The 72089-nt window shown below is 33.9% G+C and overlaps 1 pseudogene; it reads left to right on the top strand.

The window, feature by feature from the left end:
* The first annotated feature begins 29172 nt into the window (after positions 1-29172).
* Positions 29173-54358, top strand: LOC142642927 (cyclic nucleotide-gated ion channel 1-like; annotated as a pseudogene).
* Positions 54359-72089: the final 17731 nt, after the last annotated feature.

Genomic DNA, 72089 nt, shown 5'->3' with positions numbered 1-72089 from the left:
CTCTCTGCCGACTAGAAAAGGCCCTCCTCAAGCTCATGACCTGATTGGAAGACTTCGTCGTAGCCCGCTCCCTCACGGACTGACGACTGTTCACTCATTGCTTCTCTACCACTTGGCATATATTCACCTACAAGCGACGAAGTAAACTAAGAACCTACTTTGACAGGTCTCTAGCAAAAGTGACTACTAAACTATGGAAGTCGGAGCAAAAAGAAAGCGGAAGGAAAAAGTGGACTTACAGGTAGAAGTGACGATTCTGGAGCTAACGAGACCCATAGATTGGCAAAATCCATAGGATGATGTGATCCGCAATATGACGGCAGCAAGGTAGGAGGTGTCAGTTCTCTTTCTCCTAAAAATTGCGAGGATGAAATAAGAAGAAATGTGGGGAAGAAGTGAGATATTTATAGGACAAAGATACATGGGAAACGAAGCGACGTTTTGTTCAGAAGCGAAGCCAACCAGCCTATGCCACGTGTCCTAAGCATTAAATGATGGCTACTCAAGGAACCATTAATGAATGCGCCATTTTTCGAACAAATGAAGAGGTACAAATCAAACTCCATAACTCGTCAACTAAAGCTGACGAAGCCATGGAGTAAGGGGCAGCTGATAAGGGTAGTTTTGGAAATATATCAAACTCGTCAGTCATGCCATACATTTAATAAAGCAAATGACGTCTACACACTCAAAGCCGATGACTCTGATCTTGACCTGTCGACTCTTCTTCCAAGCAAATGGCATTTTGGACATGACGACTTGAACATCCAAACTAGATTGAACTTACAGGATTAAGCTAACGGGAACAAAGAAGCTGCTGACAGACCCAACATGGCTTTGCTTGGACTTTACGAATTGGTATAACTGGAAACATCTTGTGCTACACGAATAACCTTAATCGAGAAGATATCTACATGGAAACAATCCCATAAGATACACACATTAATAAGAATCTTCTCTACAAGGAAAGATCCTCTCTGCCAAGGAATGAATGTCAACTCTACGCTACTATAAAAACCCTACAGCCCTCGCAAACCAAGGTACACATAATTCACCATAACTCTGGTTCTCTAGAGTTGTGAAAATTCTCTAACTTGAGCGTTGGAGGGTATTTGGCTGATACCACATCGGTACTCTTCGTAGGGTCTTCATCTTTTGTGTTATGCAGGTTTTTGTCTAGAGTATGTGAGGGCTGTGTAGCTCACTGAAAATTTTCAACATCATCGATATATATATATATATATAGAACTCCTTGTTTACTTCTATTACAATTTCTGAACAATTAGATCAAAAGTATTTTTTTTCTCAAAAAAAAAATCAAGAATATTATGGTTCATTAGTATTGTTCGATATATATATATATATATAGAACTCCTTGTTTACTTCTATTACAATTTCTGAACAATTAGATCAAAAGTATTGTTTTTCTCAACAAAAAAAATCAAGAATATTATGGATCATTAGTATTGTTCGATGAAAATATTTTTACTTCTCTGGTAATTCCTATGTAAATTAAAAAAAAAAAAAAAAAAAAGGTCTATTTCCCATGAAATAAATTAAAAAATTGTTGTGGTCACTAGTCCCAAAAATAAAGCCTGAATATTGTTAAAGTTAGCATCAAATATGACAAGCAAGCCAAACGGTCATATTTCTATATGTCACACTTGTATTTCAAGTTTTCAACAATAATTGTGTGAATATTTAGCAAATAAAATAAAATAAAATAATTGTGTGAATTAATCTAAAAACAACGGTTCAACCAAGGAGGTCCATGGCCAGGGGCCCCTTAGAATTTTTAAAAAATATATAGTATATAAATTTTATGAGATTTTATAATTAAGATTCAAGAAAATTCTTCTCAACACTCTTAATATAATCCCGGGCCCCTTTAAACAGAAAAAAAAAAAAAAAAAAAAGAGGTTCCAAACAATAACAACAAAAATTTGCACAAAAAACAACAATATCTAGGCCCCCCACTCCAAAAAAAAAAAAACCATTAGAAAAACCAATTTTTTGAGAACTATTACTTAAAAATAAATCCACACGACACACTATGCATGTCGAATGAAAATAAACACAATTAGTTAATTTTATAATGAAAACTTTTCAAAATTATAAGGACAAAACTTAGATATTGTTTCTTAGGTACTCTACATTAGGTTCTTCAATTAAATTCAAACAGCTAATTAGATTAAATTTAACATTCCTTAAAAAAATAATATTTTTGTGTTTTATTGATCAACATAGACATACGTTTGAATTTAATTAGGAAACCTAATATATTGCATATAAGAAACTATATCTAAAATTAACTAATTTACTATTAATGATTGTTGGTGGGTGGGTTAGTGATAGGGAACATTTCAGTTGGACCTATTCGATTGTGAAACCCGATCCATCAAACACTCAGACCAATTCAACATACCGCTGAGTAGCCAGCTAAACCACCACAAGGTCCATTCATGAAAGTGAGTCATCCAATCATCTAGACGAGTCGAACACCCACATGGATGGGCGAGTGAGAACAGTTCACTCCTTAAGGTGATATAAGTACTCCCATTCTAAACTTGCCCAGATATGGGAACTATTACATACCACACCAGAAGGTTATCCTACCAATTTGTAGCCACTAAGTATGAGAAGTTAAACCCAAAGATCTTAGTGCCACTAACTCTATTCCCGCTATTGTACTAGTGCCTACATTCTTGGGAATGTGGTCGCCCTAAACTACTACACAAGCACTAAGGCACCTCCATTCCAAGGTATGTGTGCATAATTTCCTAACTCTCATACTTTTAGAGTTCTTGGAGATTGTTGTGAATTTCGAACTTAATCTTTTGAGGGTTTTTGGCCGGCACCATACCAATGCACTCCATTGGTATTCTGCACTTTAGGTCTTCAAACATTGCGAGTTTGGACGATTGTCTTGTCTTGTTCATCTATTTGTCTCATCTATTTCATTAAGTGATCCCCTATTTTTTATTGTTTTATCAAGTTTGTGATGGGTCTCCATGCATTGAGCACTATGACATTGTTAAGCTTACTAAATAAACTTCCACATGGATTTTATTTTATTTTGGGTTTGAATTTTTCCCCCTTTTTTATTTAGCAATAATACTTAGTCTTCTTTTAGAATATAATGGGACATACAATGAGATAATAAACATAAATTTTATTTGAGTTTTAGATTATGGGCAAGTTAACTACAATATATAACTTTTTCACAAAAAAAAAAAAAAAAAAAAAAAACTTTAATTATAGATTAAAGTTTTTTTTTTTTGGGTAACTTTTATTGATTTTTAGATTATGATCTCTTAACGAATTGTTTTTAAGTTAATATATTAATAAAAAATTCCTCTAATATTTAATACGGAATCAATTATAGATGATTTTCAAGATGTAAAGAAAATCATATTTCATTTTAATAGATAATTACATTGCATGTATCAAGTGTTAGGTTCTAAAAGTTTTAAACAATTGGCAAACTATGAACACAAACTTGTCTAGGTATAGATTCCTAAGTCTATAGGTATGATTAGACAATACTCAAGGTGCTACAAGTCAAAATACAAGAATAAGGAAACTGCAAGTTCAGGAAGTTCGACCAATTGAGACTGTTGTTCGACCGATCAAGACACGGATCTGCAGAAATTAATTAAAGCCCAACAGCTCACTAAGCCCATTAAGTGATTAAGGTTATAGATCTAATTATCCTAGTATTTAAAGGAAACCCTAAGTCACATTTTGAAGCGACTTTGGAGCTTCTCTTTTGAGATTTAAAAGACATTGTGCCTTCTCCTTTCAAAGTCCATTGAAATTCCATCTACCCATTATTAGAACTTGTATATCTGAAGTTGCTACTACTAGACCATACATAGCTGATGATTTAAAACTTTGAGTGAGATCTTCGTGCAACAAATTCATATTGAAGAGTCCTAGAATTTGGAGGTACGTGTGGTCACGTGAGTAAGTACTACAAGAGGTAGCATTAGATTTAGGAAAAAATCTGTTGTAAATACTTCCATTCTATCATAGTGAATTTGTTGCCTTAAGGATATTTTAGGTTAAATCCTCTCTAGGTTTTTTACCTTGAAATTGGACAGTTTCATTGGTTTTCCTAGATCTTCATATTGCTTGCCTTCTTCACTTTTCCGCACTAAGTAATATCATTGTATGTGTTTAACCTAGATCTGAGTAAGAAACCTAAGTATCAACTTGGTTAATTACTTAGGTTAAACAATCTGAGCGTATAGGGGTATTACTTGCCTTCTTCACTTTTCCGCACTAAGTAATATGATTGTATGTGTTTAACCTAGATCTGAGTAATAAACCTAAGTATCAACTTGGTTAATTACTTAGGTTAAACAACCTAAGTGTACAGGGGTCTAAACGAACTAACATCAAGAAACATTTATTTTGTATTTTTTTTCATTTGATAATATTTTGTTAATACTAAATGAGTACTAAATTGGATTTTCATTTTTTTTTTTAAAGATTTTCATTAAAAATAGAAAATTCATACATTGGTCCCTTCAATTGAAATCCTCCGTCCAGAGTTCAAATCTTCTATCACACTCTTCTTGCTCCACTATATACTCTATAAATAAAAACATGTCACATGTCCATCTATTTTATTAAATGCTAAATTTATGCCTTCTATTATTTCAATTACCTAAATATGATAGGTTATTTATTTATTTATTTATTTTAGGAAATTGAAATAATAAAATGCATAAATTTAGCATTTAATAAAATAGATAAATATGTGACATGTTTTTATTTGTGGAGTATATAGTGGAGCAAGAGTAGGACAAAAGATTTAGACTCCTCCGTCTAGCCTTTTGCACCCAAAGATTCCAAACTTATCTCATAACTAGTGGCCACTACTGATAATGGAGAAATTATGCAGTCCTCATGGTGGACCACGTTATTTGTCTATCATTCCAGTAAAAGACTCTCACTTATTTAAAATTGCTGAGTTAGTATTCAGTTTTAATTTAAAACTCCACAATTTTAAACAGGTGTAAGTCTTTTACTGAAATGGTGAACCACATCACTTGTTCACAATGAAGACGTTATAATTTCCTTTGATAATGAGCATGATAGGAGTTGCACTTATTTATTGCTTGTGTCTATGTGGGTCTGTTGATTATTTATTGCATTAAATATGTTTGTCCATGTAAAACTTGGGATAAATAATTGTTTGCTTTAAGTCTTGAATAATTCATTAAATTTTTGAGAAGGATTAATTTATTAATTCAGAGATATACGTATATATTGTTCCAAATCTACTATCTAATAGTAACTAAATATTTTGTATATATATAAAAAAAATTATTTTGTATCTTTTAATTTTATGATATTTTGTTAATATTAAATAAATACTAATTTGAATTTTCATTAAAATATAAAATTTATACGTTGGCGCCTTCCATTAAAATCCTAGCTCCATCCCTTTCCACCCATATTTTTTTGGTTGGTAAAAAAGACAAACATAGGAAGACTTGAGGGATTGACAAATTAAGTGTGAATGGTTCATATTACTCACCAACTAAGATCATGATGATAGGTCTTACTCTTATTTAGTACTTTCAGTTGCTTCTGCACCTCCGCATGCTCTTAAAATTATATTTATAAGATTGCTAATTTTTGTTAAGAGTTTTGTAGTTGATCAGACACTTTTTGATATTTCGATAGAAGCGTCCAGTTTCTAATCCATTCTCTCTTTACTATTGAATTATATAACCACCACACATCCTTGATGCGATGGTCACTCCACAAGTATAAGTGTTTGTGGGGTGTGGGGGGCAAAGGCCGAGGTTCAAGTCTCCAGGAGGGAGCTTTCACACACATATACACTTAGATTAGGTTAGAGTAGAATTCTATCTTGTATAAAAAAAAAAACTATTGAATTATATAAAACAAAAAATAAAAATAAAAAAACAAGAAAAATAAAATAAAAGATTGCTGATTTTTATTTATCCCATTTGTTACACGGAAGTGGTTGAGTTGACTCTGGAGTCTTCTTGGAAGAGGCTTCCTTCCTGGCCGACTCCTCTGAGAGGTGGAGATGAATTCTTATCCGCTGAAGGCCTTATAATTTCTTAAGAAAAAAAAAATCTTATTGGTTGGTGAAGAAGACAATATTAATAGCGAGAAAGACTAGACAATTGTCAATGGTTAACACTTCTCACACTAGAACTAATAGTCTGTTTGGATTGAGGAGGAATGGGGAGTAGAGTAGAATAAAGTAGATTTGACAAAAAATTAGTCTATTTTTAGCCAATTCTACTCTACTCTTCTTCACTCCCTCTCCATCCAAACGGGCCCTAACTTTTAATAAAGACCATGGTATGTTTATTTATTGCTTGCACCTGCTCTTAAATATCTTCCAACAAAATCATATATATATATATATATATATATATATATATATATATATATATATATTCTGAATAATGGGGATATATATTTAGAACTACTTATTTACTTCTATTACAATTTCTGAACAATTAGATCAAGAGTATTGTGGTTCATTAGTATCGTTCGAAGAAAATATTTTTACTTCTTCCTATGAAAATCAAAAAAGGTCTTTTGCACTTGAAATAAATAAAAAATTGTTGTGGTCACTGGTCCCAATAATAAAGCCTGAATATTGTAAAATTGGAATCAAATATGACAAGCAAGCTAGCCAAACTGTCAAATATATGTCACATTTGTATTTTAAGTTTTCAACAACAATAATTGTGTGCATTAATCTAAAAACATGGACGGTTCAACCAAGGAGGTCCATGACTCCATGGCCCGGGGCCCCTTAGAATTTATTTTTTATAAATATAATATATACATTTTATGAGATTTTATGATTTAGATTCAAGAAAATTCTTCTTAGCCTTCTCAATATAATCCCAAGCCCCATTAAATATCAATAATAATATTAATAATTTAGGCCCAAACAATAACAAAAATTTGTGCAAACAATAGCAGCAATACTTAGCTACCCCTCCCCTCCCCCGCCAAAAAAAAATTATTTGTTAAGTTATGGTTTTTCACATAACATTTATGATATGACAAGCAAGCCAACGGTCAAATATATGTCACATTTGTATTTCAAGTTTTCAACAACAATAATTGTGTGCATTAATCTAAAAACATGGACGGTTAAACCAAGGAGGTCCACGACTCCATGGCCCGGGGCACCTTAGAATTTATTTTTTATAAATATAGTATATAAATTTTATGAGATTTTATCATTTAGATTCAAGAAAATTCTTAGCCCTCTTAATATAATCCCAAGCCCCATTAAATAATAATAATAGAGGCCCAAACAATAACAAAAATTTGTGCAAACAACAACAACAATACTTAGCCACCCCGCCCCCACCAAAAAAAAAAAATTATTTGTTAAGTAATGGTTTTTCACATAACATTTATGTTGACTTATTCCATGTCAAAAAATGTTATAATTGCATTAATTTATTTCCCTGTATTTTGTGGGATTTTATTGTAATGGGTTTAGTATTAAGTTGATGAAGATTGCTCAAGAAGTTGATCTCGCAACTTGTCTCGTGAGTGGTGCAATCTGTGAAAGTCACATGAGAAACACATGCTAGAAGCTGAAGAGTTAAGTGCCAGGCTGCATTATGCAAGTCACTTCGTGACTCGAGCCAAGTCACGAGTGACCCACGAAACTCTCTACCTGGATGATTTTAAGTGTGACTCTTATATACGTTACTCATACTAATATACCCGTATTATCCACAAAAGTGTAAGTAGACTATTCAGAATAAACCCCCAGAGAAATTTCTACAACACACCCACCGTTTTAGAGAGAGTTACACATCCTTAAGTGAGAATTCCTTTGTAGTCTCTTCTCTTTCCCTCTGTCATTGTCATACCTTGAGAGGAGATTTGTACCCAAACACAACCCACATCTATTCAAAGTGTAGAGAGTGTTTTGGAACTTGGAAAGCATTTGAGATTTGCCAAAAGAAGCAGATGAGGCTTGGCGGATGCAATCGAGCGGTATTGTGGGATCCGGATAATTAGTGAAGACAAGACTCTAAGAAGTCCATTGGTAGCTGGAGCTTAGTCTCAAGTACATTGGGTAGATTAGACTTGGAGGATCTTTTTGATATTTGTGTACTCCAACTTATTTACTAGTGGATCGATTTCGACTTGAAGGGTTGCAGAGAGATTTTTCACCAAGTTCTTCAATTTTCTCTTAGATAACACACCACTGTGTTATCTTGTGTTTACATCTCTCTTACCGTACTCTTTAAGCTTTATATTTTTTAATTGGTTGCTTGTGGTTATGGCTTAGAGAGTAGTTTAGGTTATTGCGTATCGTTTACTCTTTTTTCACACTTAGATAAGTTAGAGTAAAAGCAATTAAGCCATAATTTAAAATTGGGGTGTAAACAAGCTATAGTGTTTCAAACTATTTAAGCTTTCAATTGGTATCAGAGCGGGTACACTTGTTTTGGTTTAATTACGTAAGTGTGATCCTTGGCCCTTGTGTTTATTGCTATGGATAGTGTTTTGTGTGCTTCTTTGCATGTTTTGGATGATGTTGATTTTAACATGCCATGAGTTTGTGACAATGCCTCTATGAGTGTTTATCCTCATGCTTGTGATGACATGTTATATGACTCTTCAGGTGTTGTTAAAATTCCAAATGTCAAACTTTTGAAGAAAAAGTCTAAGAAGTTTCATGAGATTTTGAAAAGAGAAAATTTTCAAAAAGCCTTGGGACTAGGGGCATTGGGCTCGTACTTCTTAGGTTGCTTTCAAAAAAAAAAATCAATAGTCAAGATTTTCAATTCTTTCAAAAAAATTCAAGATTTCCAAATCTTTCAAAAAACAATTTCAAAATTCCCAGGAAAATCTTCATTAAATTGCTCTTCCATATTCTCTAGTGGTGCAACATCAAGCATAAAATATGTCACAAACTAGGGGCATTGGCCAAGTATGTCAAATCCTCAATGAATAATGTTGTTACTAATTGAAAACATTTATTTTGTAGGGTAAAAGACCCACACACATTGGTATGAATAATGCCTTCCAAAAATCCTTGATCCTCTGAAAACATGTCCAAGATCCAGAACCTTTGGTCCCCTCAAAACATGAGCCAAAACCCAAAATTCAAATCCTTGGACCTCTGGATAACACATCCAAATTTCAATTTCAATAAACCTCTAGGAAGCATGTCCAAATTCAAATCCATCAAACCTCTGGGAAGCACATCCAAATTTCAATTTCAACGGACCTCTAGGAAGCACGTCCAAATTCAACTCCATCGGACCTCTAGGAAGCACATCCAAAATTCAAATCCTTGGACGTCTAGGAAGCATGCCCAAATTTCAATTTTAATTTCAACGGACCTCTGGGAAGTACGTCCAAATTCAAATTCATTGAACCTCTGGGAAGCATGTCCAAATTCAAATCATTGGACCTCTAGGAAGTACGTCCAAGTTCAAATCCATCGAACCTCTAGGAAGCTTGTCCAAACTTCAAACCATTGGACCTCTGGGAAGCATGTCCAAAATTCTAATTCAAGGGACCTCTAGGAAGCATGTCCAAATTTCAAATCAATCAGACCTCTAGGAAGCACGTCCAAATCCAACGAACCTCTGGGAAGCACGTCCAAAATTCAAATCCTTGGACCTTTAGGAAGTATGTCCAAAATTCAATTTCAATGGACCTTTGGGAAGCATGTCCAAATTCAAATCCATCGAACCTCTAGGAAGCATGTCCAAACTTCAAATCATTACACCTCTGGGAAGCACGTCCAAAATTCTAATTGAAGGGACCTTTGGGAAGCACCTCCAAATTTCAAATCAATCAAACCTTTGGGAAGCACGTCCAAATTCAAATCCATCGGACCTCTGGGAAGCACATCCAAAATTCAAATCAACAGACCTCTGGGAAGCACTTCCAAACTTCAATTTCAACGGACCTCTGGGAAGCACGTCCAAATTCAAATCCATCAGACCTTTGGGAAGCACGTCTAGACTTCAAATTCAAGGGACCTCTGGGAAGCATGTCCAAAATTTAAATCCTTGGACCTCTAGGAAGCATGTCCAAAATTCAAGATCCTTAGTCCTCTAGAAACCACAACTGGAATCCTCATTTTGTCATGATCGCTGGTAAGCATGTCTTGTACTCATTTTTTTCCAATAAAAAAAAAGCTACATGCATGAACTAAATTTGGACTTGATCCTCTCACCAAGAGGTACATAAGCCATCTCCCCTAAGATTCGATCTACATTTTGATCTACTACATGTCAATCTGTATTTTGATCTACATGCATCATACATTCACCACGGTTAAATATTGATTGCAAAGTTAGGTGTCTTTTTCATACATTGACATTCGCTTTTCAAGCTCCATCAATGAGGGGCATTGTGCTAACACCCTATTTTGCGACCCGCATTTAACCTCACATGGAGGGTGAAAGGGTGATTTCACCTCGGAAATATGCATCTTAATCCTAGCCATTATATCCTTAATCTCATTTCACCAAAATGATCTTGATGTTGTAACAATTAAATTGACTAGTCATAAGCCCTAATTGGACCATCAAATTGAAAGTTATTATCAAATCAAGTTTTCATGGCCGAGGTGCACTATTACAAATTGAGTTCGACTGTATGTGATTATGAACAATTTATTCCAATTGGTTATAGTTATAATACATTTGAGATTAATGACATGTCATAATTTTATTGACTAGGACTACATTTTATGGTAAGGTTGCACACAATTAATTAGATAGTCAAACATTAATTATTCAATGAGTAATTTGTACAATTATTTTTTTAATTAGGGTAAATTTGAAACTAATTAAGTCTAAAATTGGAGTGATTGGAACCTATTAATGTTAATTGGAAACTAATTTGGGGCCTATTAATGTTAATTGTTCCGAAATTATTTTCTAACAAATGACATTTGCTCACCATTTTGTTGATATCTCTTAGAATATTTGGAATATGTGAATGAAGTTAATTTTTTCCAGAAACTAGACATTTGGAGCTTCAATTTAAGCACAAGAATGAGACAATTTTGATCATAATTGAGTAAGATATGATTTTATGAATTTGACTATGCAGGTTTTTATGATATCTACTGAAAAACCGAATTTTTCTTGCTCCTCACTCCCACCAATCTCTACATTTAACGCACCAAATTTCCCTAAACTCTAAACTAAGGTCTAGGTTCACAATACTTTTTGATCCTTTGTCAGTCCTCATTAAATAACCTTCCATTCATATTTTCTCCACCACTACTATAAAACCCCCCTTCTACTCCATTCCAAAAAAAAAAAAAAAAAAAAAAAAAAAACCCTCTCTTCTCCTCTCTTAAGTTCTAGTGAAGTAAAATAGTTTTGTCATCTCTTAGTCTTCCTGAGACTCAATATTTTGAGTGAGACTCACTCTCTCTCTCTCCTAGTTCTTCTTTTCTCCTCCACTCTTAGGACTTCCACCAAGAGCCTCCTCTTCCACCGTTTGGATCTTGCATGCAAGTATAATCTCTATCCTTAACTCGTTTTTCATGAGCATGCTAGTGTTTATTTAACTTCCTTGAATATGTTTGAATGTTCTTAAATGTTCTTATGTGTTCTTCACATGTTCTTGGTCATTCATCACATGTTCATGCATAACACTAGCTGTGATCTTAAATCTACATCAAAAATATGAAAAAAATGTTTGTTTCATAATTCTTTCAAATCCTTGAATCTAAAATGTCACCATCCACACACATTCACTAGAATTTATTTTTCAATCCAAATGCAATACTTAATTAATTAAATTAGGGTCTATCACATGCACACACATTAAATTCAACATGCAAATTGATTGACATATTAGATGATATGATATGAATGTTGACCACCATAATCTAGAAGACCAGTTTCACTGAGCAAGGTGGGTGCCTAACACCTTTGCATCTTGTAACATAGCCTCCGAGCTTAAATCAAGGGTTGATAGATCAATGTTTATCCTTATAATTTTCAATTTCTAGATTGTAACTAGGAAACAAAACCATGTACTTTATCTTAGATTGTATCTAGGACCAAAGCCATGTAATTTCTTATGATCAATGTAAATTTATTTACAAATCAATAAAATGAGGAATTTTTCAATATTGGTTTTCTTATTTATTCCAACAATTAAATAAGTGGCAACTCTATTGTAAAACCCTTAATCTAAAAGGGAAAATATAATCAGTCGAATCTCCATTTTGAGAGGCAAATAACATGACTCCACCCATTCACGTGGGTTTGGCCCAACACCAAAAAACGGGCTAGGAGCGCGGTCTCTCACACTCAAGCCAAGTTGCGAGTGACCCACGAAACCCTCTGCCTGGATTATTTTAAGCGTGACTCTTATATCTTTCACCTATACTATATATATCCTCATTACCCACAAAAGTGTAAGTTGGCTATTCAAAAGAAAACCCTATAGAGGTTTCTACAACACACCCACCATTTTAGAGAGAGCTACACATCCTTAAGTGAGAATTCATTTGTAATATCTTCTCCTTCTCTCTCTCATTGTCATAGCTTGAGAGGAGAGATTTGTACTCAAACACAACTCACACCTATTCAAAATGTAGAGTGTTTTAGAGCTTGGAAAGCATTTGGGATTTGCCAAAAGAAGTCGATGAGGCTTGGCGAATGCAATCGGGCGGTATTACGGGATCCGAATAACTAGTGAAGACAAGACTCCGAGAAGTCTGTTGGTAGCTGGAGGTTGGAAGGCTCAAGTACATTGAGTAGATTAGATTTGGAGGGTCTTTTTGATATTCGCGTACTCTAACTTATTCACTACTGGATCGATTTCGACTTAAACGGTTGCGGAGAGGTTTTTTGCCGAGTTCTTAGGTTTCCTCTACAATAACACATTGTCATGTTATCTTGTGTTTACAATTCTCTTCGCTTACTCTTTAAACTTTATATTTGTTAATTGCTTGCTGGGGGTTATAGCTTAGAGAGTAGCTCCGGTTATTGCGTATCATTTACTATTTTTATTCGAATTTTAGAATATAGGTGAGTTAACTACAATATTTAATTTTTTCACAAAAAAGCTTAAATTATTCAGAAGATTTTTATTTATTTATTTTGGGTAACTTTTATTGATTTATAGATTATGATCTTTTAACAATTGTTTTTAAGTTAATATATTAAAAATAATTCCTCTGATATTTAATGTGGAATCAATTATAGATGATTTTCGATAGGTAAAGAAAGTCAAATCTCATTTTAATAGATAATTACATTGCAAGCGAATCAACAAACATTTATTTTGTATTTTTTCATTTGATAATATTTTGTTAATACTAAATGAGTACTAACTTGAATTTTCACTAATAAAAAAATGGAAATGCTAACGAATGCCCTTAGGAAAATTGTTAACAATCCATTTAAAGAAAATTTTTATGGGAAATGAAAAAAATATATATATATATATATATTATTTTGACAACTTTTTCCATTCTTTATAAAAGTAGTGTCAAAACTATCCTAAAATGGATTGATAACTATTATCTTAAGGGCACCCGTTAGCACGACCCAAAAAACTTGAATTTCAATTAAAAATTGAAAATTCGTACGTTGGTCCCCTCAATTGAAATCCTCGGCTCGGCCCAGCCCTTTGCACCCATAGATTCTGAACTTATCTCATAATTAGTGGTCACTACTGATTATTAGCATGACGGGAATTGCACTTCTTTATTGCTTGTGTCTGTGTGAGTCTGTTGATTATTTATTGCTTTAAATATGTTTGTCAATGTAAAATTTGTGATAAATAATTATCTGCTTTTAAGTCTTGAAGAATTCATTAATTTATTAAAGTTTTTTTTTTTGAGAAGAATTAATTCATTAAAGTTGGTTTTTTTTTTGAGATAATTCATTAATTCATTAAAATTATATTTATAAGCTTGATAATTTTTGTTAAGAGTTTTGTAATTCATCAATTGATATTTCTTGATATTTTCAAGAGAAGTGTTCAGTTTCAAATCCCTTCTCACCAAACAATTAAATGATATAAAACAAAACAAAAAAATTGCGGATTTTTATTTGTCCCATATGTTTCACGTAAATGGTTGAGTTGACTGCGGAGTCTTCTTAGAAGAGTCTTCCTTCCAGGCCAACCCCTATGAGAGGTGGTGATAAATTCTTATCCGTTGAGAGCCTTATAATATCTTAGGGGAAAAAACAAATTCTTGTTGGTTGGTGAAGAAGACGAAATTAATAGCGAGAAAGACTAATACTACACAATTGTCAATGCTTAATACTTCCCCCACTAGAACTAATTGTTAATAAAGACCATGGTATGTTTATTTATTACCTGCACCTGCTTTTAAAGATCTTCCAACAAAACCAATTTCAGCGACTCTTTTCTTTTTATAATTACAAATTCTCTTTCTCACTGTATGCTGAATAAAGGGGATATATATTTAGAACTACTTATTTACTTCTATTACAATTTCTGAACAATTAGATCAAGAGTATTGTGGTTCATTAGTATTATTCGATGAAAATATTTTCACTTCTTCCTATGAAAATCAAAAAAGGACTATTGCACTTGAAATAAATAAAAATTGTTATTTAGGCCCAATAATAAAGCCTGAATATTGTAAATTTAGAATCAAATATGACAAACAAGCCAAACAGTCATATATATGTATATATATATATTTATATATATGTCACATTTGTATTTCAAGTTTTCAATAATAATTGTGTGCATTAATCTAAAACATGGACTGTTCAACCAAAAAGGGCCATGACTCCATGGCCTGGGGCCCCTTAAATTTTTTTTTTATATATAAATTTTATGAGATTTTATAATTTCGGTTCAAGAAAATTCTTCTTAGCCCTTTTAATAAATTCCCAAACCCCTTTAAAAAAAATAATGATAATAATTTAGGCCCATACAATAACAACAAAAATTTGCGCAAACAACAACAACAATACTTAGCCACCCCACCCCCACCCCCTTAAAAAAAAGCTATTATAAAAAAACCATTTTTATGAGATATGCTGACAGATCCCAAATATATTATTTTTAAATAATAAAAAAAATCCACACCACACACTATACATGTCTAATGAAAATAAACACAATTAGTTAATGTCATAATGAGATCTTTGTAAATTTATAAGGTCAAAACTTAGAAATAGTTTCTTAAGTGCTGTATATTAGGTTCTTCAATTAAATTCAAACAGATAATTTAATTTAATGTTCCTTGAAAAAAAATATATTTTTATGTTCATTGAGTTTAATTATAAAACTTAACATACAGCATATAAGAAACTATTTGTGAGGGGTAAAAGCTCTTGAATAAACGTTTAGGTTTTGGGCCTGATCAGTTGGTACCAGTTTATTTTGATCAGGGTCTCTAAGCCCACAAGTCAATCCGCACTGTAGTAGGCAGAGGAGTTGTCGAGGAGGAGTGTCTCCTCAGACAGGCCCAGCAATGACCCTGAGACTTGTTAAATGGGTTAGAGGCAGAATTCTAAAAGAACTGATGGGTAAGAGGGTGATTCAAGCACCCTTTAGAAGCAGGAACATGTGAGAAATATCTAAGGAAAAAGCTGCTACCACCACATCAAAGGCCCTGCATCTACCTCCCTGGCCGCATTAATGGGGAAATGACCTCTGAACAGTAAAATTCAGCCTTCCTGCTATTATTTGAAGACTTCAAGAAGGTGGTGGATGGTACAAGTATCCAAGGGAAAGATTTGTATGACACGTGGATGAACCAGTGAAGAAGAAGAAGTATATAAGGAAACGAGAGAGGAAAGAGAAGGGGACCTGCTCCTTAGCTGAGAAAAAGAACTAAGAATTATAATCTTTGGCATAGAAAGAGAAGGAATATACAACTCGTCATCGGCTTACGTCCAAGGAGGTTTCTTTGTTGTATTTACTTATCATTTGCGTAGATTATGGCATTCTAGCATGTTGATCAAACTTTCAAAATCCCGAACCTAGGTTTAAAATCCATACTCTACAAATCTCATTGTATAAGGCTCATTGGGCCTGAGCCCAATACTTGTTTTTGGGTTCGGGTACAATTGTGCACTTACAATTGGCTCCATTTGTGGGGAATCTACTGTTGAAGGAATTGGAATATCATGGCAGGCTTAGGTTCGGATCATGCAGAATCTCGGGGATCCTAGCCCGAAGATCTTTTTGAGTGTCTTGAGCGCCGGAGGGATCGAGAGGGAAGTGTTCATACTGCATATCCTAACGCGAGTCATATGCGTGGTGGAGGTAGTGCCACTCATGAGAATGATGCCAGGGCCATGTAGAGGGAGATTGACCACCTCAAGAAAAAGCTACGCCGTGTCAGATGAAGGCGAGCTTCACCCCCCATCTAATCCTTCTTCAGGGGAATCCCGAGGAAACAGTTACAGTTCAAGGTCCATGACTCCCCCTAGCGAAACCTTCTCTTGCGAAAGGGATGACCTACCAGGTCGTAAGCATAGGAGGCTTCCCTCCAGGAGCTTGGGGAACGATGCTATGAGCCGAGCGTTACATCAACTCTCTAAATCGCCCTTCTCACGCAGGATTGAGAAGGGAAGGCTCCCTAGACGGTTCACCCAGCCCACCTTCACCATTTATAATGGCAGGACAAACCCCGTGGAGCATGTGAGCCACTTTAATCAGAGGATGGCAGTGCATTCTCAGAACGAAACCTTGATGTGTAAAGTCTTTCCTTCTAGCCTGGGACCTGTTGCTATGAGATGGTTTAATGGACTAAAGTTGGGGTTTGTCGATTCCTTCAGAGAACTTACTAAGGCATTCGCGTCTCGGTTCATTACGTGCAGCAGGGTTCCTCGACCGTTGGACTCGCTATTATCTATGGCCATGAGGGAGGGTGAGACATTGAAAGCATACTCCAACAGGTACTGGGAGATGTTCAATGAGATCGATGGAGATTTTGACGAAGTGGCGATTAATACTTTTAAAGTGGGTCTTCCCACTGATCATGATTTAAGGAAATCCTTGACCAAGAAACCTATACGGAGTGTACGTCGCCTAATGGATCGCATCGACGAGTACAAAAGGGTTGAGGAAGATCAACAGCAGGGTAAGGGTAAGGGTAAGGCGAAAGTTATCCCGCAAGAAAGAAGGGATTTCAGGTCGGACAGGTACCATAACAATAAGCCGAGGAGAGATTACTCTGGCAGTCTGGCTCAGCCACTCCTCAAGTAGTTAACACTATATTCCGAGAACCAGTGCATCAACTGCTAGAGAAAATCCGTAAGGAGCCCTACTTCAAGTGGCCCAGTAAGATGGCCGGGGACCCCACGAAACGGAATCAGAATCTCTATTGTCAATATCATCAGGATGTGGGTCATACTACTGAGAATTGTAGAACCCTTTGGAACCATCTGGAGCAGCTTGTTAGCGAGGAAAAATTGAAGCAACACCTGTATCAACCAAACGGGCAAGGCAGTCAGTCAGGTTTAAATAATCAAAAGAACAACTCGTCTCAGCCGCCCTTGGGAACGATTAATGTCATCTTCGCTGCACCTGGTAAGACCAGTTCCTGTCCTACTATGGTGATGGCGGTGTCACACTCCCAGGCCGAGGAGTCAGGCTCGAAGCCGAAGAGAATTACAAGGAGTGTACCTGTCTTGGAATTCTCTGAGGAGGATAAGGTTGGGACCATCCAACCCCACGATGACGCCTTGGTGGTCACGTTGAGGATAGGGAATTACGACGTCAAAAGGGTGATGATCGATCAAGGCAGCGGCGTGGATATGATGTACCCTAACTTATTCAAGGGGCTTAAGTTAAAACTGGAGGATCTCACTCCTTATGACTCGTCATTGATAAGTTTTGAAGGGAAGGCTATCATACCAAAGGGACAGATTCGATTGCCTGTACAGTCTGGCTCGGAAATGGTCGAGGTGGATTTTATTGTGGTTGACGCATATTCTCCATACACGGCCATCCTTGCCAGGCCTTGGCTGCACACTTTGGGTGTTATCTCCTCGACTTTGCTTGTTAAAGTAAAATTCCCTTCAGGGGGATTCATCGAGGAAATTCTTGGCAGCCAATCAGTGGCAAGGCAATGCATATCGGCTGCAGTACTGCATCAAGCCAAATCAGAGTCCTCGGCCTCGGCTGTGAAGGACTTATAGCAATTAACAACTCTAGATGCGCCCGATGCAGTGACAGCAGAGGAAGCCATGTGTGAAGATTTGGAGAGGTTTCTAATAGCCGATGACCCCGAGAGATTCTTTCAAGTTGGGATACAGTTACCACACTAGGAGAAGATGGAATTTATAAAGTTTTTAAAAGATAATATTGATGTCTTTGCCTGGGATGCCTATCAGGCTCTTAGGGTTGACCCAAGCTTCATTTGCCATCATTTGAACGTCAACCCTGCCGTTGTTCCTAGGAGGCAACCACCTCGACGTTCCTCTAAAGAGCATTCTGAGGGTGTCAAAGAAGAGGTGCTCAAGCTCAAAAAGGCTGGTGCTATTAAAGAAGTTTTCTACCCGGAGTGGTTGGCGCTCACAGTTGTGGTGAAAAAGAAGAACGGAAAGTGGAGAGTATGTGTGGACTTCACAGACCTAAAAAAAGCCTGCCTAAAGGACTCGTTCCCAATGCCACGCATCGATCAGCTTGTGGATGCTAAGGTCGGGCATCCTCGGATGAGCTTTTTAGATGCTTTCTAGGGTTATCACCAAATACCATTGGCGTTGGGTGATCAGGAGAAGACTGCTTTCATTACTCCAACAGGGAACTATCACTATAAAGTGATGTCGTTCAAGTTGAAAAATACCGGGGCTACTTACCGAAGGATGATGACCAGAATGTTTGAATCGCAACTTGGAAAGACCATTGAGGTATATGTGGATGATATGGTAGTAAAGAGTAAGGCAGTACCTATGCATGTAAAAGATCTCGATGACACCTTTCAAATACTTAGAAAGTACAAGTTACGCCTTAACGCCTCAAAGTGTTCTTTTGGGGTGGGTTCACGAAAGTTTCTAGGGTACATGGTGACTCATAGAGGAATAGAAGTGAATCCAGCATAGGTTAGAGCCATTTAGGGCTTGCAACCACCTCAGAATCCAAAGGAAGTTCAAAAGTTGACCAGGATGACCGCTGCTCTCAGCAGATTTATTTCTCAGTCAGCTGACAGGTGCAGACCTTTTTTCCAACTGTTAAATAAATAGAAAGGATTCCAATGGTCCGAGGAGTGTGCTTTAGCTTTCCAGCAACTTAACGAATATCTTTCCTGGCCACCCATTATGTCTCGGCCGGAGGTTGCTAAAATCCTGTTTGCATACCTAGTTGTAGCCGTTCATGCAGTCAGTCTGGTTCTTATAAGGGACGACGACGGGGTACAAAGACCGGTTTATTATGTCAACAAATCCTTGAACGAAGCTGAGGTGCGTTATTTGCCTTTAGAGAAGGTAATTTTGGCTGTGGTCCATGCCACGCAGAAGGTTCCTCACTATTTTCAGTCCCACACCGTTGTGGTTTTAACCCAACTACCTTTCAAGTCAGTGTTACGAAGTGCTGACTACTCGGGAAGGGTAGCTAAGTGGGGAACTATTTTGGGAGCTTTTGATATCAAATACATACCACGCACCTTAGTGAAAGGCCAGGTTCTCGCGGATTTAGTGGCAGAGTTTGCCGAACCATCGCTAGAAGAAACTGCGAAGGAATCACTCATGGATGAAAAATCAGTTGGCATGATCGTGGACAAAGAACCTCCGATTTGGAAAGTGTCCGTTGATGGGGCAGCCAACCAGAGGGGGTCTGGTGTTGGACTTGTTTTGGTATCTCCCGAGGGAATTGTCTTTGAAAAATCATTGAGATTAGCATTCTTGGCCACTAATAATGAGGCCGAGTATGAAGCGGTCTTGGTTGGTATGAATATGGTACGTAGAATGGGGGGAAAGGTAGTTCATATGTTCTCGGATTCTCAGTTAGTTGTGAGCCAAGTGACAGGGACCATGGAGGCTAGGGATCCAAGAATGCAATAGTACCTGACCTAGGTCAAGTGTTTACAATCCAAGTTTGATTCTTTCATCCTTTCTCACATTTCTAGAAGTGGAAACACACATATGGACTCATTGGCCACTTTGGCGACATCCTCGACTCAATGTTTGCCTAGGATTATCCTCGTCGAAGACTTACTAAAACCAACTCTGACCACTGCAAGTGCCGTCCGTATCCATCTGATAAGGCCTGGACCTAGCTGGATTGACCCTGTGGTCTCTTTTCTGAGAAACGATATTCTTCCTGAGGACAAGTCTGAAGCAGATAAGATTCGTCGAAAGGCGCCTCGTTTCTGGTTGTCTGAGGACCAGAAGTTGTATAAACGCTCCTTTTCCGGACCATACTTGCTATGTGTACATCCTAAGGCAACGGAGACACTTTTGGAAGAATTGCATGAGGGAATTTGTGGAAGCCATACTGGGGGAAGGTCCTTAACCCATAGGGCTCTGACTTAGGGATATTAGTGGCCCAATATGCAGAGGGAAGCTCAAGACTACGTAAGAAAGTGTGACCAATGCCAAAGGTTTGCTCCCAACATTCATCAGCCTGGGGGAGTCCTTACTCCTTTGTCCAGTCCTTGGCCATTCGCTCAATGAAGACTGGATATAGTTGGGCCTTTTTCGAGGGCTGTGGGAAACAAAAGATGGCTACTCGTGGGAACCGATTACTTCACCAAATGGGTTGAAGCTGAGCCCTTATCAAATATTAGGGATATCGACTCTAAGAAGTTTATCTGGAAGAATATTATCACTAGATTTGGGGTACCTCACACACTTATTTTAGATAAAGGCATCCAATTTGATAGTAAAGCTTTCAGAAAATATTGTAGTGACATGGGCATCACAAATAGATACTCCACCCCAGTTTACCCTTAGGGAAATAGGTAGGCCGAGGCCGTGAACAAAGTCATAGTTAATGGACTTAAGAAGAGGCTGGATGATACGAAGGGTAGATGGGTAGAGGAGCTACCACACGTTTTATGGACGTATAGGACTACGCCACGGAGATCCACTAAAGAAACACCCTTCTCCATGACCTGTGGGGCCGAGGCGGTGATACCTTTAGAATCTGGTTTCCCCACGCTAAGGACGAGTTCTTTTAGCCCAGAAAATAACGATGGTCTCCTAGAGAAAAGCCTGGATCTGGTTGAGGAGCGGCGAGAGGCCGCCATAGTCCAAATGACTTATTATCAGCAGAAGCTTAAACGAGGATATGATGCTCATGTGAAGCTAAGGCCACTAGCGTCTGGGGATTTGTTGCTAAGGAAAGTTGTGGGTATTGCCAAAAACCCAATTCGGGGAAAGCTAGCCCCAAATTGGGAAGGACCCTACCGGATCATTTTTGTAGCGGGCATAGGATCATATCGATTAACTGATCTAGATGAAAAAATTGTACAACGCCCCTGGAATGTAAACAACCTACGAAGGTATTATTATTAATAAAAAGTACTTTTATCACTCGTTGTTCAAATTATCAATGTGTACTTAGGTTTATCTCTCATAATTTCTAAGTATCAAACAGAACATTGGACATGCATGGTCCTCGGACCACGTGCATTGTGAAAATTAATATCTTATCATTTGTTAAACAGAACCTTAGTTATATCGGGTCCACAAACCTTCTACTTTGGGGAAATTAACATTTCAAGTTACAATTTCTAAGTATCAAACAGAAACTTAGACATGCATGGTCCTCGGACCACATGCCTTGTGGAAATTAATATCTTATCATTTGTTAAACAGAACCTTAGTTATGTCGGGTCCACAGACCTTCTACTTTGGGGAAATTAACATTTCAAGTTACAATTTTTAAGTATCACAGAAACTTGAACATGTATGGTCCACGGACCACATGCCTTGTGGAAATTGATATCTTATCATTTGTTAAACAGAACATTAGTTATGTCGGGTCCACAGACCTTCTACTTTGGAGAAATTAACATTTCAAGTTACAACTTCTAAATACCAACTAGAAACTTAGACATGCATGGTTCTTAGACCACATGCCTTGTAAAAATTGACATCCTAGTTGTTGATTAAGGAAGTTTGGTTATGTCGGGTCCTTGAACCCTCTACTTTGAGAACATTAGCAAAAACCATATCACATTAGTGTTGAGGAGTTGATGAAACACTTGGATTGCTTTATGCCTCAAATTAAGTTCTAAGTTAAATTTTTGATTGTGTATTGTTGTGTTACATATGTTATGCTCTTGAGGCATGATTTGCAAAGTATAAGCTAAGTATGTGTACTTCTATTTATAGTTATGACAAATTGAAATATGGGAAGTGGAGTTAGTTGTTCCATTCATTCATTTTTGTGCTGATGGGTATTTTTATACTAAAAATTGGAAGTCAAATGAAAATCAAACCAGACAGTTTTTCATTAATTTTTGTTAATGTACATTCAAAGCAAAAATTTATAAATTTGTTAACAAAAAGAGAAGTCCTAACTAGCCTAGACCCTAAGCCTTAAAAGGGGGGTTCTGCTCAGAAGTGCTGGCAACCTTTATACGTTTCAGCTCTATTTCGAATGAGGACTGGGCTTGTTTTCCCTTATCTATTGCCACCGGTGGAAGGACATTGGGCTCGGCACTTTGGCTCATAGTCTTCTCGGCCCCATTACCCTGTTCCTTCTCTTTGTTGGAACCCTTAGGTTCTGTAAGAGTTGAAATGAGCTCTGGAATCATGGGAGGGAGCATGGAAGACACTGTCTCAGGGGCAAGTGCGACAGGAGGAAGTTCTTCTATCACTTGGATGTCTAGGGGGAGCCAGATGTTTTCGGGCTTCCTCAGCTCGGAAGTTGAGGGAATCCCTGCCACATTTAAGGCTTCCTCCCACACCTGTTGGCAATACTCCCAGCACAACCTAGCGAACTCCTCAGTTAGTTGGTTTTCTGTCGCCACCACCCCTTCCTTGTAAGCAATCTTCTTCGCGGCCTCCATGGAGTCCTTGAAGGTACGAGCCTCGTCTCTCATTTTTGTAAGCTCCTTCTTCAGGTCGAAATTCTCTTGTTGAGATTTGGATAGGTCTTCGTCCTTTTGACGAAGAAGCTTGCGTTGCCCCTCCAACTGGGTCCTCATTGTCTTCAGGCTGGCCTCAGCACCATCCTTCTCTCTCTTTAGTTCTGCCAACTGTGTGGTTAGCTTCTCATTATGCCCAAGAGCTTGGCCTAAGGACTTCTCGGTCTCTTGCCTAAGCTCCAGTTCAAGTCCAGCTTTCTTCCGAGAATCTTCCACCCACTTCTCGGCAACAAAGACTTCTTGGATGTCCTGTGGTGAAATATCAAGGTGAGGATAAGACTTAGATACTCACCAGGGCCAAGTCCCTTTTTAGTGAAAGGAACAGATGCGACTGGTTCATCTTGTCTAGGGTGTCCATGTCCTTAGGCAGAAGAAGGGGACATTCCCAGGCGTCGGCCAGGTGGAGAGCGCGACCTTGCTAGAATGCCCTAATACTAGACTGGTAGGAGATTGGTGCCCCGTCTAGTTTTAGCTCGGGAGACCAGTTCGCTGGTGTACGGTGTACCTCAACGAGGTCCCTATTCTCCCCGCTTTCCACTGAGGAGGCACGTCCCTTGCCCTTGCTAGGTTTTTGTTGTAGTTGTTATTGTTGTTTCAACTTCTTCTGCCTCTCCGCATCTGTCTCCTCGGCCTCACTCTTCCTCTTCTTCTTAGGCTCCAAGACGGGAGGCTTAGGGTCAGAGGGAGGAAGGGGTGGGGGCAGGGACAGAGGGACCTGTGACCCACCTGTCCCCTTTTGAGAGACTCTCGAGCCCCTTTTATTCATTAGCTGCCATAGAGTGCCCATGTCTTCTTCTTCAGAGCTTGAGTTAGGCTGTGCAATCACCAGACCTTGTATGCCCGAAATTTCAGTGGGCGTACGTTCCTCGTCCGAGAGGATGACGAGCTGCTTCTTTCGGGGTCTCTCGGCTTCCACGAGTTGAAATTGGTCTATCTCCTCGTCCAACGATTGTTGCGAGGACGCTTGCTCTTCTCGGACGGCAGTTGTCTAGGAGTGTGCCGAGAGAGGAATCGCTGCGATAGGGCAAGTATACAGGATGATGGAGGGGTCATCTAGGAGTTCGTGGTTGGAAAGGAAGCTGGGTTGTGCCACGTCTATTCTTCTACGTCGTTTGTCTCCCGCAATGATCACGTTGTCAATTTCTTGGAAGTCCACTGATATAGGGTCGTATCCTAGTTTCAGGTGGGCAGCTCTCACTTGTAAGTCTTCGCTGACGAAGACTTCGGAGCGAAGGACACAGTTCAAGTTAGTAACATTGCAAAGGCTGAGACATGGGCGTACGTGTTGTTTATCTGTGAAAAGAAACATCCGAGAAGACGAGCATGGTCAGACTATTGATGAACATCAAGGCAAAAGGCAATCATGTGCAATAAAATTAAAAGCGGTAAAGGCAATGGGATTGAATCATGGGTTAGGAAATCTAGCTCCTAAGGAGTCACACCTGGCTCTCCTCATTTGACTGGGCAGTGAGGACCATCAGACCAATTTCCTGAGGCGATGAGATAGTCGTCTTTCATGCCTTTGTTAGATTTGGGAAGACAGGAAATCGGCCTAACGATGCTAGACCTGGATTGATGTAATATCCTACATTTTTTTAGTTTATGGCACTCGTACATATAGGCAACGTCGTGCCATGTGAGGTTCAGGCCCATTTGCTCGTTCAGAGCATCGACACAACCTAAGACTCTAAACACGTTTGGTGTGCATTGGTTTGGGCATAACCTATGGTTGCGAAGGTATTCACTGGTCACGTTTTTCATGGGGAGGGTCATCCCACCTTCTATGAAGACGATCATGGGAATGATGACTTCTCCCTCTCTCCTAGCATTACCTACGGCTTCTACTGGGTAATATCTTAAGCCTACGTCATCAGGATTCTGGTATTTGGCCCTAAAACCCTCCATACCGGCGTCGGTATCAACTAGACACTTAAATCTACCCATTTGGTGGGAAATAAAATGAAAGTTTAAGGAAGGAAAGGGGTTTAAATGGTGGCCGAGGACAGAAGCCAAGAAGGAATGAATAAAGAAGAGTGAAAACTTACGGGAGTTGGCTATGTGATTCTTCACGAGCTTTTGGAGAGAAAAGGTAATGATTGACACTTAGATGCGATTGATTTCTCAAAGAATGAATGAAGGTATGGGTTCCCAGGCGTTTTGATGTGCGGGAGGCGGCCTGGACATTAAAATTCTCCCGCTCAAATTTTCAGAGCCAATCTGGGCCGTCCGATGCGTATCCCACCGTTGAACATGGGGAACAAGATGTAACTTGCAGTCATAAATGCACGCGTTCCGGGTTTCGAAGCATCAGAGACGTTTTCAGGGAATGAAAGGACCCTAACACGTGTGGCGGTTTGCAAAGTGTGTGAGGGGTGTGCTGTTTGGTTCAAAACTCCATTTTTCTCCTCAGACGGGGGGGAGGAATAAAGTTTTGAGGGGCTATTGTAATGTAGTGACAATCTCTCATTTCAATGCACGGCTCCAAGTACATGACTAACCAATCGATGCATAGATCCCAGTACGTGACTAACACACCAACTTGAGAAAGATGTTGGCTGCAAAGTTCTTCAGTTCATCCAGACGATAAAGATCAAGAAGCCCTTTGGTTACAAAACCCCTGGCGCACAAACGCAGCAGCTTCTACAAGAGAAAAATGAACTAGGACAAATTATCTCTAGTCACAGTTTGAGTGAATAATCATTTTGCATCAAGTTGGATCACCTTAGACGATCCTTAAAATAATCCTTATATATGTCTAGGGTTGTAAGAAAAGAAACCCTACACAAATAGCTTGGATATGCATGAAAAACAGATTTGGAAATTTAAATTTCGTAATTCTCAATAAATATAGCTTCTGTCAAGAGCTATCGAGAATCACATTTAATCTCGTTAGATACATCTGTCAAGCTATCTATCGAGCTTTAATGAATAACACTTCTTCACTTGATTCTTGGACAAATTTGCATGGCTTCAATACTTGGACTTAACCTCTTGTTCCTTGAAGTATTAAACACATCCTAGATCTACCCAGTTACAAGTAAAGTGTGTTTTGTCAAAGGATTAGCCAATTCTATATGACATATGTTCTTAACAAGTTCTACATATGTCCTAACACCACTAACTTCACTTCCTCCATTATACTAGTGCCTACATTCCTGCCTTCTTGGGAACGTGGTCACCCTAAAGTACTACATAAACACCAAGGCAACTCCATTTCAAGGAATGTGTGCATAATTTCATACTTATACTTTTAGAGTTCCTAGAGATTGTTGTGAGTTTTTGGCTTAACCTTTGGAAGGGATTTAGCCGGTACTACACTTGTGCACTCTGTAAGTATTTTACTCTTCAAGTCTTCTAACACTACGAGTTTGAACAATCCTCTTGTTGATGATCCTGAGCATCATTAGTTGGGATCATTACTTCTAACTAAATAACTTAAAACTTCAGTTATTTTTCATCTATTTTTCTTATGTATTTCATTGAGTGGCCTGCTAATTTTTATTGTTTTATCAAGTTTGTGATGGGTGTCTCTATGCATTGAGCACTATGACATTGTTAAGCTTACTAAATAGACTTCCACATAAGATTTTTTTTTTTTTTTAGTTTTTTTTTCCTTTTTTTTCTTTAGCAATAATAATTAGTCTTCTTTTAGAATATAATGGGACATACAATGAGATAATAAACATAATTTTTATTTGAGTTTTAGATTATGGGTAAGTTAACTGCAATATTTAACTTTTTTACAACCAAAAAAAAAAAAGCTTAAATTATTCAGAAAATTATTTTTTTATTCGAGTTAACTTTTATTGATTATGATCTTTTAACGAATTGTTTTTAAGTTAATATATTTTTTTTTTAAATCCTCAAATATTTAGTATAGAATCAATTATAGAAGATTTCCGAGATGTAAAGAAAGTTAAATTTCATTTTAATAGATATTTACAATGCAAGTATCAAGAAACATTTATTTTGTATTTTTTCATTTGATAATATTTTTTTAAGTGAAAAATTTTGATGTTTACTAGCATGCAGCAATTACTACATAATGGGTTATATGGCAGTAAAAAAGAAGCAACATGTATCCAAAAGTCATATACAATGCACATGATCAAGTAGACGCTTAAGCACTTTTCATTTTCTATTGTTAATACTAAATGAGTACTGACTTGGATATTCATTAAAAATAGAAAATTCATACGTTGGTCCCTCAATTCAATTGAAATCCTCAGTCCATCCCTTTCCACCCATAGATTCTGAACTTATCTCATAACTAGTTCTAAGTACTGATTATGAGCATGAGAGGAGTTGCATTTATTTATTGCCTGTGTCTGTATGGGTGTGTTGATTATTTATTGCCTTAAATATATTTATCCATATGCAAAACTTGTGATAAATAATTATCTGCTTTAAGTCTTGAATAATTCATTAATTCATTATTATGGGTCTAAACATGTTTTTCAGAGATATACGTATATATAGTTGCAAATCTGATATCTAATAGTAACAAAATATTTTGTATATATAAAAAAAACAATTATTTTATATCTTTTCATTTTATGATATTTTGTTAATATTAAATATGTAAGTGCACAATTGCACCTGGACCCAAAGATAGACGTGGTCTAAGGCCCAATGAGCCTTAACAATAAGATTTGTAGAGTGTGGATTTGAAATCTAGTTTAGGGGTACTGGAAACTTGATAAGCAGGCTAGAATGCCACAATCTTTGCAAATAATAAACAAATATGATATGGGAACCTCCTCGGACGTAAGCCGATGACGATTTGTATATTGCTTCTCTTTCTATGCCAAAAATTGCAGTTCTTCCTTCTTCTTCTTATTCTTCTTGTTTTTTTTAGCTAACTGACCGATCCCCCTTTTCTTTCCTCTCTTCTCTTCTTAAATGCTCCTTCTTCTTCCCCACTCGTCCACGTGTCACACGAATCTTATCCTTTTGATACCTCCCCCTTCCACTACCTTCTTGAAGTCTTTAAATAATAGCAGAAAAGTAGAATTCTACTGTTCAGGGGTCGTTTCCCCATTAATGCGGCCAGGGAGGTAGGTGCAGGGTCTTTAATGTGGAGGTAGCAGCCTTTTTCTCAGATATTTCTATCACACCGTTGCATCTAGAGGGTACTTAGATCCCCCTCTTACCCAATAGTTTTCCCAAAATTCTGCCTTTAATCTTCTTGGCAAATCCCAGGGTGTTTGCCGAGCCCATCCGAGGAGACATTCATCCTCGGACGGTTCCTTGGATGTCTGTAGTGTAGGCTGACTCGTGGGCTTAGGGGCCCAATGACAAAAACAAATTGATACCAATTGATCAAGCCCACGACCCATTTGTTTATTTTATAAATCTTACCCCCACAAAATAAATACTAATTTCAATTTTCATTAAAATAGAAAATTCATACGTTTGCCTCCTCCATTAAAATCCGATCTCCATCCCTTTCCACCCATATTTTATTTATTGGTGAAAAAGACAAGGATAGGAAGACTTGAGGGAATGATCAGTGTGAATGGTTCATATTACTCACCAATTAAGATCATGATGACAGGTCTTAATCTTATTTATTACTTTCAGCTGCTTCTGCACCTCTGATTGCTCTTAAAATTCTATAAGAAAGCCAGTTTCTGCCACTCTTTGTTTTGTCCAAATTCGCTTTCCTCTTGTTCCGCCTTGTAAAATGCATGCTACTTGAGTTTTTGATCAGGTTCAATAACACATTCTCTTTCTCAATAAGGGGTTACCTTTTATTTTTTTTCTTGAACAAGTATTCATTCCATTAACCCAAGAATGAACGAGGGGTTATGCTAAGGTCAATACCAGACCAATAGACCACGCAGTATCAACCAAGCCAACTTCACTATATTTTCAACCACCGATTAAGGAGATATATATTTTGTGATGCTATTTATAACTCCAAAAAAAAATAGAAATACTTGATGTTTACTTTTATTATATTTTTGAACAATTAGGTCAATAGTCTTATTTTTCATTAGTATTTTTGCACTTTGAAATAAATGAAAAATTTGTTAGTATTGTCTAATCTCTGTTTTCCATTTCTCCAGGGATCAAAATTCAAACTTTTTTTGTAAAGCTCGTTGGGTTGTGTAAACATAGTTCAGAGGATGGATCATCAACAAGCTTAGGGTAAAACTACTCATAGCCAAAGTGACCAAACGCAAGGGAACGATGCAAGGTAGTTTCATTTTCTCTACTTATATGCTAAAAATGACTTTTTTCTTTTTTTTCTTTTTTTCTTTTGGCCAGTAGTCTAACAAATTTAGTTCTAAATTGTTGCGGTTTTCTTTTAATAAATAAATTGGTTATTATTAGGCTATCAGCTCAAACATCTTTCAAGAAGATTTCGCATGTCTGTTCTATTCTATTGTCCACTAGTATTTACTAGAGGGTTCATGGGTAGGGTTAGGTCGGGTTGGAGGGTTTTTTCAACCCAACTCACTATGATAGGTTAAAAAAAATCCAACCTAACCGAGCCCATCACAGGGGTCCAACCCAATCCAATCCAACCCTCGTGGATTGGGTTGGATAAATTTTTTTAATTACTATTATTAATATTAAATTGAGAATTAGAACACATTAATAAGAGCAAATTTATAACCAAATAATATAATACTGAGTATAACAAAAAATCAATACAAATCATATGAGGAGAACTTAAGATTTGGGTTTTGTTTAGGAAGAGGGGTAAAAAAATAAATAAAAATATTTACAATATTTTTTTAAAATTTTAAATATATATTAAATATTGGTGGGTCAAGTTAGGTTAGGCGGATTTGTGAATCTTATGACCCAAACCCAACCCGACTCACTGTAAAACAAATTGACACATATTATATATTAGGGACCGGGACCAAAATGGTATAGTTCAGAGATTGGTTCTTTGTTCTGGAGGCTGGATCATCGACAAGCACTGGCAGAGCCAGAGGGGGGCGTGGGGGGGCACCTGCCCCCCTGACTCCTAATTTTTTTTTGTATTAGTAGTCACATGGAGGAAAAAAACAAAAAAAGACTTCTACATGTTGAAAATTGAAAGTGACCAAACCACCTATTTCACTTTTTTTTTTATATCATTATTTACGCAATTTTTACTATTTATGATACTTTTCACAGCATTTTATCTTTGAATGATGCTAGAGATATTACAAATTTTACTACTTATGTCTTACAAATTGGCATGTTATCAATCACAAAAAATAATTTCAAACATTTATTCATTATATTTTTTAAGTAATACTAATCATATTTTTACTCCATCCTTTTGTAAATTTTTTAGTAGCTATGAATTAGTTGTTTTTGTTACATGAAATATATTCATATTTGCTTACATTCGTTTATTTATTTTGTTATTATTGTTGATTAATATTTTTTAGATAAATTTCACTTTTAATATCGTCTTTTAATTTTGCCCCCTCTAGACTAAAATCCTAGCTTTGCCACTGTCGACAAGCATTAGGTATGAGTAATCTCAACCCATCGCTAGAGAACAATGAAAGGTAGTTTTTTTTTCTCTACTATGTGCTAACAATAACCCTTTTTTTTTCTTCTTTTGGCCAATAGTCTAACAAACTTAGTTCTAAATTGTTGTTGTTTTCTTTAATAAATAAATTGGTTATTATTAGGCTCTCAGCTAAAATATTTTTCAAGAAGATTTTGTATGTCTATTCTATTCTGTTTTCCCCTAGTATTTACTAGTGCCTAGTGGTGTGTATGGGTTGAGTTGAAGGGTTTTTTCAAATTAATCCATCATGGTGGGTTACAAAAATTCAACCCAATTTAATTCATCACAAGGATCTAACTGAACCCATGTGGATCAGGTTGGACCCATGGTTTGGACAGATTTTTTTTTTAATTACTATTATTAACATTAAATTGAAAATTAGAACACTACAACTACAAATAAGAGCAAATTTATAACCAAATAATACTGAGTATAACATCAAATCAACACAAATTATAAGAGGAGAATTAAAGATTTGGGTTTTATTTAGGAAGAGGGGTAAAAAAGTAAATAAAAATATTTATAATATATTTTTTAAATTTTAAATATATATTAAATATAAGTAAGTCGGGTGGGTTAGATGCATACAAAATAAAATCATTTGAAATTAAATAGTGAATTAGTGGCTATGAATAATTTTGACCTTACTCAAAGTTGGAAAACAATTCACCGGCTAGAGAGCAGAATCCCCAAAGCATAGTGGTCCAAGTTGAACCATTATTTGAAGACCAAGCAATTAACTGCTGATAGAAATGTTTAGCAAAGAAGAAAATGCTGCAATTTTATGCTACTTTTACCAGTACTGATAAAAATTCGAATTTACATATGCTTTTGCCAAGTTAATTCAAAGTAATGTTTATTTATGATTATGAGCATGACAATAGTTGCATTTATTTATTGCCTGTGTCTGTGTGGGTGTGTTGATTATTTATTGCCTTAAATATGTTTATCCATGCAAAACTTGTGATAACTAGTTATCTGCTTGTCTTTAATAATTCATTAAAGTTGCCAAGTTGGTTGTAAAGCCCGTAAATGATATACGTATACATAGTTGCAAATCTGATATATAATAGTAACTAAATATTTTGTATATAAAAAAAACAATTATTTTGTATCTTTTCATTTTATGATATTTTGTTAATATTAAATAAATACTAATTTGAATTTTCATTAAAATTGAAAATTTATTCGTTGGCCCCCTCCATTAAAACCCTGCTAGCTCCATCCCTTTCCACCCATATTTTATTGGTTGGTGAAAAAGACAAAACAGGAAGACTTGAGGGGTTGACCTGCAGTGTGAATGGTTCATATTACTCACCAATTAGGATCGTGTTGACAGGAGTTACTCTTATTTATCACTTGCAGCTGCTTCTGCACCTTCGCGTGCTCCTAAAATTCTATAAGAAAGCCAATTTCTGGAACTCTTTGTTTTTTCCCGATTCCCTTCCCTCTAGTTCCGCTTTGTAAAATGCAAGCTACTTGAGTTTTTGATCAGGTTCAATTACGCATTCTCTTTCTCAACAAGGGGTTACTTTTTTTTCTTTTTTTCTTGAACAAGTATTCGTTCCGTTAACCCAAGAAAGAACGAGAGGGTATGCTAAGGTCAATACCAGACCAATAGACCACGCAGTCTCAACCAAAGCCAACTTTATCATATTTTCAACTAACCACTAAGGAGCAATGTAGTCAATACCATACCGGTATGTATACCGGTATCGAAACGTCAACGTTTCATACCGGTTTAAATACTAGCCATATACCGATCATACCGGTCAATTTCGGGCAATACCGGTTAGTATTGGGCGTAATATATCGTTCCACTTGTCAAACTGGTATAACCTCCCGTACGAGATTGACTCCCTTGCTAAGGAGATATATATTTTGTGATAGTATTTTATAACTCCAAAAAAAATATTTATAAATACTTCTTGTTTACTTTTATTATATTTTTGAACAATTAGGTCAATAGCCATGTTTTTCATTAGTATTGTTGCACTTTGAAATAATGAAAAACTTGTTAGTATTGTCTAATCTCTGTTTTACACTTCTCCAGGGATCAAAATTCATACTTTTTTTTTTTGTAAAGCTCTTTGGGTTGTGTAAGCATAGTTCAGAGATTGGTTCTTTGTTTTGGAGGTTGGATCATCGACAAGCTTTAGGTATGAGTTATCGTAGCCCATCGCAAGACAACGACAAAAGGTAGTTTCTTTTTCTCTACTTTAGTGCTAACAATAACGTTTTTTTTTTTTATTCTTATTTTGGCCAATAGTCTAACAAATTTAGTTCTAAATTGTTGTCGTTTTCTTTAATAAATAAATTATTTATTATTAGGTTCTCAGCTAAAACATTTTTCAAGAAGATTTTGTATGTCTGTTCTATTCTGTTTTCCACTAGTATTTATTAGTGCCTAGTGTTGTGTATGGGTTGGGTTGAAGGATTTTTTTAACTTAATCCATCATGGTGGGTTACAAAAATTCAACCCAATTCAATCCATCACAAGGATCCAACCGAACTCATGTGGATCGGGTTAGACCCATGTTTTGGACAGATTTTTTTTTTTAATTGCTATTATTAACATTAAATTGAGAATTAGAACACTACCACTACAAATAAGAGCAAATTTATAACCAAACTCTACTGAGTATAACACCAAATTAATCAACACAAACTATAAGAAGAGAACTAAGATTTGGGATTTATTTGAGAAGAGGGGTAAAATAAAAAATAAAAAATTTATTAAAATTTAAATATATATTAAATATAAGTAGGTTGGATCGGATTAGATGCATACAAAACAAAATTATTTGAAATTAAATAGTGAATAAGTGCATATGAATAATTTTGACCTTACTCAAAATTGAAAAACAATTTACCGGCTAGAGAGCAGGATCCCCAAAGCATAGTAGTCCAAGTTGAACCATGATTCGAAGACCAAGTAATTGACTGCTGATAGAAATGTTTAGCTAAGAAGAAAATGCTGCAGCCTTATGCTATTTATTACCAGAAGTATTGATAAAAACTCGAATTTACATATGCTTTTGCCAAGTTAATTCAAAGTAATTTTTACTATTCAATTTGAATTAAATTATTATAATATTTTCTTTAATTCAACATATTATTAATGCTAATTGCTCTACAAAATTCCAAAATAATGCACTCCAATCATCTTGTGCAAAAGAATGGGAGTCTGGAAAGAAAACATATATATGGTTCCACTAATTCAACTTCATATGTGCATAAGAGTGGTAATTGGTTATGTTTGGGATGGATTAGCCTCTTTCCAATCCCAAACTTTTTAAATATGAGGAATTCCATTCCAAACCTTTTTTTTTTTTTAATAGAGAGAAAGCAGTGCGCATGTACTTTGTTATAAAAATCTAGTTTTCTTGTAAATAGAATTAATGACAGAGAAGTTTTAATTTTTAATAAACAGTGGATTTCAGTTAAGTTAAACAATAAAATCTCTTATTATTCAATAAAAAATTTGAGGTTTGATCTTCACTTATACCAAAAACTAATTAACATTTTAACTTAATGATAAAGAACCATCATTATAGAACACACGTTATAATTTGAAAGTTGAGTTAAGTTAGCTTATATTAGTTTAAGGTGTACAAAGTCAACATAACTCAGTCCTCATACATAATTTTTTTTTTTTTTTTTTAAAGAAGATCCTAATACAGAATATCTGATAGTGTTTAGCTTTTTGCTTTTTTTTTTCTTTTTCTTTTTTTTTAAGGCAACCTCTAATTTTTATGTTTGCCAGGCCTTTGTGCGGGAATGAGAGTAAGGATACCGAGGGGCAATGTCGTCCCAGCAAAAGAAAAAATGTAGCTGAATCTGTTTCAAAGACAAAATTGGGACAGTTGTTCCTTCAATGGTATGATGAAATACTTGTATTCTTTCGCACGCTTGCAGTATCACTGGATCCCTTGTTCTTTTACGTTCCCGTGATCAAAGAAGATAAAAAGTGCATTGGGTTAAACAAAGTGTTGTGGAACACAGCTGTTGTTTCGCGATCGGTCATCGATGTCGTTTTCCTTGTGCATTTTGTTGTGAAATTCATGATACGACCTCATGAACGGGAAAAAGGTCCAAGGCTCTTGCGGTCCTTCATGTTCAAGGTTCTAGTTATTCTGCCTATTCCACAGGTAAGGGAGACTTCAGCTACATTGTAAGTTGGAAAAATACTATTTTCACGTATTTTTTCTAGTAATTTGGAACTAACAAAAAAGACTTTATATATATATATATATATATACACACACACACACTTCTTCTTCTTCTTTCTTTTTTTTTCTTTTTTGATGTAAGCCTTCAAAAAATTATGAAGTACTCATAATTAAGCATTCGTTTTCATAACCGGACCAGAGTCACCAGACCAATTTGTTCAACCAGGTTAAGTGGAAACCGGAGGCCAGGCTGACACATTAACCATTAAGACAAATTAGCTTGTTGTATCTTTATGTTGCAAACTACTATATTAACTAGTGTGTAGTCTCGTGTATATGCACAGATATCATTAAAAAATCACAATTATACTATTCAAATTGTATGTGGTATTAACTTACACTTTTTTAAACCAGACATTTTTAAAATATGTAATAGTTTCTCATTATATATGTAAGGACACAATTTTCAGACCAAGCTCAAAATGTAAGGGATCGTGGCCCAGTGAACCCAGTACAATAAATTTGTAGAGAGTCAGTCAAAGAGCTAGGTTTTAGTGCATGGATAACAGTTAATATGATTTTGGATGATGAGCCAACAAGACTTGAATCCGGTTTGTGCAAGAAAGTTTGTCATCGGCACAATCCGAGAAGCTCTGTTCTAGTATATATTGGATGACAATGGTTACAGGAGTTGTTGAGATTGCTACAGTGCTTTCTCTTCTTCTTTTTCTATCTCATTTTCATGAAGGGCCTCTTCCATTATATAGTTCCTTTTGGATGATCTTAATCCTACACTTGTTGATCTTTTGAGCCACCACTTGAGTGCTTGTCCCATCAGACACCCTTTCTGGCCTTCTGCGAGTTGTGGTTGCCAAGGTATTACTATTCAGGGGTCTTTTCCACATAAATGCGGTCAGAAAGTTAGCTGCAGGGCATTCAATACGGTGTAGCAGCTTTCCCTTAGATATTTTCGAGTCCTTATCCCTCTTGTACGTTCATGATGCTCATTCCTATCATTAGAACTTCCTGGAATGTCACTTTGATCATTAGGATCTATACCCGATCTATGTTTAGCTTATCCGAAGAGATATTCCTCCTCGTACTCGGACTACTCACGATCTCGGCCAAAGTCCCACGCTCTTGGCCGAAGCCCAGGACCCCACAATATAAATATATATATATATATATATATATATATATATATATATATATATATATATATATATATATAAAATTTAGAATTTAATTGGTTTTAGACTCTTTGGTTTTTGCATTTAGTAATTCACTTATCACAAAAATTAAAAACTTAAGATGGACATGTGGAGAAAAATTGGACTCTAATTAAAATCCAATTTAGAATCTAATTGGATTTGGACTCTTCAATTTTTACACTCAATAATTTACTTGGTACAAAATAAAAAATTGAATGGGACAAATAGCGCAAAATTGAGAATTAAATCAAAATCTAATTAGATTTTCTCTAAGTTTTGGCTATTAATATATATATATATATATATTTATATTTATATTTATTTATTTATTTTATGTAATTCAATTTTTTTTTATGAATTAACCTCAGTTGAACTTTAGTCAAATCTCAAAAACATGAGCTAGTACTTCAAAGCAAATAAAAATACATCAAATGCTCCTAAGGGAATACAACTGAGCTGGTACTCCAAAGCCAAAATAATACATCTAATGCAAAAATTAACTTTACCAGTTGACTTTTTTATTTATGTTATATTATTTTCTTAAATGACTTGTTTTTATTAATTTGAAGTACCAAGTTAGAATTACTCTAAGAACATTCGCTTAAACGGGAAATTGATTACAAGAAATTTAACATAGTTCAACCAAATTTCATGATTACATATACAAGCATTTACAATCAAACATATTTTCGATAATAATTTATTATTATTATCAATAAAATACAAACTCTTAAAGTCACACGCGTGTGTATCTTTATAAGCTTGATGATCTAAATGCTAGAGCTAATTAGGACCCCCAATTTTAATTAAGGCTTAATTAATTTTAATCTAAGCACACTTAATGCGGAATATACGTGATTATCAAATTAATTAATCAAACCACTCAACAATTGCAAGGATGAACATATAAGTGCAAGGCAAATATGTAAAGGCAGTAGGGTAATGAAACTCAAGTCCAAGATAACACGCGATGTGTTATCGAAGAGGGAAACCGAATAAGTCAGTGTATAAACCTCTCTGTGGTCCTCCAAGCCAAAATGATCTAGTAGTGAATAAGTTGGAGTACAATGATAACCAAAAAGACCCTCCAAGCCTAATTTACTCAAAGTACTTGAGCCTTTCAAGCTCCAGCTACCAACGGACTTTACTGAGTCTTGTCTTCACTAGCTTCCTAGATCCCACATTACCGTTCGGTTATACCACCAAGCCTTACCGACTTATTTTGGCAAAAACCCAATGCTTCCCAAGCTCCAAAACACTTGCTACACTCTGAATGGGTGTGGGTTGTGTTTGGGTACAATCTCATTTCAAGGTATAATAATGGGAGATGGGAGGAGAAGAGACTACAAAAGAATTTTCACTTAAGGATGAGTAGCCCTCCCTAAAAGGTGGGTGTTGTGAAAACCAATCTCTAGGGTTTTCTCTCTGATAGTCTCTTCAAAATTTTGTGAGTAATGACAGTATATATATATATATATATATATATATATATATATATATATATATATATATATATATATATATATATATATATATATATTGTGGGTGAAGGATTGGAAAGCCACACTTAAATCCAGCTGGTCAATGTATCTCGTGAGTTGGCCAAGTCACAAGTGACTCGCGAAACAGACTGATTGTTAAACTTCCTCAAGTGCTCCTCACATGGCCTTTCGTGGGTTTGCAGTCCCAAGCTAGTCACAAGCAAGTCACGAGATCAACTATCTTGAGCAATCCAAACCAACTTAATACTAAACCCATTACAATTAAATCCCACAAAACATAAGGAAATAAATTAATGAAATTACAACACTTTTTGTCATGATATACAAACAACATAAATATTATGTAATAACTTTACAATCTTTTAATTCAAAAACTAATATAAAATATCTTTCAACTATCAAACCAATGGTCTTCTCAAAAAAAAAAAAAATTATCAAACCAATGGTGGAGCCATTGTAGGTGCCACACCCAATCCTCCCCCTCCCCCCCCCTCTACAATTTTTGTTAATTCCTAAATAGATATTAATTATATATGTGTGTGTGTAGTCCAGTTTTTTATTTTAAATTGTTAGATATTTATACTTATGACTAAATGATACTTTCGGTTATTGAAATTTGGTGTTTTTGGTCCTTGCAATTTAAAAAGTTCTAATTTGGTCCCTAAAATTTTAAAATGAAACAATTTGGTCTCTCCATTTTTCCTCATTTTTGAGGGACCAAGTCGAATCAACCAAATATTTAAGGAACCAAAATTGAACCAATCTCATATTTAAAGGATATAAATTGAACTTACCTTAAATTTTAGGGACCAAACCAAAGTATTTTAATTTTGAAGGACCAAAAGTAAAATTACACAAAATTTAAGGACCAGAGGTATAATTTATCCATAAAATTATTTGTTTGATTATATAAATTTTATATCATAGTCTATGGTTTCTAATATTAATTTGAATAAAGTCTCGATCCTATATATTGTTGATGAGTTGCATGTATATACTAATAATTCGGTATTCATAAATTTATAATGAATATATATTAAAATAAAATGGAAAACAGAAAAAGAATCGAGGTTCCTTTTCATAAAAATGATAGTTGATTAAAGATAAATTAAAGATATTGAATCTATTTTGTCAATCTTGATTCTTGACTCAAGTTTGTTGAAGTTTAATAGGTATATTTTATGTAGTACACATTTGGATAATAAAATACTTGATGTATATTTTGATCTTTGTTTATAGCACAATGTTACATCCAACTACACATAGTAGGAATACAATGTATTCAAAGAAAAAAAATTACTGATCATCATATTTATATTCGACCCCATGAAATTATTTATGGCATCACCATTACTTCAAATATAGTCACTCTGTACCAATGTTCAGGTTGTTAAAATCAGGATCCTACGTAGGATCGCAGGAGGTAGGTAAGATCGTAGATCGTAGGAATAGATCGTAGATCATAAGATCCTACCTATTTTCAAATTTTAAGCAAAAAATACATTAATAGTGACTTTATATGTTAAGTAATCACGGAAAATATGAACTTATCCATTAAAAAACAAAGATTTGCATCCTATAATGTAATTTGAATGCCCTACATCCTTATATCTATACTAATGAAACAAATATATTTAAGTTTTGACACAGTATATCTAAATAATTTAGTACATGTTTAATTAGCAGCTAAGTACTAAGATATTATCAACACATATTGAAAATATTTTCTAATTTCTAAATTCCAAATCCAAAATAAGTTAAGCTAGTTAGCAAATGAAAATTAGCTTATTACAATATGAAATCCAAAATAGAATTCCCATTCTAAGGTAAACTAGCTAATTATAAATATGAAATCCAAAATGCAACGTCATTGAGAGTGCTGAGAGGTGATGGGTTTTGGGGTTCTTTAGAGGAGGCACAACTTTGGGATTGATGTTTCTAAATATTTAGGTTTCTTTCTTTTTTTCTTTTCTAAATACGATCTTATACGATCCTACCTATGTTCCTACTATTTTTACGATCCTACTACGATTCTAAATGTTTTAATGAGGTGAGGTTGTAAAATCGTGCGATCCTACGATTTAGATCGCAATTTTGACAACCATGCCAATGTTTCTAATTCATATTTCTTAATAGCAGTATCTAACTGCCTATATTATAAAGATCTAACACGTAATTTTCAACAGACAAAAAATACTGAATTTTCTCTTGGATAAGGAATATTTTTATTTTACAACAAAAATATTTTCCTTTAATAAAAGAACTTCAAATAGATTAGTAATAAATCAAAATGTGAATTTGAAAAACTTTCTAATACACATAATGACTATTTTCTTTAAATTATCACCGTCCTCCACATAATTAGATTATATCCTTTGACTCTAAAAACAAAAATTTGTTGTAACCCATTCAGGTGGTAATGCCAATCTTATTTTCAGAGATGAGACGGACAAAATCTTCAAATTTAACAATCTTGAACTCTGTAATTCTTTTGCAATATGGGCCAAGAGTTTACCACATCTACCAACACTGGAAGAAACTCATAAGAAGAAAGAAATCTAAGGCTAAGGCTTCCCAATGGTTCGAAGCTTCATGGAATTTATCTCTATACATCCTTGCTGGTCATGTAAGTTTGCTTGCGTAGTAATTTCATATTCTTTATTTTTAATCTTCGCAAATGTTGATTCTTTTATCAATTTATTGTTGTCTTTCTTAATATTTAAATTCCCAATCAACCTTCTTCTCAAAAAAATCTAAACCAACAAAGTTTGCTAAATCAAAATCATATATTGAAAAAATATCCAAAAAAGAAAGAAAAATAAAAATAACAAATGTTTCATTTTATTGATTTTTTTGGAAAAATACATCAAGAATGCTAATACATTGAAACTTAGAAGGTGCTATCTTGTGTAAGAGTTGTGTTGGGGAGATCATACATTGGAAAGCCTCAAAATGGGTAGTTAACGCAACATATATATAGGGACAATACTTGACTCAAAAGGCTGGCTTAAACCAATGGGTATGGGCATAATTATGTTATATTAACTACTCACCATTCTCATTATTATTCAATGTGAGACTTTGCTTATATATGTATACCCAACAATTTTTCCCCTTACCTGTGAATCTTTGTCTCTCTATAGGCAACAAACAAGTCTCATTTGCTCCCTTTTGCCTTATGGACTTTTTCTTCGTCAACGTGTCATCCATGAGCCTCACTGGCAGAGCCAGAGGGGGGCGAAGGGGGTCACCTGCCCCCCCCCTACTCCTAATTTTTTTTTTTTTTTTTATTAGTAGTCACATGGAGGGAAAAAAAAAAAACTTCTACTTGTTGAAACTTGAAAGTGACCAAACCACCCTATTTCACTATTTTTTTTATATCATTATTTACACCATTTTTACTATTTATGATATTTTTCACAGCATTTTATCTTTGAATGATGCTAGAGATATTACAAATTTTACTACTTATGTCTTACAAATTGGCATGTCACCAATCACAAAAAATAATTTCAAACATCTATTCATTATATTTTTTAAGTAACACTAATCATATTTTTACTCCATCAGTTTGTAAAATTTTTAGTAGCTATGAATTGGTTGTTTTTGTTTTTTTATTTTAATAATATGAAATATATTCATATTTGCTTACAATTGTTTATTTATTTTTTTATTATTGTTGATTAATGTTTTTTAGATAAATTTCACTTTTAATATCGTCTTTTGATTTTGCCCCCTCTAGACTAAAATTCTAGCTTCACCACTAATGAGCCTTATGTATGCCATCCATAAGAATCACATGTCAACCTTGTATGCTCATTTTTTAGAACTTAGCATGCACTACTGTCCATGGGAACCTTGCATCGCACCATTTGGCAATACCCTTTTGTTGGTTTTTTTTTTTTTTTTTTTTCAAGATTGCCTATATGAGCTTGTATCGGCTTGTTTGGTGTGATCCCTACTTGTGAAGGCTCCAAGTACACACATCCTGTCCCTGTGCTTTGGATGCCTTCGTGCCTAATCTATGCAAAGTATTTTTCCATCTGTTCGTAAAGTTTAGAAAAACATCTCGATTCGCTTATTGAGAATAATTTAAGTAGTGGTTTCATATCCATACAATTCTCTTTTTCTCTTATTGTTATAGTTGTAATGGTTATTAACCTTTGGTTACGATATCTGAAAAATTTACTAATTTCTAATGATAATCTAAATGGATTAGGTATTGGGAGCCTTTTGGTACTTTTTCTCTACTCAACGACTAGCGGCTTGCTGGCACAAAGCTTGTGAAATTCATGGGGTTGAAATTTCTTTTAACTGTGACCAAAGTTTTAGAAATCTCTCTTTTTTAGATGATTTCTGCCCTATTGATACACCGAATCCAAGTACCTTTGATTTTGGAATATTTCTTGAAGCCCGTCAATCCGGAAGCTTAGAGTCCACGAATTATCTGCCAAAAGCATTTTACTGTTTCTGGTGGGGCATGCGAAATCTAAGGTTTGCTCATGATACACCCTTTACTATTCCATATCAAAATATATAAGTCCTGCCTATGTCTATGTCGTTCAAGTTATACATGATGTAACTTTAAAAATATTACACCAGTTAATAATTTATTATCATATTCTGAAAATTTTACTGTTAGATTATAAATTCTATATGTTCTTAACATGCATGCCAATTTTTATGTCAATCGGATGTTATTTACTATTCGATTAATAAATTTATATTTTATGCATTATTTTAAACAAAACAAAAAACTTGATTTTAAATAATTAATTGATGATATGACTATTGATCTTTAATCACCTTGAATTTTTGTAAGCATGAAGAATTTATGAAAATAATGTAATCCAAAGATGGATGGGTGGATTCATTAAAATTTGCATTCAATTAAAAATATTGAGTAATGTAACATTGTTTAAAGTTACAAGGTTTATGGCTTTTTAATCTATTCTTAAATTTGTTGTTTGCACACAATTGAAGCTAAAATAGTTATGAGTAGTTCTACATGCAATATGTACTACAAGTTTACTACATTAAGCATACAAATTGATGTGTCACCAATCATAGAAAGGTATTTCAAATATTCAGTTATGAGGTGGTTAAAGCCTACCAATCACATTCATTAGGATATAAGTTTGTAAGTTATATTATATGTAATAAAACTTGTAGGGTAAATGCAAATTACACTCCTAAAATTTGAGGGTGATTGGATTTTACATCCTGAAGCTTCAGACTTTGGATTTTACCTCTTGAAGTTTTGGGTGTTTGAATTTTATACCCTGACGTTTCAAAACTTGGATTTTACTCTCTAAAGTTTAGGGTTATTTGGATTTACACTCTCAAATTTTGAAACTTTAGAGTATAAAATCTAAACACCCCAAAATTTCAAGGTGTAAAATCCAATCACTTCAAACTTTAGGGATGTAATTTGCAATTCACCCAAACTTGTAATACCTATACTATTTTCCTAAAGTTATTAGTTTCTCCTAGTTTTATTAATGATCTCATTAAATAAAAATATCATTAATTTCTACTCTTTATTTCTTACATGGTAAAATCGTCAACTAGAATAGAATTTCCTAGTGAACATTGGGATCACAATAGAAAGAAATACTTGAACCATGAATTGAGTTCTTAACGAATTTTCATAGATTTGGATCATCCTAGAAGTTCACATGATTTTTTAATTTTGCTACTAATAGAATTATAGTTTGCTTTTATCCTGGAGATGCTTTGGTATTTTTTTTTTCTTTGGCTATATTATATTCCTAATATATATATATATATATATATATATATATATATATATATATATATATATATATATTAAGTATTTTATAATCTAATGTATCCTTAAGGATCGAGTAAGGTGAAAAGGTCCTGTTCGGGTAAAAATCGAACTTAAACAGTTTACAAGAGTCAGATTAATCAGATTATAAGTTAACTAGTAGTTTTTAACATGCAATAATAATAATAATAATAATAATAATAATATGATCGTATTATTTTTGTCTTTCTAGTTCCTTTCAATACAAATAAGAGGTCGCAAATAACTATAAAAAAAAGAACCAAAAACAAAAACAGTTTAAATAAAGCTTAACTAATACATTGATTTCTAAGTCTACACAATCCAAAGTTCACTAATGAGTAATGATATCATCACCATAAAATAACATAAAGAAAATGCTAATGTTTGTGAACTATGTCAAGTTATCAACCTTCTCGGTTGTGCCTCTTCTTACTGCATGTAAAATAATAATAAAGTTAAATTATTTAGAAAGATAAATAAACAAAATAAGTTTTAAGAATAAAACATAACATATTAGGTAAAGAAAAACAAATAAATATTTAATATAAATTGTACCTCGAGAATCAAACTTCAAGTTGGCAAGTAATTTTGTTAGTATTTTCATCTGCAATAAAAAAAAAAATTTAATATAAGTCAAGTATGCAAAGAAAGTGATTCAATAAAGAACTAAAAATTATGACTATTCTATAACTGAATCAACTTACCTAAATTCATATAACCAACTTAAAAAAAATATCACTTTAAAAAACATGTTGGGTTCCATTGTAACCCATACAATAATTACCCATAAAGATTTTTGAGATAGAAACTAAGTCACTAGATCTCCAGCACAAGTAATAGATAATGTATTCTAGCTTACCGCTTTTGCTACAATTGCTGAACTAGCCTTTAGTCTTCACACTGATTTAGTGCCGCAAGCAAACAATCCAGAAGCAAATCTCGAAAATTTTGTAATAGGCTATCAGTTGACCGAGAGTCATTTAAGAGTCTTCTAAGTGTTTTTTTTTTTTTTTCCTGATTGTCAGTCTCACATGACCGAGCCTTCATTCTTGCATTGTCAAGATTGTCTTGTACAGTGAATAGATACTTCAACCTTCATTACCACTATTTACATTATAGTATCAAAAGCCACTATTCATGTTCTTAACATATATGTCATATTTCGTTCAAATAAGATGTTATTTATTATTCAAACTATAAAAAAATTTATGCATAATTTAAGATTATAAAAATTTAAAATTTAAACATTTAATTATTGATATAGTTATTGATTTTAATCTTCTTGAAAGTTTACAAGCATTGAGGACACAATAAGAAAATGCAATCAAATGATGGATTTGTCAAAATTCATATCCAATAAAAAGATATAAGGGAAGTTTGTAGCTATGGTCTTCTTTTTGCTTTCATTCTTTCCTTAATTTCCTCTAATTGTGTCGCATTCATGCTTCTTTCTCTCATGGGTGTAATGGGCTTGAACCACATCCTTAATTAACCACTGCTCTTGTGTATGGGGTTGGAGTTCCTATTTGTCTAAAAGCCATAAACATGTGATCTTGACCCTGCTTTCTTACTTTGAAGGCCCAAGTATAGATCTTTCATTTTCTCTTTAACTTATACATTTCCCCTAAAATTACGTGAATTCTCATTTTTTGAATTTTAGTTAGAAATTTTTAAGCTTAGTGTCTTATACATTATAGTTGTGGCATTTTGCAGTTCTTTTGGGTCAAACCTCCAAACAAGTCGCTACATATGGGAAAACATCTTTGCACTTGGAATTTCTATCTTTGGTTTGTTATTATTTCTTTATTTCATTGGAAACTTGCAGGTGAGTGCCCAATCCTTTCCTTTCACTTCTTTTTTTGTGAAACTTTTCTGCACTTGGAATTTCTATCTTTGGTATGTTATTATTTCTTTATGATAGGCCAAAAATGTATTAACCCCTTTGGTAAATTAATCAATTAATTAGTCAAGTGAATTAATTAGATTCAATTACATGCAATAAGCGTGGTAGCACAAACAAATCACTAACTAAGTTAAATGCAGCGGAAAATAAATTTAACACAGATGAATTGTTTATAAATGGGGAAAACCACTGAAGCAAAACCCCACCGGATGAATTTAAGGTCACCACTCCCTAGAATCCACTATTATCAAAACAAGCGGTTACAAGTAAAATAAATCTCATTACCTAATACGAACCTACAGTTGAACCCTTACCCCAATACCCAATTGGACTTGTGATGTAGCGGCAATCTCTTCGTTCAATGCACGACTCCTAGTAGCCTTCGCTTGACAAAATAAACCACTCAGACGTGCTCAACCGCCTACCGTGACCAAAACCCAAGAAACTCGTCCCAAACGGTAGCTGCATGCGCCTCCACGCATAGACACAGGCTCCGACTCTCCTCACACACACCGCCAAGGATTCTCAACTCCTTGATTGGATTATGGTCACATGCACCACCATGTAGGCCTTGTTGTTCGCCGATCTACAAAAACCTAAGAATCTGGTCCTCATCCAACCCTACAAGCGCTCTCATGTGCCACCTGGAGTTCCTACACGCACTGTCACCATCACACTTCCGCCATACGCAGAAGAACTACACTAGCTTCTTATAACGTCATCCATGACATTATCTAATGCCTTAGATTGTCTTTGAATTCTCATTAGTTATTTGGACCTTCGATTGTCTTTGAATTCTCAATACCTTATGTGATTCTTGAACCATTTGAATTATCAGCTTTTGCATCTTTGATTCTTGGATCAAAGACACTTGGATTTCTAATTCTTGAATTGTGGAATCTTGAGTGGGTGCATCAAGGATTAGTTCTTGGTTCTCCTTCATGTAATTCACTAGCTCTTGCATTTGGATTCTTGGGTGGTAGTCTCTATTGATGCAAGAAGGATTGGTGTTCAAAACTAATATTTTGGGTGCATATGAAATCTACCCAATTTGTGTATAAGCCTGATGCCTCCACACCTTGAAACCACTTCAACACCTCTCCTTCCATATAATAAGAGGCAATGGGAACCATGAGAAGTGGTGGAGTGTTGTCAAGAGCAAAGAATTTGTAGACCTTGAGAAGCCATCAAAAAGAATATCCACATTTGAATTTCAGTAACTCCATGAAACTTTGATGCGGTGCAATGAATTCAATCATCTCAAGATCGACTGCTCTAATACCATGTTGTGACTTAAATAATGCTCCCAAGTGCAAGAGTCACAAACTAATATTTCAGTGTGTCCGAGGTCGAATCCATATGGAAAAGGAATTTATTAGCAAACCACAAGATAAATTAAAAATTAAAAACAATAAAATTTAATGTAAGAGAAATTTTGATTGAGGGTTTGGTAAAGAAAATTTAGAATGAGGGAAAACAACAATATATTAAGACACTAAGGTTTAAGGGTTCACACATAGTACATCCATTGGTAGTCTTAACAATATTATTTTATAACTCAACTAAAATTCATACGAAGCACGATCTTAGTCTGATGATTTAGCAATTAGAAATCAAGAATTATTTTTCTAAGTTAGTTGCATAAATTTGATTTATTTTAGGCAAAACAAAACTAGTGATTTAATTCACAGGAAATTTTAAGCATTTAACATGCTCGAGTCTATGCTAAATCAAAGAATATACAGAAACAATCACTATCCTAGATAATTAAATCAATAAAAAACACAAGAATATAAGCACTAAAACCATAAAATTATTGCCATGAACATACCAATAAATAGTTGGGTTTCACCCTTTATCTTAGCAAGGTTTCTATCAAGTCATTACACCAAATAAAATACTAAAAATTGTAAATAAACTTTAAGAAAACCTAATTCTCATTTTAAGGCTGATATCTCTTGAGTTTTTCCCTTAAGAGCCTTTAAATTGTCCAAGAAATCTTATTATAAGTTGGATTCTTGTTTAAGAGAATCCCTAGTTTTTAGACTTCATTTAGCCAACATTTTTTGCCCATTTAAAGTCAGAATCGGGGTTTTAGTAAACTATAAAGTTTTAGCCCTATAAGTTAGCTTTCCAGCACTACTTGAATCATCAAAATCAATATCGGAGTTGAAAGTTATGCCCAAAATACTAAATGTTGTGTAGTCTAGAATCCCAATCCAAATTGGACTTAGATTTGATATAAATCTGTTTTGATTCCTTGCTCCAATTGGACTCAAATTTAATTAGGTTGACCTTCTTTAACTTCATTCTCTCCCCTGTAAAAATAAATTCCATTAGGATTCCTTGCTAGAATTAATTTCATTCTCTACAAAAGGCATGTAAATTCCGTGATTTGTACCCCCTTTATGGCACATCAGTATGTCGGTTCCTTCTCGTGAGGGCGGGATATGCTACATTCAATCTCCCTGAAAATAGTTTTAGATTTGAAGCCAACATAAGCTTGAGAGTATACAAAGTCTCTTAAAAAGAGATGTAGTCACCACTTGGTTGTAGGTCCAAAAACCAAAACATGACTCCATAAAGGTCTTTCTACCAGACTAGGTTCAGAGTTAGGGTACAGGATGGGAAGAAGTTAGGCACCCCAAGCCTGCCTAGCTATAGTGACCTTCATATATCGTCGTTCAACTTGGTGGAAAGTGAGCTATCTTAGAGGCCCAAATGGATGTGCGCTTGTATCTAAAGCCTAGGTATAAGCCTATGTATCATATGTGACAAGCAAGGGAAAGTAGATAAAACATGTGATCATGGAAGCATAGACATGTATAGAATCATACAACTCATGGCATCAAGCTCAAGAATTAGCATACAAACATGATAGAGGTCAAAACATCAACATCCAAGTATGTGAATGTGTATACCCGATCATGCATGTGCTCGCACACATGCAAATGGATACCAACCAAGATTGCGAGTTTCTCTCAAATGATGATTATGTCTTATGCAAAAAGGGATCATTAAAATTGATGTGAAGTCTTCGTTGATGTGTAGATATCTTCCCTTTATTAAAATTTGATTTGTCTTGATTTGTCATCAATGATCTTGCATCTTTTAAGGCTTGAACGAGATTTGATTAATTAAGACAGAATTATCTTAACTTTTATGTTACTATTTAAGTTCAAATCAATTACCTTAATAACATTAAAGCTTGTCAAGATACTCTCCTTATCTTTGAATAGTCAACTAATTCCAAAAGGAATTGAATATTAATTGACTATTGATTTTGATTTTTTTTAGAAAGTATTTAAGCTTTTATGAGTTGTAAGGCTTTCATTGATTATTTCGAAATATTTTAGTTGCCTTATGAGGATCAAGTCAAAATCAAATAGTGAATGAGAGAGAAGAGATAGGCTGCATTAGGGTCTGATACAAGAAAGGAAAGAAAATAAGATATTTTGGGTATTTTGGATTTATTACACATGTGATTCAAAAGGAAACAAACATGACAACATATATACAGTCAAAGCAAATAAAACAAATAAGGAAAGATAGTAAAATATGGCATTAAAAGTAAATGAAAGAAATCTGGTTTAGATTGGCATGCACATCTGGGCTTCAAATAGATTCCCAAAAAAACAACAAAAACACGAACCCTAGCCGTCTAAAACATGCGTACACAGGGGTATTGGTGTGTATGCATCTTATCCCATGCGTACACATCCTAAGGCAGATTACGGTTTTTTTTTTACAGATTTGCAGAAAAATAAAGAAAATGAATCAAACTACCAAAGAAAAGAATGTTATGGTACAAAAGCAACATATTAAAGCATTAAAACAACATTAAAAAACATAAAAGAAACAAGAATCAAAAGGAAGAGTGTGGATCATAGGAAAGATCTGTATCTCCTCCTCATGGCACTTAGAGTGATGTTAATTACTAGCCACTCAGCTGAAATCGACTACCGCAGTTGAATGTGTGGAGGAATGGTTCGAATGGTTTGGTCAGGTTTAGCTTAATAACCCTAAGTGGTGTGCTAAAAAAGCTTTGAACCAACTAGAAGTTTTGAACACGAATGAGCTGGAGATTATCTCCTAACCAAAGATGGCTGAAAATCAATCTAATGCTCACATTTTTTGCCCTTCTAGAGGTATTTTAGCAGAGTTTTGTAGGTATTGAAAATCTGGACCATTTGGATGGTGAAAATGGGGGTTTATATAGGAAAAATTGAGATATAAGATTAGGTTAAACGTTTGGGCAATCAGTTGATAAGGCTGGTTGCCCTAGAATCTCACCAAAATAGAAATTAAGTGATTTGAGGCTTCTGTCCAGATGATGTGTATGCCACAAATTGAGTGCCTACGCATCAAATACCTAATGTACGCACCTTTTGTAAGTCTTGGCCCAATTAGGTCAAAAATGGGCTTTTAGGCTTTTGAGCTTGATTCTTGAGTCATAGTTGGGCTTGGGCTTGAACTGTATTGAGCCACTTTGGGGTTTGTATGCTTATTGGGCTCCACACATGATGCTAATCATATTGGTAGCGACTGATTTTCTCGTCATTGGGACTAGGGGATTTAGGTATAGGTCATAACAAATTGGGGTGTCTACAAGACATATTCATGCATTAAAATTCATTTTAAGCACAAAATCAATTATTCAATATTATTCTAAAACCAAATATAAAATGCATGAATTAACAAAAAATAAGTATGATAATACTTTTCTAATAATGATATAGATATTCAAAATTAAGCTATTATTATACTTCTTGTTAGGAACTTTTCTTTTTTCTATTAGGGATAGGTGGAAAGCGTATGGAAATATATGGGAATCGTATGTGAATTGCCTTAATTCAAGATAGTTACACTCCATAGAGAAATATTAAGAAAGAAAGGAAGTGCACTAAGCAAGGAATTACATTTTTTTTTTCAAGATATATCAAATTATGGTTCCTTGCACTCTTTATACAACTCAAGCTCTCCTTCTATTGGCCACACATGTAAGGTTGTCCATGGGTTGGGTCATATTGGGTTTGGGCATAAGCAACACTCGACCCAACCTGATCGGATGTAGCATATCTCAACTCATCGCTGACCAAAAAGGTTGATCAAACTGGGTAGATCGAACCTTCAACAAGTGGTAGTCAATTTGGTTGGAGTTGTGGATCTAGAAAATGGAGAAAATTAGGCTAGTTAACGGCAAAAATCAGTGAAACTCTGGTGAGATTTCTCCAAATTTGACAAAAATCTCATCATATCCAATGAGATCTCGCCAAATCTTGCAAATCTCTCCAAAAAACTCATATATATTCCAGTTAGTTCGTGTATTTTGGATTTTGAGGAAGAAGACCTGCAACCAACTTGGCACCATTAATTTCTATAGGAAAAGACCCTCTGCTGACCACTGGAGTAGTCAGATTGGGCTGCGATTGGCTCGGATCCAGTGGGGTTTATCACTTAGCTTGGGTAACTGATTGGGTTGGACAACCCTACACACATAGCCCTAACTCTATCATAATCCCAACATGTGTAACTGACTTAATCCTATCTATTTTACTTGGAACTTAACTACTAATTGAAGGGATGTAAGGATAAGATTATTCGGATAAGAGAATCTTACAAGAAGTGTGGGGTTACTAACATAACTTCTTCCAGCAAATAGCGTTCCATCAGCAAAGTTGTGTTCTCTGCATTAGAAGCTAGATAGGTTAGTATTTTTATTTTTTTTGCATATTCCACAAGCTAGCAACTAGTTGTTACCCTTAGGGAACTTTTTCGCATATTGCACAAGTTGGTGATTGAGTTGTTAGTATTTTTATTTTGGGGAAACTATAAAAAGGGCACCATAATTATATCGTTAGGACACATTAAACCTTACACTTTTAAATGGGACTCATTAAACCCAAGACTTTCATAAATATACACAAAAATCCTTCCAAAAAAATTTCACCCTCACATGTGAAATGTAAATTTATAAAAGTTAGGAGTTTAATTAAAGTGTCTCAAATCTCAATTGAAAGTCTGGAGTTTAATATGTCCTAATTATAAATTTATGAGGTTTTTATTGTACTTTACACCATTTTTATTTTTTGGCAGAATCTTGTTCCCTTCCTTTTTCCCTCCACAAGATTGTTTAAGTCTATAAATTCTACCCCATTTCCTATATATCTACATCTCTTTTTTTTCATTTATTTATTTTTTTGAAAAAAAGAAAAGGTTTTTTTTTTTTTTTTTGAGAAGTTGGAAAAAGAAAAGTTGTGTGGAAGTAGAACATTGAGATGTATAAATGTAAAATATTATTAGTTTTAATGCCTAAACATAGTAAGATTTGGCGAGTTGAACTGACTAGCAGAAGTGGGACGACAGACGTACATGCAAAAAGAACAAGAATGCGATAAATTAGCTAAAAATTGGGACAAGGTACGCATGAGGAAGTGGAGTAAACGACAAGAAAACCATTTTTCGTGGATGTCCAAACACCACTTTGATATGAAAACAAAAGCCATGATTATTAAATACGTAGATCAGAGATATGAAGCAGACGAAGACGTTGATGTAGAGACCCTTATCCATGATCTTCCTCCTGAACTTCGAAGGGTTGTCAACCACCATATCTGCTTAGAACTGCTCAAGAATGTGAGTTTCATTACCATCATAAATTTGCTAGATAACTGCTTGTCCCATGCATGGTGACAATGTACTACACTTTGAAAATATTCTAATTGAATAGTTAATAAAACATAAAAAAAAAATACCATTTAACCTAAAAACTAAAACTTATAAGTTTTGTGCATTTCAATTATTTCAATTGTTAAAGTCTCTCTTATGATCAAATATATTTATGTTATTATACTCATAAATAAAATAAAATAAAATAAAAACTGTCATTTTTATGACCGTTGTATAATTTACAGCTTATGAAAAAATATTTGTTCCCTTTTGCATTAGTATGTTTGTTATAGTCTTGAAGAACAGTTAGAAACAATTATTTACTAGCTTTAACATATATTTTATAGTGACAATGACTAATTTTTGAAAATTAATAGTAAAATCCTACCTGCAGATTCAATCTAATAATAAAATATCATTTGAGAATTAAATAAAAAATTTGAATATATAGATTTTAGAATTTACTAGTGTACTGTGTACATAAGAATGTTCGGGGCTACGTTTGGTATGTTTTGGAAAATAGAAATTCTAGTAATATCAAATTCTAACCAAACGAAATTTGCAAAATACATTGTTTGGAGAAATAAAGTTTTAAATAATGGATCTCAAAAAAAGAGTTTTAAATAATGCTCAAGTAAGTGAGAAAATAATTATCCTCGTTAAAATGCGTTTGATTATGCTTTTTGAGAATATAATTTTCATAAAATGATAATTTATTATTAAAATTTTCTACGATATGTTAATCATTTTAGTAAATAATAGATCAAGCACAGGAAAAAAATTTCAAAGCTAGAGCTAGTATAATTAGATCTACGAAAAAATTATAACAAAAAATAACAAAAAACTCATTATTAATTGGATAATTTGTACAAAAAAAAAAAACTGAAGTGATTCCCCTAACATCTATATGAGTTTTCATAATTTTTGTAATTTATGTACAATTTTACACAATTTCTTAAAAATATATAGAGATTTATGCACAAACAATTTTCCACAAAAGTGGTGAATGGGTATGGGCTTGCAGCATAGACAGCAGTAGGTTGCTATATATGGCTTGTGACTTGGGTGGGTGGGTGGAATGAGAATCCTCAGCTCTAAGGATTACTGTTCTGATTTTTTTTTTTTTTATAAGAATTACTGTTCTGATTTAATTGTAGAGGTTAGGGTAAATATATTCTTAGAATCTAGTACAAAGTAGAGTTAACAAACACAACCAAAAAACAAATTCAAAATGTATTCTTTATGCCTAGAAAACTACTATATGCATTCATAGAGTACCTATAATGAAACAATGTTAATGGACTAGAAGTTAACAGGCTGACCTAAAAGTATTTTTTTCTCATATCCATTATACTTTTAAAAAATAAAATATTAAATATTTCTTAGCACTTTTACTTTTAATAATAATTATTTGGGGAATTATATAGATATTGTAGAAATTTTTGTTAATATAATAGAAGTTGTTTTTTACACTGTGTTTATGTCAAATTACTCAATATTTTTTTCGATGAACTGTCAAATGATTCAATATAAGCATTAAGCTTGACATGCTTTTAGTATGTAATTTATTATAAGTATAGTAACATTATTAAGATAATTTGCATTACGTGAAACTCAATTACCAAATTATTAAGAGGTATAATTTAGATTTACACAAACTTATAGTTTTTTTTTTTCCTTGATCAGCTAGAAATCATGAAAGACAGTTGGTTGGCTAGGGAAGAACATGTACAACTGTTGCTTAAAATCTGCAACACTCTTAAACCAACGTTCTACAACGAGCACTGCTACATTGTTAGGGAGGGAGACCCAATTGATGCGGTCTTCTTTATTACAGATGGCATTGTATGGACTTCTACAAGCAATAATGGTGAAGGATCTAGCTCTCGAAGTGCTGAGCGTCTTGAAAGAGGTCAGTACTTTGGAGAAGAACTTCTTGAATGGGTTTTGAAACCTACCTCTGGGCGCGACCTATCCATACTTCCTGTTTCTTCAAAAACCCTCAAAACCCACACAAAAGTGGAAGCCTACGCTCTAATGGCCCACGACTTCAACAAAATATGGCAGTGGTCACTATTAGGCCCAGAGCAATTGGACCAAGCAGCTATACTTATACAACGACTCTGGCGCCGCAAGCGATTGCGGTCCCAACAAGGATGTTGTTGGGGGTTCAAGAAAACTTGTTTTGATGTCTGATAGAATCCATCAAAGTCTGACAGTACTGTTGTTGCAAAGCAATAGTTTGTTTTGATGTCTTTGTAGTATTAAGTTTGTTTTTCTAGTCATAAGGTTGCTACTTGTTTCTCAATTGCACTCGCTCTTCTTATTCATTATTTTTATGATCCCTTCTGTACCATTTCATTGAACAAAAGGGGGGCGAGGGCGACCATATGTGGCTTACCCCCTAGGGCGTGACCTAATAGGAGCACCCCGCTAGGAAATGTTGGATTGATGTTTTTATGTTTTGTTATTAATATAATGCATGATGTATAATAATTTAAACGATAACATGTTGTAATTTTACTTTCTAGAAATAATATGAATCTGAAAATTTGGTTGAAACCCAAATGCAGACGTGTTTCTAGGTAGAATTTAGATTCTGACTTTCTTTTCTTTCTTCCTTTTTTTTTTCTTTATTGTAGTAAGTGTTATATAGTTTTCCCTTTTTTTTCTTTTTTTTTATTAGTTTATTTTATACATTTTTTGTTTTATTTTAAATTTTATAAAACCTAAACACCAAAAATATTTAGCCTGGTAACTATGAATTTAAAAAAAAAAAAATAAACGTTGGACATTTTGTTTATTAAAAGATAGAAAAAGAAAAAATATATATTTAAAACCTTAATATAAAATTTTATTCGGTTTTGGCCTTAAATAAATTAAATAAGTTTTGAATTTTTCGATTCTAAAAAAAATAATAATTAGATTCTTTCCTTTGAATCAATATATTGGTTAATTACTATTAGAACATTTTTTTTAATAACATTTTGAATGTCTGAAACTGAAAGACACCTTATTGCAGCATCTTACTTGTATTATGCTGCTTTTGGGGCCAACTATGTCTAACCCAACTAAAATTTTCAAGATCTTAATTTTAAGTCACGAATTTTCAATCAATGAATTATCTTTTTTATAAGAAAATGATTTTTTTTTTTTTGAAAATCAATGATTTTTTTTTTTTTGAGAAACAGAAAATCAATGATTTTAAGTTGCTAAGTTATATACCAAGTTACCAACACACATATAATATGGCGCACAAAAATAATATGACACCAAAAACTTGCTATTATTAGCGAAAAAAAAAAAAAAGAATTATTCTAACAATGATATTGTGATATTATATATGCTGAAAATTGGGTCTTAAAATATTATATGTATGTAATTTAATGTGATTCATTATAAATATTACACATGTTTCAGCTATTTGACACATTAGAAATACATAAAACTCTGTTTCCAAAATTTAAAACTAATATTTCCACTAAATTTATATAACCAAATTTTATTTTAAAAATTTTAATATATATATTTTAAACCAATTTAATTGTGTACTATGATTTTTTGTTTTAATAAAAATTTAGGTCTTAATTTTCTAAATTATATAAAAGAGTTGTGTACTGTGATTAGTTGTTTACTATAATTCAACTGTGATTAGTATTAAGAAATGCATCATAAGCTTGGTCATATACCTTAAATGTTTCACCAATTGGAATACTTTCTTACTCTTAAATTTTGTTAATTCCATTTGGGTACTCATTTTGGTTTGTTCATTAGAATGAAATATTTTGATATTGATGTATTTTGTGTACCATGCATTTTGGGCTTACCGTTATATATAACACTTAATATATATTTAAAAATAAAATAAATTAAGATAATAAAGTCCTGTTTGATACACCATTTAGAAAAAAACATGTGTTTTTAAACAACATTACACGTATTTTCACACATATTTTTAAACAACAAAATACATGTTTTTAAGTGTATGTATCAAACATCCCTTAAATGATGGCGTGGGGGGAGAATAAGGAGAGAGCAGAGGATTTGTTTGCATCTTTTTTTTTTTTTTTTATAAATGTTTTGAGTCTTTTGATTGAGAGAGAGAGAGGCCTGGGTAGATAGTGATGTGATGGAGAAAGATTGTGAGATTAAAAAAAAAAAAAAAAAAGGAAGATAATGAGAGAGAGAGAGAGAGAGGAAAGAGTAAAGAAAAAAAAGACAAAAAAGAGTGACATTGCATTTGGAAAGGAGGGAGGAAAGAGAGAGAAGGGAAATGAGAGGAGAGAAAAGAAAATGATAGAAATCATTTCTCCCACGCCCACATGTTTAACTTCTTATGACCCAAAATTACATTTTTGCTCATATCTTTCATCCATCTTTTACATTCATGTGGACATAAAAGTTAAAAAACATATATTTTTCTTTTGATTTCCTTTGTCTTTGCAAATGAAAGGAAAGAGAAGGGTATTATTCTCTTTTCTTTTCTCATCTCCCTATTTCCAAACATACATGAGATAATTGCTCCTCTTTTTTCTTTTCTTTTTTCCTCTGCGTATTTCTTTTCTTTTAATCTTTCCTCATTTGCAACTAAACAAAGACTGAGAGATAAGAGTGACTAGTCATGTCCTGTGTTGTAGTGGGAGGTAAAAAGTAGAGAATTCAAAAAAGTTAAAAAAAAAAAAAAAAAATAGTAGAGAAGTTAGAAGAATAAAAAATTTCAAGCCAAATTGCATTTCTCCCAAAATTCAAATACTAGTCTGTATTGACAGAAATGATTTGGAATGATTTGAAATTTTTCCCAAGGTGGTATGAGTGAGTTCCTTGTTTCAGTTTGTTTACCAATACAGTATTTCCTAGCCGGAACGAGACGAAATCAATAACTATGTAAAGGTGAAAAGCACTAAAAGAATTGTAAGGGAATGTATATGTTTTATGTGGCCCAAGGGTATACTGGAGTTCTCTATGTGAAGGGTATTATGAAATTTGTGCAGCAAAGGAATTTTCTTCACCCATAATTGTACTTTCCTACTTTAAGATTTGACCCACCTACATTTTTCTCCTAATTAAATGGCTTTGCTATAAAATTTAGGTTCTCGTGAATATAAAATGCCATTCGTTTAAAAGGTGAATATAAGATGTAATTAATCCTGAATATTTAAACATAAATAGAAGAAATTGCTTTTTCTTGTCTTTTCTTTATACACAGGAAGTAGAATAAGGTGTTTTGATTTTTTTGTTTTTGTTTTTTGGCATGTAAACATATTAAAAAATAGGAATATGGTGTAAGTGTATAGGATCTCGAGCAAAATATATAGCCAAATCCATTGGTAGATGCATACAAAATAGGATGTAAGTGTATTTTTAGTTAAATAGTCATATGGCTGAATTTTAAGAGAAAAACTTAAAAAATAACATCTAAGTACTATACCTAAAATTTACCCATAATGATATATGTATGTTAGTAATAAATTTTATCTTCCTAAAGTCAAATTTGACTTCACCGCTATTCCATAGTATAATCTCCATGACCAAAATTATGGTTTTGAAACTCGAATCGTTCAATGAACCGTAAAAGAAAGAGGTTCAAGGTTTTTGAGGTTAGATCAAGGTCGAACTTTGATTACATCATAATTAATTTAATAATTATTTAAAATATAAATAAATATATTAAATTAGTAAAAATTGAAAATTTAACTAATAATAAAGATAAATAATTATATACACACACATATATAGATATATTTAAAATTTTTGTCAGAGCTCTTAAGTCATGACAAAGCTCACTTAAGTTACCCAATAATTTTTTTTTTTTTATGAGACCCAATAAAATGGTTAAGAGATAAATTAATTTGTTTGCCTATGGCCAAGCCCATTTGACAACCCAAACAATTTTTTTTTTATGCCCAAGCCCATTTCAATAGTCCACCATTTATGAATTAAAAAAAAAAACTATTGGATGTCCCCGCATTTAAAAATGGTTAAATACAAAAGCTAGAAGTGTATGACAGTAAAGCAAATGTTGGTGGTTGACAGTAAAGCAAGCAACAAAAAAGAGTACTCCATTTACCAAAAAAAAAAAAAAAAAAAGACTCCAGAGGGAAAATGAAGAAATGGCATTGTCAAACACATAAAGAGAGTGCAAGCGAGATAGAGAAGAAGAATAGGAAGATGGCAGTGCGATCTCAAGTCTGATAGCATCTCACGGAGGTTGAAGCTTCAGCCTTCAACAATGGCTGTAAGCACGTAAGTACCCAAAAAAAAAAAAAAAAAAACCTTTAACAGTCTGATTGTGAGAACCGTTTACAATTTTAAAACCCGAGAGGTTTAACCGCGGTTGGCATGGTTCACTGACTTTCTTGCATTGGCCGGTTCTTGAGGTTTAAAAAATCGTTTTGATAAACAGTTTTTGGTTAACTTGGTCGGACTGTAGGAGCTAGTTCGGGTCTCACAATCTTCCAAAAACTCTACATTACTGATATGGGATGTAACATTTCGCTAATCTTTAGTGAGAATCTACTGTTCTAAAAGGGTACACCTTTAGTTTTTTTTTTGAAAAACAGACACCATTAGTTAATTAAGTGAGCATGTAGCTTCTTATTATGTTCCATTATTATTAGACAACAATGCTGTCTTATCCACACACACCTTTACTATCGTACATACATAAATTTATGGTAGATGACAACATTGATTAGACATAAATATAACTGTTAGGTTATTTAGCCAATAGTTTGAATTATTAAGAATTACGAAGTGTACTTTTTTTTTCATTTTTACCGAATGTTTTGTTAGAAAGTCGCGAACTTGAATTTTTTTATTCAATAAGTTTTTGTGATAATTTTTCTTTTTTATAATTATTGATTTAATATATAGTCACTTGTGCTGTATATTGGAAACTATGTCAAGCGATTAAGATCAAATGCAATATTTAAGGTATCGTACTTGATGTAATTGGTATGAATGGTTGAGATTTAAAGTTACAAAAAACAACTTTATATCTCAACCATTAAATATAAAAAATAAGGAAAAGTAAAAAAGTAAAAATAATAATAACAATAATAATAATGTGAGGGACTTGGGTGAATTGCATGGTGCAATTGCTATACCGGATCCCAATCCCTATGTCAAGAATGAGTTCGTTTGAAGGTAATAATGCTTTAAAACACAATTTAATAAATTGTGAAAAAAATTATGCTCATAAGATTGCTAATTTTTGTTTAGGGTTTTGTAACTCAATTAACACTTTTTTTATATTTTCGACAGAAGCATCCAAATTCAAATCCTTTCTCCTCTAACTGTTGAATTATATAAAACAAAAAGCATAAGAAAAAAAAATACAAAAATACAAAACAAAAAAGATTGCTAATTTTTATTTCTCCCATTTGTTACACTTAAGTGGTTGAGTTTATAGTTGTCAAAATGTGAATCATATCGTGTATCGTAAAATACACACACACTTAATAAAATTTATAAAAACTTATATATATATATATATATATATATATATATATATATATATATATATATATATATATATGTAAATGGTGTATTCATTATAAATTTTGAATAGATTATTCATCACTTATGTAATAATATTAGCATTTGTTTATAACATACACATTCAAATTAATTAAATTCAAAAGTGACAATATATTACAAATGACGCAAAAATTAATTTATTTAATCATATTGGCTAATCAACCCCATCTAATTCAATGCTATCATCACGTTTATCATTTTTGCAAATTTATTTCTTCATTAAAATTTTATTCATCGTCATTAACATTTACTATCTCTTCTTATTCTTTTTATTTTAATAATTAAAAAAAATCTTATTGGAATTTTAGTCTCTTGGACTTATAATGATAATAAAAATAAAAATAATTATATTTTCAATTAATATCTTATTCATAGTATAGAAAATAAATTTGTAAATATTAAAGTAAAGTGTAAGTGTATACTGTGTAGTCCAAATTTTGTATAAGAAAGAGAGAGGAAAGAAATTTATGAATATGTTATTTTATTAGGTTATATTAAGTAATAAAACAAGTCTAAGAACTTGTTAGATTCAAATAAAAGTACAAATTTTTACAAAAAATCCTATTTTAAAGCATTTGTTTATGTATCGTATGATACGTATGATTTTACGATACAATACAATTCATACAATCCGTATGAAACTCAGTTTTTTACGATATGTATGAAAATCCGTATGATTTTACGATATGTATGAAACTCAGTTTTTTAGGACTGTTTTTCATCCAATCCGTGTTTATGTGTTTGGGCTTTCTTTTCTCACAACCCTAAACATATATAAGGATTGTTTAAGGGTCGTCTAGGGTTGCGCAAGTATTGAGCAAAGTCTTGTTCATGAAAATTATGACCAGAGACAATATTTGCCCTAGTTCATCTTAAAGAAGCTGCTGTGTTTGTACATCATAGGGTTTTGGTGACCAAGCAACTTCATGATCTTCATTGTGTGATGAACTGAAGAACTTTATAGCCAACATCCTTCTTAAGTTGGTGATCAAGTCTCGTACTGGGATCCGCGCATATATTAGTTAGTCACGTACTGGAGTCGTGCATTGAAAATGAGAGATTGTCACTACAGAACAAGTCCAATTGAGTATTGGGATAAGGGTTCAACTGTAGGTTGGTATAAGGTACTGGGATTCCTTTACTTGTAACCGCTTATTTTGATAATAGTGGATTCTCGGGAGTGGTGACCTTAAAATCACCCGGTGAGGTTTTTGCCGTGTAGGTTTTTCCCATTCATAAACAAATCACTGTGTATTTAATTTTCGTTGCATATTTAGTTATTTGGTGATTTATTTATGCTGCCACACTCATTGTATGTAATTGAACCTAATTAATTCACTTGACTAATTAATTGGTTAATTCATCACAAGAGGTCAATACATTTTTTGGCCTATTAAGTGGTATTAGAGCAGGTACACTCTAATTAGAGATTAATCTTTATTGTGAGATCCATTAACCCTTATTTGTCATGGATAGAGGACAGTTTCTTATTGTACATCCTTTATTTGATGGAACTAATTATGCATACTGGAAAGTACACATAAGAGTAGGGATGTGCATGAGTCGGGTTGGGTCAGGTTGAGGGGATTTTTTGACCCAACCCACCATAGTAGATCAAAAAAAATTCAATCCAACCCAACCTATCCCATAAGTCCAACCCAACCCACATGGGTAGGGTTGGGTCGGGTTGAACCCATGGGTTGGAAAATTTTATTTATTATTAAATTGAGTAGAAAAAAAAATAAATATAAATATATTAAAAGAACATAAAAGATTAGTATCAATATAACTCCTTAAAGGAAAACAACACAAATGACTAAACAACAATAGTAATTTAATAGGGTTTGTGTGAACTAATTGGCTTTTATATAGGATAGGAAGAGCTGGTTATTTTAAAAAATTTATTAATTATATAATATATTTTAAATATATATATATTAAACATATGGGTGGGTTGGATTGGGTTTGGCGGGTTTGAAATTTTATGACCCAAACCCAACTTGACCCACTATCAATAATATTTATGTAACCCAACCCAACCCACCAAGACCTAAAAACCGACCCAACCTGGCGGGTTGGGTTGGGTCGGGTCGGTTTTGGCGGGTTGGCTGTATACCCCTACATGAGAGCTTTCTTGTAGTCCTTAGATGAGAAGGTGTGGCAAGCTGTAGAGATAGGCTGGACCAAGCTGAAGGAAGCGCCGACCGATTGGGATGATGTAAAGATCAATGCGGCAAACTTCAACAGCAGGGCATTATAACACTGCCTCATTCATTTTAGATGTGTGTTCACATTGTGGAACTGATTGTGTGCTCGTAAGTTTGGTTTGGGCTGAGCCCGTGATGTGTTTACTATTGCATTTCACATGCTCATGCATTTTCATGCATACGTACCTTACATTCTCTATATTCTTATATATTGATTGTATTTGGTGATTTCTGCGTGTTTCTCTTTCTCTCTCTCTCTCTCTAATTTACGTTAGTTGCGTCATGGCACCTAAACGTAAGTCTACTCCGTCCCGGAACCCTTTTCATTCTGGGGCATCCATTTCTTTTGACCCCACTCTGTTTCTCGTTTTCTTAACATGGTTATGACTTTTGTTTTGCATCCTCTTTCTCACTATAACTCTATTACTGAGCCCCGCGCTCGATTTTTGCTTTCTCTTTTAGAGCAGATTACCATAGATTTTCCCACTCATTTTATTCTCTCTCTCATTGATGTGTATCGGGATATGGCGACCTATGGTAAGCTTATCTTCTTTTTGGCTATCAAGAGGATTTTACGCCATTTTTCTATTCCCTTTCCCATTTCCGACTACTTCCATATCATGTGTGCCATAGATGCGGCTACCGTTAAACGGAGTGAGGCCCAGCTATGTTTGAGGCGGTCCAAATCACTAGCTCCTCCCACTCCTTCAACTCCATCCACCTCCGCTCCCTCTTCTTCTGCGGGTGGTGTGACTCTTGATGCGATTATGGCTCAGGTTCAGCACATGGATGCTCGCCTTGACACTTTCAGTGATGAGTTGTGTCAGGTGAACACCCGTGTTGGCTGTATTACCGGATGGCAAGCTCGCCTTGGTGGCTTCGTAGAGTCTCCCTCTCCTCCTTCTGAGGCATGCAAGGACGATGATGACCCGATGATGATGATGATGGGGATGGAGATGCTAGCTTTTTCAGTAATGACGAGATGTCTACTTGATACTCTTACCATTTGTCACTCTTGACAAAAAGGGGAAGTAGTTTTGGGATGAGAGTAGTCATACTCATAGGGGGAGGGTTAGTATAGGAGATTTTTGTTAGAGAGAGTGTTTATATTTTTGAGGGATGTAGTGAGGACTTTTGTATCTTTTTTTTTTTTTCTTACTTTTTTAGATACATTGTTCATGTACCTTATGTGTGTGTGTGTATATATATATACACATTTGAGGTTGTTATTACAGTTCTTTCACTTATCTCTATATGTGTTGTTTCTTTTCTCTCTTTATACACATGTTTCTTATTTATTGTATGCACTCTTTTATTTCTGTTTCACACAAAGATGCTTTGATGAGTTTTGTTTAAGTGTTTCAGAAATACAAGTTGTCAAAGTCTTCCTTTTCATGAACTCTTTTTTTGTAAAGTTTTTCAAGAGTTTGTGTTAGAATATATTTTATTGTACTTAACAAATTAGTATGAGTTGAGTGATTTATGACTTCTCTCATATGTTCAGTTGTTTGTTGTGATTTTGTCATGGATTGCCAAATGGGGAGATTGTTAGGACATATGTGATTAGATGTTAGAAATATATGTCAACATTTTATGTATTGACTAATCCTTTGACAAAACGCACTTTACTTGTAATTGGGTAGATCTAGGATGTGTTTAATGCTTCAAGAAACAAGGTTTCAAGTTCAAGTGTTAAAGTCATACACGTTTATCCAAGAATCAAGTGAAAATGTGATGTTCATTAAAGCTCGATAGCTAGTATCTATCGAGGTATAAAAGAGTTGTTACAGCCCAAGGCTCGACATACGTTTGAATTTAATTAGGAAACCTGATATACTGCATATAAGAAACTATATCTAAAATTAACTAATTTATTACTAATGATTGTCGGTGGGTGGGTTAGTGAGAGGGAACATTTCAGTTGGACCTATCCGATTGTGAAACCCGATCCATCAAATACTCAGACCAGTCCGACATACCGCTGAGTAGCCAGCTAAACCATCACAAGGTCTATTCGCGGAAGTGAGTCATCTAGCCATCTTGACTAGTCGGACGCCCACATAGATGGGTGAATGAGATCAGTTCACTCCTTAAGGTGATATAAGTACTCCCATTCTAAACTTACCCAGATATGGGAACTATTACACACCACACCAGAAGGTAATTTTACTAATCTGTAGCCACTAAGCATGAGAAGTTAAACCCAAAGATCTTGGTGCCACTAACTCTACTCCTGCCATTGTACTAGTGCCTACATTCTTGGGAACGTGGTCACCCTAAACTACTACATAAGCACCAAGTCACCTCCATTCCAAGGTATGTGTGCATAAGTTCCTAACTCTCATACTTTTAGAGTTCTTGGAGATTGTTGTGACTCTGAGAAGTCCGTTGGTAGCTGGAACTTTAAGGGCTCAAGTACATTGGGTAGATTAGGCTTGCAGGGTCTTTTTGATATTTGTGTACTCCAACTTATTCACTAGTGAATCGATTTCGACTTGGAGGGTCACAGAGAGGTTTTTCGTCAAGTTTTTTGGTTTCCTCTACAATAACACATTATTATCTTGTGTTTACATCTATCTTCCCCTTACTCTTTAAGCTTTATATTTGTTAATTGCTTGCTAGGGTTATGGCTTTAAAAGTAGTTCCAGTTATTGCGTATCATTTACTCTTTTTATTCAAGTTTTATATTATAGGTGAGTTAACTACAATATTTAACTTTTTCACAAAAAAGCTTAAATTATTCAGAAGATTTTTATTTATTTATTTATTTTGGGTAACTTTTATTGATTTATAGATTATGATCTTTTAACAAATTGTTTTTAAGTTAATATATTAAAAATAATTCCTCTAATATTTAATATGGAATCAATTATAAATGATTTTCGTCACTTAAAAAAGTCAAATCTCATTTTAATAGATAATTACATTGCAAGCGAATCAACAAACATTTAGGGTCCGTTTGTTTTAGCTTCAAACCACTTTCGGAAATGCTTTTCCATAAAAGTGTGTTTGGTTGTTACCGAAAATTGGGTCAAACTGAAAATATTTTCAGGGTTGATTGTAAAATAAGGGAGTCAAGGCGTAAAATATTTTCAGGCTCTATTTTACCTTCAAATCATTTCCGAGCTCACAGACGCGAAAAAAGAGAGAGAGAGAAAGAGAGAGAGACAGAGAGAGAGAGACAGAGAGAAAGAAGAGAGAGTAGAGAGATCGCACCCCAGCACCGACGCCCTAACCCTAGATGCGCTGGTAAAATCGCGCCTTTGAGTTCGCACTGCCGAGATCGTCCCGCCGAGATCGCACCACCACTGAGATGGCACCCTAACATCGGCGCCGCCATCTAGATCATCACCACCCAAGAGCGATCCACCTAAAACCGATCTTGTTCTCAACCCAAAGCTCATCGGCGTCGTTGTTCCCATGCTCGTTCTCGACCCATAGCTCATCAGCGCCGTTTTCTCGTTCTTGTTCTCGTTCTCGACCCAAAGCTCATTGGCGCCGCCGATCTCGTTGTCTCAATCTCATCACCTATGACCGATCTCGTCGTCTCGATCTCGTCGCCCATGACCCATGACCGATCTCTCTCTTTCCCTCAATTTTCGATCACTCTCTCTTCCTCCCTCTCTCAGTTTGACCGAATTTTTTAGTTTAATGAATTGTTTTGAGCAGATTTTTGTTTCTTTAAGCATATATATTGAAATTTTCTATAATAAAATTTGTTTGGATGCTGAGAAAATGGCTGAAAAATGTGAAAAAATTGTAGGAAAATAGCATTTTTAGAATGTTACCAAATATCGAAAATCGTTTTCTGGACTATTTTCCATTGCACAACCAAACACCCGGATTTTATTTTCCTTACGGGAATTCATTTTCCCCTGCATTCATTTTACACTCGGAATTCGATTTACATTGAACCAAACGCAGCCTTATTTTGTATTTTTTTTTCATTAGCTAAAATGCAAAACTGACTCTCTAACTTTCTTTAGATTTCATTTCAATCCTCTAACTTTATGTCCATTCATTTCAGTCTTCTAAATTTTAGATTTATTCAATTAAGTCCTTTTTGTTAACTTTTGTTAAAATTTTTTGAAAAAAAAAATCTGGAAAATATTTTTCAATTATTAATTGAATTTTTTAATTTATAAAATTTGAAGAAAATTTAATAAAATTGAAAAATTAACCACAACATATAACAAATGTTGATAGAAAAGTTTTAATTGAATAAACTTGAAAGTTAGAAGACTGAAATGAAGAAACGCAAAGTTAGAGGACTCAAATAAAATCTGAAGAAATTTAGAGGGTCAGTTTTACATTTTACCATTTTTCATTTGATAATATTTTGTTAATACTAAATAAGTACTAACTTGGATTTTTATTATTAAAAAAAATAAAAATGCTAACAAATACCCTTAAAGCAATTGTTAACAATTTATTTTAAGAAAATTTTTATAAAAAATATAAAAAAATTAATATTTTGATAACTTTTTTTATTTCTTATAAAAATAATACCTAAACTTTTAAAAATAAATTATTAACTATTATCCTATAAACAACAGTTAATATCACTAAAAAAAAAAACTTGAATTTTCGTTAAAAATAGAAAATTTATGCGTTGGTTCCCTCAATTGAAATCCTCGGTCCAGCCTTTTGCACCCATAGATTCCAAACTTATCTCATAGCTAGTGGTCACTGCTAATTATGAGCATGACAGGAATTGCACTTATTTATTGCTTTTGTCCGTTGAGAAAGTATCTAAGTGGTGATTAGACAACAATGCTAGCTGTCTTATACATTTAATACCTTTACTAACTATCGTACATACATTCATTTCTGTTAGAGCATTCAGTGAAACTAAAAATTTAGTAATTTAGCTCCACCAAAAGTTACTTTATTTATTTTACATACATACATGCTGTAGTAGTGGATCTATTTTAGCTTTCAACACAATAAAATAATATAAATATCACAATAAAATAATATATCTACCACAATAAAATAATACATCTCACTACAATAAAAACACCACAATAAAAAGGTAATGTGAACACAAAATAAAAAATTAATTTTTTTTAGCTCTCATGAACAGTGCACATCTATCTATAGATGTGCACTGTAGCAATGAGCTAGAAAAATATAGATTTAGCTCAACTGCTGCATGCTTCTTTTTAATGTTTTGGTGGAGTTAAAATAGTTATATAGCTATTTAGCTCCACTGCTGCAAGTGCTCTTGAGATGACATAAATATGCTAGCTGTCATATTCATTTAGTACCCATCGTACATACATTAATTTTCGGTAGATGACAACATTGATTAGACATAAATATAATTGTTAGGTGATTTAGCCAATAGTGTGAATTAGTATTAAGAGTCAAAAAGTGTGACACTGCATACTTTTAGTGTAATAGTCATTTTATAAGTATAAGTGTTTGTGAAGAATAAGGGCTGAAATTTAAATCTCTACCTAGAAAGGAGATGTACACATATATATACTTAAATTAGGATAGAATAAAATTTTATCTTGTGTAAAAATAAATAAATTGTAAAGTGTACTTATTTTTTTTTCATTTGTACCAAATGTTTTGTTAGGAAGTTGCGAACTCAAATTTTTTTTTCAATAAGTTTTTGTGGTAATCTTTTTTTTATATATAATTATTGATGTGATATATTATGACTTGTGGTGTATATTGAAAACTATGTCAAGAATTGATTCATTTGAAAGTGATTACTCTTTAAAACACAACTTTATTATCTTAATAAATTGTGAAAAAAATTATATTCATAAAATTGTTAATTTTTGTTAAAAATTTTGTAATTTAATTGACATTTCTTGATATTTTTGACGTTTAGATTCAAATATTTTCAATTGAATTATATATATATATATATATATATATATAAAGAATACAAGAAAAAAAAAACAGAAAACAAAAAAGATTGCTGATTTTTATTTCTCCCATTTTGTTACACGTAAGTCGTTGAGTAGACTGCTGAGTCTTTTCGGAGGAGTCTTCCTTCCTGGCCCACCCCAACGAGAGGTGGAGATGACTACGAAGGACCTAATAAGTATCAACAAATTGAAATCTTACCCGTTGAGGGCCTTTTAATTTCTTAGGGGGAACAAAAAATCTTTTTGGTTGGTGAAGAAGACGATATTAATAGTGAGAAAGACTAAACAATTGTCAATGGTTAACACTTCGCACGCTAGAACTAACTGTAAAAGGCCATGGTATGTTTATTTAGTACTTGCACCTGCTTTTAAAATCTTCCAACAAAACCAATTTCAGCCAATCTTTTCCTTTTATAAATACACCTTCTGTTTCTTACTCACTAAAGGGAAAATATGTGTGTGTGTATATATATGCTGAATAAAGGGGGATATATTTTTTTAATATTAACTAAAGATTTCGTTTATGGCACACATTAATCATTTATTTTTAAAAAAGTTTTATCGAAATTTGAAAAAATTGTAAAAAAAATTGATAACTTTTTTAATTTTTCTAAAAATGATTTATTTTTATATACTCTTAGGACCTAGATAAGTAAAATTCTTAAATAAATACCGATTTGAATTTTATTGGTGGGTGAAAAAGAAAACATAGGAAGACTTGAGGTATTGACCAATGTGAATGGTTCATATTACTCATCAATTAAGATCATGAGGACAGGAGTTGCTCTTATTTAATACTTTCAGCTGCTTCTGCACCTCCACATGCTCTTAAAATTTTATAAGAAAAGCCAATTTTTGCCACTCTTTGTTTTGTCCAGATTCCCTTCCCTCTTGTTCTGCCTTTTAAAATGCATGCTACTTGAGTCTGATATCAGGTCCAATTACACATTCTCTTTATCACTAAGGGTTTACATTTTATTTTTTCTTGAATAAGTATTCGTTACCTTAGCCCAAGAAAGAACGAGGGGTATGCTAAGGTCAATGCCAAACCGATAGATCAGGCAGTCTCAACCAAGCCAACTTCACCATATTTTCAACCACCCACTACGGGGATATATATATATATATATATTTTAGAAATACTTGTTCTTTACTTTTAAGTACACTTCCCACACTAGAACTAACTGTTAATAAAGACCATGGTATGTTTATTTATTACTTGCACCTGCTTTTAAAAATCTTCCAACAAAACCAATTTCAGCCGCTCTTTTCTTTTTATAAATACAAATTCTCTTTCTCACTATATGCTAAATAAAGGGGATATATATTTAGAACTACTTATTTACTTCTATTACAATTTCTGAACAATTAGATCAAGAGTATTGTGGTTCATTAGTATTATTCGATGAAAATCTTTTTACTTCTTCCCATGAAAATCAAAAAGGTCTATTGCACTTGAAATAAATAAAAATTGTTATTTAGGCCAAATAAAGCCTGAATATTGCAAATTTAGAATCAAATATGACAAGCAAGCCAAACGGTCATATATATGCCACATTTGTATTTCAAGTTTTCAACAATAATTGTGTGCATTAATCTAAAAACATGGACGGTTCAACCAAGGAGGGCCATGACTCCATAGCCCTCTTAATATATTCCCAAGCCCCTTTAATAATAATAATAATAATAATAATAATAATAATAATAATAATAATAATAATAATAATAATAATTTAGGCCCAAACAATAACAACAAAAATTTGTGCAAACAACAACAGCAATACATAGCCACCCCACCTCCGCCCCCAACCCCACATGACACACCATACATGTCTAATGTAAATAAACACAATTAGTTAATGTCATAATGAGATCTTTGTAAATTTATAAGGTCAAAACATAGAAATAGTTTATTAGGTGTTGTATATTAGGTTCTTCAATTAAATTCAAATAGATAATTTAATTTAATTGAATGTTCCTTGATAAAGATATTTTTGTGTTTCATTGATCAATGTAGACATACGTTTGAATTTAATTAAAAAACTTAACATCCTGCATATAAGAAACTATATATAAAATTAACTAATTTATTATTAATGATTGTTGGTGGGTGGGTTAGTGATAGGGAACATTACAATTGGATCTGTCCAACAATGAAACCTAATCCATCAAACACTCAGACCAATTTGACATACTGCTAAGTAGCCAGTTAAATCACCACAAGGACTATTCACTGAAGTGAGTCGTCCAGCCATTTTGACTAGTTGGATGCCCATGTGGACTAACAAGTGAGAACAATTCACTCTTCGAGGTGATATATACTCCCATTCCACACTTACCCACACATAGAAACTATTACACACCACACCAGAAGGTTCTCCTACAGATTCGTACCCAGTAAAGTATGAGAAGTTAAACCCAAAGATCTCAGTGCCACTTGATAGGCCAAGAATGTATTGACCACTTTAGTAAATTAATCAATTAATTAGTCAAGTGAATTAATTAGATTCAATTACATGAAATAAGCGTGGTAGCACAAATAAATTACCAATTAAACTAAATACAGAAAATAAATTTGACACAGGTGATTTGTTTACGAATGGGAAAAATCACCGAGGCAAAACTCCATCAAGTGAATTTAAGGTCACCACTCCCGAGAATCTACTATTATCAAAACAAGCGGTTACAAGTAGATGAATCTCAATACCTTCTACCAACCTACAGATGAACCCTTACCCTAATACACAATTGGACTTGTAATGTAGTGACAATCTCTCATTTCAATGCACGGCTCCATGTACGTGACTAACCAATCGATGCACGGATTCCAGTACGTGACTAACGCACCAACTTGAGAAAGATGTTGGCTGCAAATTTCTTCAGTTCATCTAGATGATGAAGATCAAGAAGCTCCTTGGTTACAAAACCCTTGGCGCATAAACGCAACAGCTTCTACAAGAGAAAGATGAACTAGCGCAAATTGTCTCCGGTCACAATTTGAGTGAATAATTACTTTGCATCAAGTTGCATCACCTTAGACGACCCTTAAAATAATCTTTATATATGTCTAGGGTTGTAAGAAAAGAAATCCTACACAAATAGCTTGGATATGCGTGAAAAACAGATCTAGAAAGAATTTTGTAATTCTCGATAGATTCAGCTTCTATCAAGAGCTGTCAAGAATCACATATTAAATCTCAATAGATGCATCTGTCGAGCTATCTGTTGAGTTTTAACGAACAACACTTCTATATTTGATTCTCGGACAGATTTGCATGGCTTCAATACTTGGACTTGACCTCTTGTTCCTTAAAGTATTAAACACATCCTAGATCTACCAAATTACAAGTAAAGTGCGTTTTGTCAAAGAATTAGTCAATTCTATATAACATATGTTCTTAACAAGTTCTACATATGTCCTAACACCACTAACTCCACTTCCTCCATTATTCTAGTGCCTACATTCCTGCCTTCTTGGGAACGTGGTCACCCTAAACTACTACATAAACACCAAGGCACCTCCATTTCAAGGTATATGTGCATAATTTCATACTTATACTTTTAGAGTTCCTAGAGATTGTTGTGAGTTTTTGACTTAACCTTTGGAAGGGTTTTAGCCAGTACTACACCAGTGCAATTTGTAAGTATTTTACTCTTCAAGTCTTCTAACACTATGAGTTTGGACAATCCTCTTGTTGATGATCTTGAGCATCATTACTTCTAACTAAATAACTTAATACTTCAGTTATTTTCATCTATTTTTCTTATGTATTTCATTGAGTGGCCCGCTAATTTTTATTGTTTTATCAAGTTTGCGATTGGTGTCTCTATGCATTGAGCACTATGACATTGTTAAGCTTACTAATAGACTTCCACATATAGATTTTATTTTATTTTGAGTTTTTTTCCTTTTTGTCTTTAGCAATAATAATTAGTCTTCTTTTAGAATATAATGGGACATACAATGAGATAATAAACATAATTTTTATTTGAGTTTTAGATTATGGGAAAGTTAACTGCAATATTTAACTTTTTTACAAAAAAAAGCTTAAATTATTCAGAAGATTATTTTTTTATTTGAGTAACTTTTATTGATTTTGATCTTATAACGAATTGTTTTTAAGTTAACATATTTTTTTTTATAAAAAATCCTCAAATATTTAGTATAGAATCAATTATAGATGATTTCCAAGATGTAAAGAAAGTTAAATTTCATTTTAATAGATATTTATAATGCAAGTATCAAGAAACATTTATATTGTATTTTTTCATTTGATAATATTTTTTTAAGTGAAAGGTTTTGATGTTTACTAGTATGCAGCAACTACTACATAATGAGTTATGTGGCAGTAAAAAAAAAGTAACATGTATCCAAAAGTCATATACAATGCACATGATCAGGTAGACGCTTAAACACTTTTCATTTTCTATTGTTAATACTAAATGAGTACTAACTTGGATTTTCATTAAAAATAGAAAATTCATACGTTGGTCCCCTCAATTCAATTGAAATCCTCAGTCCATCCCCTTCCACCCATAGATTCTGAACTTAACTCATAACTAGTACTAAGTCTGTATGGGTGTGTTGATTATTTATTTCCTTAA

The sequence above is a fragment of the Castanea sativa genome, chromosome 7 (genome assembly GCF_040712315.1).
Source record: "Castanea sativa cultivar Marrone di Chiusa Pesio chromosome 7, ASM4071231v1".
Lineage (NCBI taxonomy): Eukaryota > Viridiplantae > Streptophyta > Magnoliopsida > Fagales > Fagaceae > Castanea > Castanea sativa.
The sequence above is the reverse complement of the archived record's forward strand: the minus strand, read 5'-3'. Positions and strand labels throughout refer to the sequence as shown.